Source organism: Lycium barbarum, chromosome 8 (genome assembly GCF_019175385.1).
Source record: "Lycium barbarum isolate Lr01 chromosome 8, ASM1917538v2, whole genome shotgun sequence".
NCBI lineage: Eukaryota > Viridiplantae > Streptophyta > Magnoliopsida > Solanales > Solanaceae > Lycium > Lycium barbarum.
The window spans coordinates 121681496-121753584 of record NC_083344.1 but is presented as its reverse complement, the minus strand read 5'-3'; the positions used below and the strand labels follow the sequence as shown (position 1 = coordinate 121753584).

Genomic DNA, 72089 nt, shown 5'->3' with positions numbered 1-72089 from the left:
TACTTTGAAAGGTACTTTTATTGGATTGCCCCGTGCATCGTTCAACACTTCTTTTTTTTTTTTTGGTTTCTTATATGTGTTTTATACTTGCGTTGGAGTCTGAATAATTCAGATGTACATCAGAGAATTTCACTTTAGGATATAAAATACTTCTTGTGGAATGAACTTGTAGCCTTGACATTTAATTATAGTTTAAACTTCAAAATTCAAATCGATATGAGATCTCACATTTGAGTCTTTGGATGAAACTTTTGTTATTTGTATGCAAAATGACAAAGCATGCAAAGTCGATTCCCGAAAAAAGAAGAATATGTTAGTGTGCATTTACGAAAAAAATTATCCATTAATTAGTAGCAACTCTCCGTTCAAATCATATAACTTCGGTTTCAGATAAGAAAGAGTGATAGTTAAAGGTTCACCGATGAGAAAATATGATTTATTGCCGTCAAATCGGATAAATTATTTATGGTTTAATTTCAAGTCAAGAATGAAAAAAACTCTGATACAGAGTAGTTTTCCGTAATAGATTTTACGCAATATGAATCCGAATTAATCGGATAAATGAGTTTCAGATACCAAATAGTCATAAGAAAGACATATGTCTTTCAAAACACATTAATTACTAGATCATGGTTACATAATAGTCTGTTGTGAATTAAGCACCCAATAAAGATAGGCATTTAATTACCGATTATTCCTTCGGGTACATCTGATTAAAACAACTCAACAACATTCCTAGACTCTTACAATAGAATTGTATGTCAAAAACAATGTTGTACAGATGGATAAGAATCAAGATACCAACCTCCTGCCGAAGGCAATATAATATTCACCTTGAGTCTCAATCCTAAGTTCTAAAAATTTAACTTAAAGAAATAAATTTACAACGATGAGAATGAAGGTACCTGTACATTCAAGGGAAAAACATTAGAGTGAAGACATATAAAAGTAAAATCATAAGACAAAATCTATATATAAATATAAAACTAGGCATAGGCAAGGTGATGTGACACCTCTCTATGGTCACCATTTCTATTTATCTTTTTTCTCCTTTTTATCTTAGTTTTCCTATTTTCTTATTTTTTAAATGCTAAAAATCTCTAAATACATTACCCAATTAATGAGGAAACAAAACTGAAAGTGTCTAAATGCATTGCCCATTTAGTGAGGATGCACGTCCCTTTGAGATATCTGTTAGAATTAAATAACACATTCAAGTAAATGAAGATGAGAAGATCAACCTTTCATGCACGTTCAAATCTTCTTAATCACATAGCATCTTCTCCTCTTCTTCTAACCGTTTGACATATGATGGCTATTTTCAAAATGTTGGGGTCATCTGGAAGATACTCCTTTTGGTAGTATTTCAACTATACTTCACTCACATTATGTTCAGTCACCAAAACTAAAATATGGTTTACTGGAAATTATACATGTAAAGGTATCTCTTTTTTGCTTATAATTTAGGCTTTACATGGCCTAATTCTGTGTCATAATTGCTGCATGCATTTTAGAGAAATTAGTTTCTTTTTCAGATTACCCTTCTTTATACATGGCTGAACTTTTAAAGAGTTTCTCTCTTTACTTTGATATCCTTCTCTTTTTTCTTTTCAGTTGAACTTTTGGAATATGCTGACTATATTTTTTTCCTTTTTTAGATTTTGTATAAAAGAAAGTGATAACATGTTGTAATCGGCAAAGATGAAATTATCTGAGGTTGTGGAGTATTTCCAAAATGTATTTGATTTCAATTTTTGATGAAATGATGGGTGAGGAGGAGAGATAAGAATGGAAATATAATAATCAGGAAAAGAAAAGGAAAGAAAACCAAATAATAGATTTATTTATGCATATATAGTATCATGTTTCATATGTGCGAAACCACCGTTTAAAATAACTATGAATAATATAATTGGCAAAATTTCTTATTTCTTCTTTTATATTTGTGTACATATTTCTCATAAACATCTCATCCACATAGTAAATCTGGCACTTCTATTTTTCTTACTTCGTCTTATCACATTTATATGTTATAAAATTTAAATAGTTTCGTCATTCTATAATATCTATATGTACACTCTTCTATTTAAAAACAAAGTCTTGAGTCCTTTATCCATAAGTAGCTAACGAATGTAAATTCCAACTCTTTTATCTAGAAGCATCTAGAAGTGGGTCTTGGGGAAGAGACCAAAGGAAAAGTAAGATACAACTTGTATGGTGCAATGCTTGTGAACTTGAGCTTAACAGCAAAACTATTCTTGATCCTTAAGCAATTACTTACCAATTGTTTTAGTAAAACTGTTGTCATTTTAATATATTTTTTCTTGTTCAAGTTCAAATATATTTATCAAGTGAGTTATTTTATAGTTTAACTGAAATGTTTGTCACAAACCCGTCAAACAAATTTATATGGGAAATAAAGAATCATAAAGCTACTTTTATTTTTCAACCTAAGGGGTATTAAAATTTGTGCTGCAATCTATGCTGTTAATCTGTGTTGATAGTTGATTATTTTTATAACAACTATTAATTAAATTTATTGAAAACCTATGATATACACTGGTAAAGTGGTAATAGGAACGTTGATTGGCACCTTTTTTGACCAAAGATATAATTTATCTATTTTCTCTTCTTTAAAAAAAAAATCCCTTTTTTTTCCAATTATTTTATTTTAAGAAGTCAACTCCACGACTTCACCTCTTCATCTTCATAAATTCTACTCTTAATTAGTATTAGTAATATCCAAAACTCTCAAACCTTTTCATGTTCATAACCTCCAAATTACAATATTTAATATGGAAGTTTCTGACACCTTAAATTCACACATAAAATAACACAAATTTTGTTGGGCGTGAATTCATAAAAGTTCCAACGGAGTAACTATGTTAACATAGGAAGTTCTACTGATGCTTGCAACTTCATTGATATATTCTTTTCCATTTCCTTTGGTCAAATTTAAAATCTTTAAAGCACCTTTATATTACCCTCCATAACCCGGCTTTGTCCAAGTTTCTCTTAACTGAATTTGTTATTTTTCTAATATCTGTATATATATATATAAGTTGCAGGGGCAGAATTGAAAAGGCCGTATGAAATTATAAGAGCAAGATCAATAATAATGTTCTTATCAAGAATAATTCTCGAGAATAATAGAGTATGTTGATGCATATCCGCATTGTGATTTTCATATGCTAAAAAACACATGGGAGATAGAACAGGAAGATAGCCAATTATAACAAAGATATGTATAAAGTCATCTTTGAATATCTAATACATATATAGCACATGAATCATGAAAGTATAAGTAAAACTTAATCAAGAGGAAATTTTGAATTTTTGACATTTTTCATAAAATTAGAAGAAGGAGAAAGGTTTTAACTTGATTACTTTAAGGATATAGTTATTGATTTTCTAGAGGAATAATTGAATAAGCACTGTAGATAAGGAAAAAAGGAGAATCGGAAAATAATGTTGGGATAAATACAAAGAAGGGTAAAAGAAGATTATTAAGATGGAAAGCAATATGGGAAACACGAACAAAAAGAAGGATAGATAATTAAGAAAAATATCTAAAGGCGAATAGAAGATTTCAAAAATGTCAAAAAATAATAAGAAATTTTATTTTCACGTTAGTGAGAATATGATCAAGCAAAAACTTTTCCTTTTCTTTTCTTATTAATAAATTTGTGAAATTGATTTTAACTTAATAATATTTGCTAGAAATCTTAGAAAAAATAATAAGATGGAAAGGTTAAAATTGTGCGGCTTTGTCACGTCAGTGGCGTATGGTTCTTGTGACATATGAAATGGGAGAGTAAACACTAAGAAGGTCGTCATTTGTTCGATATTGAATTTGTGAAGTTGTGTTTTTTTTTTTTTTATTTGGTCTCAATCTTGAAAATATAAATAGAACAACATCTAGTGCTACAGTTGGGTAATAGAGAAAAGATAAAATTTGCTTGATGAGTAAAGATTGATTTTCTTAATTAGAAAAATTAATAATAATTATTTAGGAATTTTGTATTTTCTTTAATGACTGCGCGAAGTAGGGCTGTGCATATTAACGGTTAAACCAATAACCCGAACCAATTATTGGGTTATTGGGTTAATGGTTCGGGTTAATGGATTACTGGTTCGGGTATCGGGTGGTGCCCTGTGGTTATTGGCTTATTGGGTCGGGTCACGGTTTGGCCATTTTTGTTAACGGGTGAACCGATAACCCGATAACCATTTATTTAATTATATTCTACCGTTCCATATATAAAGTCACTTGACTAGATTTAGGGTTCACTTGATTTCCACTTCATAAACTCAGTCTCTCAAGCGGCGTATCACAACAAAAACCCTTCTCCTCCAACTCGCAAGACGCAAGCCCGACTTGAAAACGTAAACTTACTAAACTATTTTTTACTTCTTCTACATTGCTTTCAATTCTCACTCTTGTTTATGTGTTTTTGTATTTCTCTGTTTTGGGGTGTTTGTTGGGGTTGGGAAATTAGGGAAATCACTTCCTAGCAGAAAAAGTTCTTCGTTCTTGAATTTTTTTGTTCGGCATAGTCTTAGGAGATGAAGCGACTTTCAGTTTTGAAGATGGGTTCCTTGTTCTTGAATTTTTTTTGTGTGAAATCTTAACGGTTAAACCGATAACCGAACCGATAACAAACAACAATCGATTAACCGATAACCCATTAACCGATATCTTAACGGTTCTTTAATGGTTTAACATGTCTACAAACCGATAACCGATAAGTTGAACCGATAACTTTGAAACCCGAACTGAACCGACCGATATGCAGCCCTAGCGCGAAGCGCGGACAAGTTAACTAGTATAAGTATATATAGTAGACCTAAAAGAGAACTATTCAACAAAAATGAATCTCTTCTGTTACCCTCTGTTTGGATGGTTGTTTCCCGTGGTTCATTAATGTACAGTATGGTATGATACAATATGGTGTTTTATTGTATTGTACTGTATTAATAAACACAATGTTTGGATAGACTGTATCGTTTCTTGTGATTTAATAACATTTGTATTGTTTGGTTTGACTGTATGGTACTGTATAATAACTTGTAAGTTTACTAAAATACCCTTAACTCTTAATTAGAAATTAGTTTATATATATTAATAAATTTCAGGTAAAGAATGAAATAAGAACTTTAAAAAATAAATAGGTAGTGAGTGGGGGTGGTGGAGGGGTAGGTGGTGTGAGGTGCGTGGTTATGGGATGAGGGTGGGGGTAGTGGGTGATAGGGTGGGGTGGGTGGTGGTGAGGGGTAGTGGGTGTTTATGGAATGAGGATGGGAGTAGTGGGTGGGGTTGGCTGGTGGTGAGGGGTGGGTGGTTGTGGGATAAGGGTGGAGGTGGGTGGTAGGGTGGGGTGGGGGTGAGTGGCAGGGTGGAGGTGGGGTAGATGGTGGAGGGTGGAGCAGGGGTTGGGTAGGGTAGGGTAGGGTGAGGGGATGGTGGAAGGTGGGGTATAATGGGAAAATGAAATACATAACCACGGAAAACCACCAAATCCGTGGTTACAAAAATTGGGACTTTTGATGATTATATAACCATGAGATGAACCACGGGTTTACAATACCATACCACATAATTTTAAGAATAATGAAAACAAATATAATTTCATACAAAACTATACATTAATGAACCATGGGAAATCACCATCCAAACGGGGGTTAAAAGAAAAAGGTATCTTAATTGCATTCCAATACACACTGACGTTTCGAAACGTAAGTTCTCTTTTTAATTGTTAATAAGAAATGGTAATATCAATTATTGATACACGTAGAGTGTAACATCATTATGTTACGATGCACTGGACCATGTAAAGTTACTTTTGAACAAACTAGATTAGTATTTTTTTAACTAAAGGAGAATTTCACTGATACTGTTGCTATCCTCTAATTTTTTTTTCCGTCCTTCAGTGGGTTGGGTAGAATCCCTCTATTTGGGGTGTACAAAGTAAACCGAAAAATCGCACCAAATTGATAAATCGAGTCAAATCGAGAAAAAAATCCGACTAGTGATTTGGTTTGATTTGATTTGGTGTTGAAAAAAAAAATCTGACCATAATTGGTTTGGTTTGGTTTTAACTAAAAAAAATCAAACCGAACCAAACCAACCCGACATTATATGTATTCAATTTTTAAAATATTTTATACATAAAAATATTTATTTGTAATGTAATTTATAAATATTTCATAAATTTTTTTGTACTTTTTTTTTATTATCATATTATTCAAGCTTGAACTTAGAATTTTGAATGTCAACAAGTTTTATATCCTATGGATGTTAATAACTCAAATAAAGTCCAAATCAAAACCAACTCAACACTAATGCTAACAAAAGAAATTCAATTTATCACTAGGAATGATAATAATGTTGGATATCTATTCTTTAATTTTGCATAACTGGTTTACAGAGTGAAAATACATAACTTAAGTTTTTTTTCTTTGTTATGTAATTTGTACTTATTAGCTGTACTTATTTTAGCATGACTTAATATTTTTAGATTATATTCATTTTCTTTATGGCTTATTAATTAGCAATATTTATGTTAACTCATTTTATTATCTTTTGTTAAATATTTTAATACAATGTCATCACTCTTCTCACATTTTGTGTTATTTTCTTAAGAAATACCTTAATTATAGTTGTATCTTACTAAGACTAAAGAAATATTTGAAGTAAAAGTATATATGTTTTGCATCAAGACTATTCCGGAAAGAAAAAAAAAACCCCCGAAAAACCCGAGAAAACCCAAGGTTGAAAAACCCGAATTTTATTGGTTTGGTTTGGTGTATAAATTTAAAAACCCGACGCAATTGGTTTGATTTGGTGTTTAAAAAATCTGAACCAACCCGATCCATGTACACCCCTACTCTCTATCATTAACAAAAGGTTCATGTTTGAATTTTGGATATGAAAAAATCTTGTCAGGAAGCGCTTTAATCTTAAATGGACCTCACACGACACGAATCCGAATTATAAATTGGAGCTCCAATACGAATATCAAATATCTTGTTGGAAATTAAAAAAAAGTAGTAAAAAGTAACTGGAATAATCGTTGAAAATGTACATTTGGGTAACCATTATCATAACATACAATTATTACTCCAGTGACAACTAGTAATGGATCCCACAAGGGCATTGGCAAAAGACTATTTACGCCTATGTTTGTTGGGGAGATCGGCTTTATCACCTACTATTAGAAATGTTATCTTCGTTACGTGTTCTTTTCACATAAGATAGTTGATATATAAGACACTGGATTAAGAAACAAACTATATTACTCACGTATGCACTTTAACTCAAAGGCTGATTTAAAAGTTTGAACAATGGATTGTGAATTATAGAAAAAGCTATTTACCGGTTTTCAAATAAGTTATTTATGGGTATATTTACTGAACCCCTTTTAGAAAATACAGGGTTTTGACAAAATTATTGGGTTTTGCAACTCTAACTTCGCCTCTATTTTAATTGGACACAAAATTTAAGAAAAAGATATATTCCCTCCTTCTCAGATTAGCTGTTGTGGTCACTAAATGTAATTGTCTTAAATTATTTGTTGTTTTAAAAGTTCAAGACAAACTTAATTATTTTTCCTCATTTTACCCTTAGTAGAATTTTATCATTACGGAGATGACACATAAATAGAGTAACCGGCCATTTAATGGAGAGAGATTATAACTTAGACTTAAATAGGGATAAAGTAGTTACTAAAATTTCCTCATAAATGTTTCTTAGAGGCGTGTAAAACAAAACTACGATAAAGGAGCTTGAGAAAGGTTAGAAAGCTTGTAGAGGAAGGAAACAGATGGAGATTGGAAATGAGAAGAGGAAAGAATTTAGTTATAGAGAGAGAAATTTTATATATTGTATTGAAGTGTAGAATGAATTCACTTATATATATATAAAATTTCTTACACCGAGTTGCACTCCTAGAGTTAACTAAACTCTAACTACCTAACCAACTAGGGTAGTTACACTATTCAACCTAACCCTGGTAGCTTGTATATCATTTCTTCTTGCTAACACTCCTCCTCAAGCTCATGGTTGGAACAAGTTCATTACTCCAAGGTTGCTCAACAAGTACTGATGTTGAGCTCTTCCTAGGCCTTTTCTAAGCAAGACTTCTAATTGCTCTTTAGTGTGAACATACTCATTTTTCAGCAAGCCTTGCCATATCCTTTCTCTAAAAAAAATGGCAGTCAATATCTATGTGCTTAGTTCTCTCATGAAAAATGGAATTGGCTACAATTTGAATTACAGTCTTGTAATCACACACCATCTTTACTGGTACATCAACTTGTACTCCAAGTTCTTTGAATAATCCAATCAGCCAAGTTATTTCAGCTGCACAAGTAGACATGCTTCTAAACTCTGCTTCTGTTGAGTTTCTTGACACTGCTTGTTGTTTCTTTGACTTCCAAGACACCAATGCTCCTCCAAACTTGACTAAATACCTTGTGACTGATCTCCTAGTTTCCAAACAAGAATGCCAGTCTGAATCACAATAAGCTAAAAGCTAAGTAGTGTCTTCTGCAGGTATGAACAACCCTAGTCCTGGTGCTTCCTTGACATATCTAACTCCTCTGAATGCTGCTTCCATATGTGAAACTTTTGGGCAGTATATACTGACTTAAAACTTAAACTGAGAATGTCAAGTCTGGTCTAGTCATAGTGAGGTATAGTAACCTCCTTACCAACCTTTGATACTTACTAGGATCCTGAAGCACTTGATCATCTTTGGTGCTGCTACTTGGAATGTATTGATCATATTGAGCTAAAGTTAGCTTTTGATTCAATTCAAGTGGTGTGCCAGCAATTTTAGCTCCTCCTAAACCAGATGCAGCTATCAACTCCAGAGCTATGAGATAATACAATCCTTTTGCTTGACCTTGCACATTTAATTCCTTGAAAGAACTTGAGTTCACCCAAATATTTCATTTTGAACCTCTTCTGCAAATCCTTTCTAGTGTCACATAGTAGTTGAGGATTTTTACCAGTTATCAGTAAGTCATCAACATAGACTAGTATTATTACAACATTAGTACTGGACCTCTTTGTGAACTGAGAATAGTCATAATGACTTTTGTTGGAACCTCATGTGCACCAATGCAGTTGGAAATTGTTGGTCTAAAGGACAACAACACTTGGAGTCTGGTTGATTTGCCACTAGGAAAGAAACCCATTTAGTGCAGATGTATTATCGGATTAAGTATAAATCCATTGGTGAGGTGGAGAGGTTCAAAGTCAGGCTTGTTGCCAAAGTCGTTAGCCAAAAGGAGGGGCTTGATTTTAGAGAGACATTTAGTCCAGTAGCAAAAATGGTTACTGTCAGATCAGTTTTAGCCTTAGCTGTTGCAAAACAATGGTTCATTTATCAAATGGATGTTCATAATGCATTTTTGAATGGAGATCTACTGGAGAAGAAGTGTACATGCAGGTTCCTGAAAGGTTTGCTAGACAGGGGGAGACTCATAAGGTCTACAAACTTCACAAGTCACTTTATGGTCTCAAGTAGGCCCCTAGACAGTGGAATCTAAAGTTGACTTGTGAAGTTTGCAGACCTTATGAGTCTCCCTGTGTCTAGTAGACCCTTCAGTAACCTGCATGTACACTTATTCCAGTAGATCTCCACCATCACTTAGTCATATCAAAATTTTTGGGTGTTTATGCTATGCTGCTTGTCCGAAAATACTTGATAAGTTCTCCTCTAGAGCTATTCCTGCTGTTCTACTTGGCTATTCTTCTACTCAAAAGTGTTATGTATTGTATGATCTACACTCTAAGAACTTTTTTGTTAACAGAAGTGATGTTTCAAGAAGAATTTTTTCCTTTCAAACATATGCAAACTTTTTCCAACCCAATATTTCCTGTCTTAAGCCGACTCTCCCTTGAACTATCTCATGATTAATCTCAAACTATGCCATCTGTTCCTCCTGCTTCTAATCATGATCATGATCCTGCTTTCGTACATCTCCTACTATGTCTGCCTCACCTAGTCTTGCTATTTCAGTTACAATTGAACCAATGTGTGAACTAGCTCCAACTCAAGAACCTGCTCAACCTCCTGTTGAGTTACCACATGATATTCCTCAGATTCCTACACCTGCATCTAACTCTCTAGCTACTAGAAAATATACCAAACCTGTTAAACCACCCTTATGGATGCAAGACTATATCACTACTTCCACAAGCAACTCTTGTCTATATCCTCAGTCTACTTATTAGTCCTATACTCATCTCTCCCCTACTTACCAACATGTGATGTCTGCTTATTCAGCCTATACTGAGCCTTCAACATTTAGAGAAGCTTCTACAGATTCTCAATGGGCTCAAGCAATGCAGTTGAAAGGAAACAAATCGAAATGAAGAGAGGAGAGAATTTAGTTGTAGAGAGAAATTTTATATACTGTACTGAAGTGTAGAATGAATTCACTTAAACATTTAGTGTTAGCTCATGTATATATACAACTTCTTACACCGACTTGCACTCTCAGAGTTAACTAACTCTAACTACCTAATCAACTAGGGTAGTTACACTATTCAACAGTTACACTATTCAACCTAACTATCGTAGATTGTATATCATTTCTTATTGCTAACAAACTAGAGATAGTTTGAAACTCATGATTTAAGATAACTTATGAGATCTTTTTCTCCATCAAACTAAACAATTTTACTTAAAACTAAAAGTCACAATTTAGGTGAACAGAATTATAGGAGTACTAAATTTTTTATATTTTGGGAAAGGGAGTTGGAAGAGAAATCAAACAGTGTAACCGTGGAGGCACAAAAAAGGAAGTTGAAACGCAGCTAAAGCTGAAAAGTTAGACCAGAAAGAAAAAGAAAAAAAAACAAACACGAAAAGGTCATTCTCTTTGCCAAAAGCACAAACACGTCTTTCTCTGAAAAGCTAAACACATGAAAAATCACCAACTTTTTCATCATTCAACCATATACTCAAATAACCCATTTTCTCTCTTCTTATATACTCATTATATACTACAATAAACACAAATCCTCCTTTCTTGATCACTGTATCCTGTTGGAAAGACCAAACAGAACTTACACAGTCCAAAAAAAAAAAAAAAATCCTTTCTTTGGATACCCACATAGTAATTACTTATCTTTTATATAGTAAAAAGAACAGTTTTTTTTGCTGTTTCCATTTGCCCCCTTTAGTTCTTGTAGATGCTTGTAAAGGGTCTAAATTATTTCTTGGAAATCTCATAAAATTTACTGTCAAAATGGGTGTCCCTTGTTCAAAATTCTCTTTTTGTTGCTTTCATTCCAACTTTAAATCATCCCCTCAAGATTTATCTGATCTAGGTAACTTTTTTTCTTTTTCTTTCATCATATCTGTTTTCTATGTGTTTTTGTCATTCTTGATTGCTTTATCTAAGGTGTTATACTTTGTGCAGAGAATGGAGGTGAAAATGGGAAAAATGCATTGCCAAGTTTTACTGAATTCAGTTTAGATGTGTTGATGATTGCAACTGATGGATTTTCAGCTGATAAAATAGTGTCTGAACATGGAGAAAAAGCCCCAAATGTTGTTTTTAAAGGGTTACTTGAAAATGGTCAATTGGTTGCTGTTAAACGTTTCAATAGGTCTGCTTGGCCTGATTCTCGCCAATTCTTGGTTAGCTTTGATTTAACCCTATTGAATTATGTTTAATCATAGATAAGAGACTCATTTATTTAATTAAAGTTGGTTTAGTTACTTTTCTTGATCAACCACATAAAAAGATTTGTTTTTGATTGGTGGCAGTGAGACTCGAACTTAGACCTTAGCCTACTCTAGTCAGTGTCAGATTCAGGATTTGAAGTTTATTGGTTCCAACAACCAAATCAAGTTAATATACAATTATTATTAGGTTCACAGTCAAATAATATAGATATTAGTAGCATAGGAAAAAAGTACTGGAACCTAAACATTGTACTCTAGATCTGCCACCAGCTCTAATACGATAAATCATGTTGAATTGTGTGAGACCACCTTATCTAAAAGCTCTAATACCTATTTAGTGGTTCTTTTTAGTTGATTCTTGCCGTGTTTTGTGGTAGTCATGGTTAGTTTTTAAGTCCATTCTGTTATTTAGACCAAAGTTGCTACACTTTAGCGAGGTTAAGGGACTAAGGATGCTCAACATTATATTTGAAGGACCAAAATAGACCTAGTCCCATAGATTTTGGCTAAAAACTCATACATTTGTTGATTCATTTATATTATGCATATGACAGCTTCATCACCACAAAGTTTCTTTTTTTAAACTATCCAATTTATTTTACCAATTTGTATGTTGAGCTTTGTTTTTGACACTGTTTATGTAATGCATAGGATGAGGCTAAGGCAGTGGGGAATCTGAGGAGCGAGAGACTGGCAAATCTACTTGGATGTTGCTGTGAAGGTGAACAAAGGTTGCTCGTAGCAGAGTTCATGCCAAACGAGACCCTGGCGAAACATTTATTTCACTGTGAGTTTTCCCCGAAGTCTTGATTAACAATACTTGAATCTTTATCTTGTAACTCCAATGCTGATATTTTATTTACTGTAAATGAAATAGGGGACAGCCAACCTATGAAGTGGGCAATGAGGTTGAGGGTGGCTTTTTACTTAGCTCAAGCTATAGAATACTGCAGCAGTAAGGGTCGAGCAATATATCATGATCTTAATGCTTACAGAATCTTATTTGATAAGGTAAAAATAAGTTTATTCTTATGTTTGTTAATCCTAATAAGTTGCTGTTTGTGTGGCATTTTAATTTTGTTTTGAATTCTACAGGATGGTGATCCTAGGCTCTCTTGCTTTGGCCTCATGAAGAACAGTAGAGATGGAAAAAGTTACAGTACAAACTTAGCTTTCACTCCTCCAGAGTACATGCGAACAGGTAAAATATCTGTTTCTCTAAAGCTATTATTTACTCAGTTTAGTGTTCTATACAGTGCGCTGCCGGTGACTTTTATCTACCTTTTAGAAGCAGCTGCCGAATTAATTTATAAGTTTATTGGGTAGTTCCTTTGGTACCATATTATGATCTCCTACCTTTTCAACTAAAGCCAAAGCTGAGACAAGAGTATTCATGATTGACAGGAAGAGTGACCTCTGAAAGTGTAGTCTACAGCTTTGGAACAATGTTGCTAGATCTTTTGAGTGGAAAGCATATACCTCCAAGCCATGTAAGTTTCTAATATCATATCAACTCTTATGTGAAATCCATGTATTAGTGGGCGTTATTGACTCTATTATCTGAGTGTACCTAAATATAAGATTTTATTTTACCTTCCTGTAGGCACTTGATCTAATTCGGGTGAAGAATTTGACGATGTTGATGGATTCTTGTTTGGAGGGTGATTTTTCTAATGATGACGGAACCGAGCTAGTGCGGCTAGCCACCCGTTGTTTACAGTATGAAGCACGTGAGAGGCCAAATGCAAAATCTCTTGTTAATTCTCTTGTTACCATTCAGAAGGAAACTGAGGTATGACCAAATAATAGTAACTGTATTCCCCTGACTTTCTTTGAGATCATTTCCAACATTTGAAGATTTGCAACCTCTTTTCATGTATGAGATTGAAGTGAGCGTATATTGTACATTCTCCTTTAACTGTGGCACTTGAAATTTGGTCGTCTGAGTATAGAAGTGTGTTCTTTGACCTTAGTTTATGTCGTTAATTATTCATGGAACTTGAAAGAGCATCCATGTTTACCATATCAGACGAAATAATAATTATTGTAATAATAATGCTTGAGGCTCATACTTCCTGATGATGTAACACCAGGTGCCATCACATGTTCTGCTGGGCATTAGACATGGAACTGCAACCCCACCCCAACCATTGGTATTGACAACAACTGGTGAAGCATGTTTGAGAAGAGATCTTACTGCCCTTCATGAGATATTGCAAAAGACTGGGTACAAGGACGATGAAGGAATTGCCAATGAGGTTTGTTCCTTTACTATTTATTGATGATGAAAAAATTAGTGATTCAAGTTTGTTATCATATGTATACTCCAATAATTCCTGTGGAAGAGCCCGCTGTGTTTTCCCTTTTGGAGAGTTTTATGCACTATCTCCATCAAATATCATTACCAGTAGGACCTTCTAGGCTATCATTGTCAAGCCCTTGTATTATTCTTGTCGATATCTAAGCATTCTAAGATCTTTTGTGTTATGACTGTAACTACTGGAATAATTAGAAGTAAGATTTACAGATGTTATATAGTGACTTTTTTATACTACTGTACTACATTGGTTAAAAACAAAAAACATGATAATATATCTAATTTTAATAATTCAGTAGTATATTCTCTCTCCCCCCCCCCCCCCCCCCCCCCCACCCATAAGGTGTAAAATAGATTCTCGATTTCTCCCCGTTTACTATTTTAACTCAAACTTCGCCTTCTGTAGGATAGTTTTTCTCACTGCAATGAATAAATTTCGTCTATAAGATTCATATTCCCCCTCCCCCCTTTTGTATGTAAATTTCTGCTGTCCCAAATGAATAACTCTGCTTTGCTTGAATGTGTAATAGCCGTTGTCTTAATTGCTATCGTAGCGTGCCAGATATCATGACAAATATAATTTGTTTCCATTTACTTGAACCTCGAGTCTTTCCCAATGCAAGATGCTATATGATCATGAACTGTAATTTATTTGATTAGGGAGAACATGAACTTATTGTTGTGCTAGTTTTAGTATTAGAATTTAGTGACCTGTTGCTCTTCGTTCTTACTGTGTAGATTGAGTATTTCTTGTCTATTACTCTTTCAGCTATTTGAGGATTCTACCTAAGTTGAACATTTATACATTTGCAGCTTTCTTTCCAAATGTGGACAAATCAGATGCAGGAAACCTTGAATTCTAAGCAGCAAGGAGATGCTGCTTTCCGAGCCAAGGATTTCATAACTGCCATTGAATGCTATACACAGGTTTAACCATCTAAATTTTTTATTGGTCTTAATGATTCATTGTTACCTTTAATATCATTGCTCAATTTCTACTTCCGATAGGTAAACATTTATCAAAAGACAGGCAATTTCTACAACTGCAATAAGCTAATGTATCTAGCTGTAAATAGAGCAATAACGGAAAACACAATAATTTCTTAATGCCTAAGCTATTAGAGCTACTAGTATTTCATTATTGCTTCAATTATTGTTGTGGTGTTGACCTTAGAATAACATTTTAGTTACAAATACTATTTTTTTGTTGTATTAGTTCAATGATGGAGGGACCATGGTGTCACCAACCATCTATGCCAGGCGCTGCTTGTGTTATCTGATGAGCGACATGGCGCAAGAGGCTTTAGGGGATGCAATGCAAGCTCAGGTTATATCATCCGAGTGGCCTACCGCCTTTTATCTTCAGTCTGTTGCCCTTTTTAACCTTGGGATGGAGAATGATGCCCAAGAAGCACTTAAAGAAGCCACAAAGTTGGAAGCAAAAAGGACCAAAAATTAAAAATAGTGTGTAGATTTGCATTTCATGTTTTTTCAAGTTTCTTGTATTTAAAGGGCATATGATAGAAAGTTGTGGCTATGTCTATAGTTTATTTCCTTTTACATTGTTTTTGATTTTGTGCTCACACCATGTGAAGGCATTGGAGAATTATAGATTGTCCTCTGATGCGCCTTTTGCCTTTTGTTCTTGATTTGTTTAATGGAAATGGAATCTCAACTTGCTTGACTTGCAGTTTAAAACAGTAGGAAGGTACTTTTTTTATATTAATTTGTTCCCGCAAATGCCACTTAATTATGTAACATTATTCTTGTACGTGTAGATTTATTAGTTTATCGAGGTTTCTCAAGTTGCAAAATGTCAGAACTTTCATGAATGAAGAACCAATAATTTTCTGTTTAGAAGACCATGAGATGGTGAATAAGATCTATTATCGAACACATTATCCCACTATTCGCACACCAAGTCCCTTGTCTCTTTTGATAATTCCCAGCATCCCATGTGGGAAGTACTACATGGTTGAGTGAAAACAATAATATAATTCAAATAAAATTGAGGAAAAAATATGATAAAGCGAATCTCTAGCAACTTAAGCAACCTATTGCATGATGCACACGTTCTACTTGCTTGGAGTTACTACTCAATCGAACAATTTAATCGTAACTAGTAAGAGTTAAAAATTAGAGCGACAATATAGATCCCTCAATCATGTAAAATGATTTAAAAAAAAAACAAGTTATATGCAAGACATTATTGTATTTATCGGCTTGGTGCAAACTCGAGTATTGACAAAAAAATTCATTGATACTGACATCACGATCCACGATGGAGTAGCTCCGACATTCTGGCCCAAAGATGTAATGAAAGAAGATTTAATTGCCAACCAAAAGAAGAAAAAAAAAAGATCTCCTAAAGACGTCGATTCTAAACATTAGTTGCAAGAAGCAATGAAGGTTTCTTAGGAAGGTTATCATTTTTCCCTCCTATTCTTTCTCAAGAGATTATTGGAACATCATGAAGTAGGCAAGAAAACATGTCACATTGGGATTAGTTAGTAGAGCATAAAAATATGAATATAGTGATTTGAATCACAACTTACAGAATCTTGAGAGTGAAAATGACATGAAACACTTGAAATAGCATATAGCGTAGATTAAGGCAGGCCAGGCCAAGACCAAAGATTATACATAGAGTATAGACCATGAAGTGCTTTAGACTAGCCTTAATACATTTTAGGCCATGGGCTAAGTGCGACCAGTAAATTGGATCACTATCAAGGTGGACTGCAATGAATCTGATTGACCCAAATTAACCCGGCCCGTGTGAGAAAATCTCTACCACCACCATGTCATCTTCTAACTTGAAGCTTCAAGCTTCATTAATGACTTCGATGGAGTTTTCTACTTCTTTCTTCATGTTCTAAGCCCTAATTCAATGGTTATTCATGCTACCAACTTTAAAAATAGTATCACCCAATTGATTTAAACACCCAAATTTACACATCTACGTTCAACTGAAGAGAATTTCCTTCTTTGGAAAATTGTACCATGTATGATGTATATATAAGTGAAATTTATTTATAGAGATAGCATAGTTTAATTAATTTATATCATGTTTCAATAACATAGGTTCCAATCCCACCAATTCACTTTACTAGTTTCATTTTAATTTGCCTTCATTGGCTTATTCATAGGCAAACCAACATAAAGAAACAAAAAGAAAGTCGAGAGATGTATTGGTATTACTTTCTTGACATTTCCTCCATATAAATAAAGCTGAAGTAAATGAGTGAAAGTGTAGGAAACAAACAAGAGAGACATGTAAATTAAAGAAAGAAAGTTTTTATTGAAGTATCAGCCGAAGAAAAACTGGTTAACAGATTCTCACAACGAATTCCTATAAATCCTATGAAAAATAAACAATGAGATCAAAATCTCATCTCTCCCTCCCTCACTATATAACAATAACAGTACAATAACAGTAATATTGTACTAACAAATACTAGTAATATAAAATAATTGTTCCACATTTCCTTTGCATGAAGGAAAATGACTTAGACTATCGTATAAATTATATATATACGTGTTATTTTAGAAGGTGTTTGTATTGGCTATGTAAATTAGAAAGGAGCAGGGGAAATATCAGGAGCACCAACAACAACATCTTCAGAGGCAATAGGGGCAGAAGCATCCATAGCAGCTCCACTGCTCAATAGTTCAATCATGGCACGGTGTGGCCTGCTTCTTTGCTTGTTGCACAAATCTGGGAAATATACTCCTGCAAAATTTCATAAGAAAAAAAAACATTAGTGAAAAAGAAAAGTTACATAATGAGGGCAATTTATAGAACTTTTCTAAGAATATTCTTTGATTCAACTTTAAGATTTTGATTGGCAAGAAAAGCATCAACTTTTTTGGCCTTCTTCGCAAACATTCCATAGAGGAAAGAACCAAGAAAAGTATAATTAGCCAAAAAGGATCAATTTTTGTTGAGCATTGACGCCTCAATACAAGAATTTATCATTTTAGGTTGAAATAAGGGCTTTAAACACATTTGATCACTCGTCCAGAACTAATTACACCCGCTCACCAAATATGTATAAAAATATACTAATCATGCATAAAATATGGAGTATATTATATGTAATACATTAATATACAAAAAATATGTATATATATTTGCCGGCTATTTAATTTGGTTACAGTATAAAATTCCCTAGAAAAGTAATTGTGTGATTGATGTTTTTGTTTGAAGACGATACAACGAGAGGATTAAGAGATTTCAAAAAAATGCAAACAGCTACTCCTCAATTGCAGACATTTATTCAAGATACTTTCATTCTTTTAGTCTCGTATAAATATAACGTTATTGGCCCATGAAAAAGAATCACTACCCATACGGGGGCGTGTTAAACATAATCAATTATATAAATGTAATCACACAATTCAACAGAAACACGAACAAAAAATTGGATTTGTTTTTTTTCCTGTGAAATTAATCTAAAGGGTAAAAGAAGAACACTGAATAATGTTATAATTTACCTTCACCAGCAGCCAAGTTGAAGTAAAGATCAACAACATTGAGACAATTCTGATAACAAGCAGGGGAACAAAGTTTTGCAGTAAATTGAGGTTCAAGTAAAGCATCCGAAGATATGCCCACAGAGTTTCTATCAACACCACATGCATTAACACATTCATCTGTCTCAATATACTCTGCTATGTTTCCAACAATAACCTCTGATGTCTTGCATTGGTACTCCATCTTTCCATCCTCTTTCTCCGAGTTCTCCAATAAACACCTCTTCCCGGATGATGCGATTGAAAACGAACATACATTTGTTGGCAAGTTTTCACATATGATTTCCCCTAAAAAAACAGAAAAAAAGAGAGAGTATATTATGAATATTGACTAGTATACATGTTATATATGAGAATGGAGGGGAATTTTGGTGCAAGGGTAAGGAGTTGTTGATTAGTAACTTGGTCATGAGTTTAAACCATGGAAATAGTCTCTTACAAAAATGTAAGATAGCATGACTACGTACAATATATAGACTTAATATGATTTTACCAATCTCAATATTTTGCTCATAAAGGGAGGTTTGTGCACCAAAATACCCCTTTGTGTATACTTGTTAATTCATATGGAATTCGTATGTGATATGATCAAAATTAGGAAAACAAATCATTATAAGAACATCAAGTGCATGAAAGGAATAAAACTGAATATAAACATACCTAATGCTCCTTGGAGAAAAAGGGTGGAAGCAAAGAAAAGAATCAGAGATGATTTCATGTAGGAGGCCATTTTTCTTCTTTCTTGTTGTTTCGCTCCTTTTATGGTTTGTAATGAAATTGTTCTGTGTGGGTGATTTTTGTAAGGCTTTGTGTAGTTGAGAAATGTTGGAAGAATGATGTGTATTGTGTTTGTAATATGAGAGGGGTTTCTTGAATATATATAGGGAGGATATGACAATGAGAAACCAAAGATGACATGCGGTCATGACAAATATTCAATGTCTGGTCACAAGTTTACTTTTATTTGTTTGGTCGTTCCTTTTCTTCTTTTTGGTGGTTGCGTATTATTATTTGTTTTTGTTCCTTAATTTTGAATATGGAAAAATTGAATTCAGGGACGGAGTGAAGAGACGGGGGTTCAATTTATCCTCTTTTCGGAAATTAAATTGCACAAAAACAAAAATATAATCTTTTTATATATATGAGCTATTGAATTCTCTTGATACGATACAGGAATGTTGTAGCGTAGCGGTAAAGAGTACTCGACAAATATTTTTAGGTCACTAATTGAATTTCAACTTTAATATTTTAGTATTTTTTTTAATTCTCTTGTATAAAATTCCTAGTTTCACTATTGATTACATTGTAATGCATGTATCTTCACAAATATGAATGGATGGTTCATGGCTGGTAGCTCAAAGGGTCAAGGTCCTTGGGAAAACTTAGTGGAGCCCACGCGTTTGCTTAACTAATTTATTTGTGTTTATTCTTCACCAGTTTAAAATTAATTATTTCTTTGATTTTCTTGTGGTTTGTAGTACGTTTACTCGTTCCTTGTAAAACGAACGCGTCCTTTTGATGTCTGCTTGTTGAAGGTTTCAAACTTTTTGGAAGTTTCTACAAAAATCATTAAGGCTGAATTCTCATCGGTCTTTCAACCAAAAAAGAAAAAAAAAAGTTACTTAATCATTCAGCTTGTTATTTGCCCGTTACTCTACGATTTCAGCTTTTAATCGGCTTTGGCTAAATGCTTGAGCTTGTAGTAAAACAAAAATTCTCGTCAATCAAGTTCTCTATTAAGCCTCATTACTATAAATAAAGATTTTTCCCACCGACGTTCAATGAAAAATTTGTTTTATGATTTTTTACCTCATTCCCACCAACCAACTCACTGGGAAAACAGGTGGTGGGAAACTGATTTCCATTAAAACGATGGAAAACTTCATATTTTTGCTTTGTGAAAACACTACTATATAAGTTTTCCCACCGACATTCAGTGACAAATAATCACTAAACATCTATCCGTGGAAAATTCAGCGAGAAAATAAAGATTTATTAGTAGTGCCTTCAACAGAGTTCTATCATCCCCAGTCTATGTTTTAATTAAGTGACATCTTTTGGGTGTGCTTGGTCCGATTTGAACTTAGGTGCTAAGTTAAGAGATTTACTAGAGGCTGAATCTCAACGTCTAGTTTTATCTATACTTATTTTTTGTTCAGATTGTTTGACTTCAGAATAGTAAATTCTGGCCAACATCAACATGCCTAGACAAATCTAGATTTACACATAGCCGAAAAGACATTTACGTTAAAGAAAAGAAAGGTGAATGGTGGACGCGCATTGCATTTGGCAGACGAATAAAAGTCTTTACTTGCAAGTAACGTTCCTTCGGTCATTCACAATAGGCAGCTTAATATACTGACCAAGGGTGTGTGTGGTAGGGAGGAAAATTATTTTTGGAATTTTTTTTCTAAAATATTATGAAAAATATTTTTCTACAAAAATAAGTTCCATAAATGGAATTTTAAACCTCATTGTCCCCTCCCCAACCCCACTCTTGACCAATCTACCCCCGCCTGGGTCGAATTTACCCTTGAAATAATGGTGCACGTGCATTCATGGTCTCTCTATCAAATATATTTTATATACATATTTTTTTGAATTGATCTAATACTAGTGAAAATGTTCGCGCTTCGCGCGATGTGAATGCCCATTTTATAAAATTTATTTATTATTTTAAAAGTCAAAAATAATTTTACTATCATAGTTCTTTAAAGCATTCTTCATATCTAAGAAAATATAATGTATATCGCTAATTATTTTAGTTTTCGCACATCTCCTGAATGTACATAAATATATTTCTCAGGAGAAAGAGATCAATAATCAAATCTGTGTTCAACGAAATTTGAATATATTAGCTTTATAAAGTGTGGCTTGCAATGATATTAAAATTTGATCAGGTATGAGAAGGTGAAAAGGTCGTAAGTATTCGAGCTCTCTTTTCACCCATATATTGAGCGTTTTCAAATGCTAGATGATGCGCTCTTCAAGTTCAATATCATCCTTCCTTTTAGGTACTGTAACAGTATAATACAAGAAAAATAAATAAATAAATAAATAAATAAAGTAATAACATGCGTTATTTTTTTGTTAACCATCCGGTAATCAGTAAAAAACAAAAACAAAATAAAAAATACAAAACAAATAAATCTGCACCTTTTGGCCGTTCCTCTTCTTCACATATATTTTAATTTTTCCTTTGTATTTTCATAGTTTACAAATTAATTGTTAATATCAATTCTTATTGACATCACTGTAACTTAAATGAGTTATTACATCACAAAACTCTCTTTTTTCCTTTTTACTTTGGTTTTCTTTAATTCCTCGAAAAGGCTAAAGTTGCATCACGTTTTTATTTTAGGAATCAAATGACCATGTCTATATAATATTTGTATGAGCAAGATATGTACAAATTTAAAACCATCTTAATCTGCATGAGGTTTCATGCACTTACAAGTTTCGAAATTATTCATTATGGAACTGAAGTATAAAAAGTAAACTATTTTAGCGAAGAAGCAAACTTTGATGAGGAAGGAAGGATTTTTTTGCCTGGGCCTGAATGTGTTATTGCCTCGTCTTTTTTGGTATCCAACAACCTACAAAGTATTAGCTAAAGTATAAATATGGAATTGTGATGCAACAAAAAAATGGCTAAATAATATGTCCAAAATATAATATAATATGAATCTCCAATAACAAATAAAAATAAAACTTTCCCAAAAAATTAAAACGAACCTAGAGATAATTAACTATTAGCTTGAGCTTCTTCAGTGAAATGAACTCATCCCAATCCTGCAATTTCTTATGCAAGTTAAGCAATATCCCACAAGAAAATGATATAAAAAGACAATAAAAACGAAAAAGAGCAATAAAAGAAGAAAGAGCTTTACTATGACATATATAGGCACGAAACCTAAAACTCAAAGCTTGTTTTGAAGTGAAAATTGGGTGTGTGAGTGATGCCAATATTTAAAGGCCGCTGAATATGTGACTGTCAAGCTGCTGCTAACCAATGTACGCAAGTTAGAGTTCTAGGCATAATTGGGATTAAATAAAAAAGAATGTGATACATAAAAATTGGAAAAATAAATGAGTAATTACTCACAAGTCACAAGGAAGATAACGGTAAAATTACATTTATTGGATTGATATGATGTATTAAGTGCTTTTTAATTTGAAATGGGATTAATGATCAGATTTAAATGAAAATCAGTTATGGCCTAAGCAGACTAAATGAAAATATATCATCAAATGCTAGATATGATTATATGGTAAGCATGTGTATATATACTGGGGCTCAAGATTTGGTAAAGAACCCTTCAAGTTCTTCGATTAGGTTATGGCCATTTATTTTAAGTTTTACATGCATAATTTAATACATTATTTAATTTAATATTGTAACTGTAGACTGTATTCAGCGTAGTTTGAGTTTTCAAATAGGAAAGGCAGATGGGCAAGGTATATAGGCTGCATTAGTATTTCGTTAGGTGGATAGACTTTATTGCAAATTATATTAAAATTGAGGAAATGGCCCCTTGCAAATATAACAGAGCCATGTATATAGAGGATTATATGAGGGTCATGTACCTCTATTCATTTTGTAATGACCCTTTTTAACTAATTTTCTCTAAAAAAAATTGAGGTGTAATTAATAAAATTAAAGAGTGATTTTTAGCTTTTGAATATATAGCACATTAATTTTGAAATGAGGAAAAATTTCAAAAAAAAAAGGAGAAAAAAATAAATGGTTATATGGCATAGAAAGTTGCCACATCACCTTGTTTATGCCTAGTTTATGTATATATATATATATATATATATATATATATATATATATATATTAGTATTTTGTAAGAACATATATTTTGCTACCAAAATTATTTTTAAATTAAATGTTATAACCTATAAACAATATTGCTAATTAGTTTAATAATCACGCATCTCATAAATATAGGTAAATATATTTCAAAAGAAAAAAAGAAGAGATTAATAACCAAATCTATGCCCAGTGGAATTTTAACACGTTAGCTCTCATATTCTGAATTCCCAACACAATGGACAGTAGTACACAAATTTATTTGAATAACCAGTCCTCAGAAAAAAAGAAAAAAAAAAGGAGAAGAAGAAAATGACGGAGTCCCAAAAACTGTAATGAAAATGAATACCTCAAATACTTGTATTTAGACTGTAATGAAATGAATACCTCAAATAGTTACTTGTACCACCAAATGATGTGGTGGGATGGGGCTGATCCTCAGCAATAATCCTTGGTAGGAAGTGCCTTCCCCGAATGGGTCCTACGTTGTGCGAATTCATATTATCGAACTCCAATGCGGATATTGGACAGCGGATGGAAAACCCAAAAAATAAAATAATACTTGTATGTAGAGGTAGGTTCAATCTGACTGTGAATAAAAGTAAATTGAACCGAAATGTTTACATAAATAAAAAGGAGCAAATACAATAATACCAAAATCCTGAATTTTCATCCGCAGCAGAACCAATTTAAGGATCATCAAATTCAATAAAATATTAAAAACCCCATGCAAAAATCACAAAAACAAAAAAGAACTTCACTTGAATCTTGATGACCCAAAAGATGAACTTTTTAGGATAATGAGAATCCGATTTATGTTTATTTACATAGTAAAGTGTTTACCTTGCATATTGGAGATTGAAGGGGACCGAGCCATCTGATCAAAGCTTTGGTCTCAGAGTTCCCTTGCAAGAAAGAGACTGTTACATATAGCATATTTTTGTTTTTACGTTCAAGCTTGTAACGCTTGTAATCTTTCATAGTGACTTTTGGACTCTCAATAACCGATTGTTTGTCATTTAATAATGAATTTGGATGTTTTTTAAAAATGATTGAATGAGTGAAAAATGCCACAAAAAAATGAGAAAAAAGATAAATAGAAATGGAGGCCATAGAGAGGTGCCACATCACCTTGTATATGCCTAGCTTTATATTATATATAGATTATATGCTGACACCTATGCTCTAAAAGAACTAAATGGTGACTTAATTGAATGTTAGGTTTTTCTCCTTTCTTTAATGGTGCACCTATTTTCTAGGATTCCTAGACCCGCCTCTGATCCCGCCACTCTCAGCCCATAATATTTTTCTATATTACACCGGTGGGAAAACGTTTTTACTTGTTTACCAAATACAAAATAATAAATTAAATATATATTTATTTTTCAATAACACATTTTCCGAGAAATATGAAGCCACAAAAGCTGGACTTATGTGGAAAAATATGGCATACCGTTTATCGTGTAGTTGACGATGCACGGTAAACGGTAGGGCAGCTCCAATTAATTATATTAGTGCGTGCTCCATTAATTCCACACCTTCTCTAGCGTTCAGAAGGTTCTATTTTGGTTTCTGGTTGACCCTCAAAGAGGTGAAGAAGACTTGAGAGTCTTGGCAGATTTCTTATTTCTTACCATGTTAGGCCACTTCCTAATTACCAATGACTTTTTTTCCAGAAAAATTCAGCTGATTTGTTCGTTATATTTGGCCCCCTAACACTAATTCACTGTTTAGACACATTTTCCCAATTATTTTATAATGTATTATTTTGTACAACGGAGTATATTTGATTGAATTGTTTTATTATTTTTTACGTACAATATTTTGTGGTAGACCTTGTGCCTTTGTCAACACTCAAGCTCGCCAATCCACCTTCCCTTCTTTGAATTTGTGTAGCGTTAAGTGGGCATAAATAGTGAAAATCGAAAAACCGGACTTCGGTTTTTCGGTTTCGGTTCTATTTCGGTTCTATTTTTTCTAAAATTGTTCGATTCGGTTCTCGGGTTAACCATTTCACTTTCGCAGTGGTTACTTTCTTTATACTTCTTTTCATTTTCTTTTTCGTTTGTTTACCTCTCTTATGTAAGATCTTCTCTTTCACTTTTTCGTTAAACTTAGAGTTATATTTAAATGGAATTCTCCACTAACTTTATTTCTCCCATCTTTTTTTGGAATTCTACACTAGCTCTACTGATGGAAAGATCACAGTATCAAAAAACATGAAATCATGTTCATTCATTTTTTTGCGCGGATTCCCTTCTTCTGGGGTGGTCTTTAATTTTTGGGCCTCAAATTGGTAGTCTTTATTTTTTGTCCTTCGCCTAATACTCTAAGGTTCTGGGTTCGAACCTCAAATCAGTAAATAAAAAAAAATTAAAAAAAAATAAAAAAAGAATAAGAAGAAGTAGGAATTTCACAAGGTAGAGGTTTGGATTCGCAAGACAGAATTTTGAATTATGCCTTAACGCATAACTTTCAAGTCGCTTTTGCTGCATTTTGAATTTCTGTTTTCTAAATGCTTGATGTTTGTGAAATTGCAAGCAGTGATGGCTATGCATGTTGACATAAATGGGTCAATTGAAAAATCAAGCAGTGGCATGGATGAGTTGCCAACTTTCCATGCTGAGAATATACAAAACAACATAAAAGTCATTTAGGCTTATTTACCTTCACACAAAATTCTGCCCGAATCATGCAAAACTCTGCCTTGAGGTTCCAAACTTGGCTTTTTAAATTTTTGACTGAGCGGGGGTTCAAATCCGAAACCAAAAAATTCTAACGAAGGCCAAAAATTAAAGACCACACCAAAATAGGAGCATTCCTCCAAATTGCCCATGTTCATTTGAATCAAAATTTTGGAACACAAAACTTAAAATAGCGCATTTTGAATTAAATAACAAGAAAGACCCAGCTCTAATTAAAAAAGAAGGCCCTTTTATAATAAAAAAATTAGCCCATTAATCAGGCCCATACGGAAAAAACTGAGTCATTTGCACGATTATCCTTCAAAGGACTGGTCCTTAATTTTTGCCCTTCGCCTAATACCATAAAGTTTTGGGTTCGAACATCGGCTCAGTAAAAAAAAAAAAACGCAAGACAAAGTTTCGTAGCAAAGTTAGGTCTCAGGCAGAGTTTTGAATGCAAAACTCTACCGCATTCAAAACTCTACCTTGCGAATCTAAACCTCTGTCTTGCGAAATTCTTTTTTATTATTATTATTATTTTTTAACTGAGCAAGGTTTCGAATCCAGAACCTCCCGGTACTAGGCGAAGGCCAAAAATTAAAGATAACCAATTTGAGGGGAAAACATTAAAGACCAGAGCCTTGAAGGGCAATACGCACAAAAAAAATGATTAGAAAAACCGAACCAAAATAGTGCACACATTCGAATAACCGAAAACCGGAGTTTGAGAAAACCGAACAAAAGAACCGAACGCCCACCCCTAGCGTTAACCGACCTCAATGCCATATGCTTTAGCAGAGGTCTCGTATTCAATTTTGATATTTTTATCATGGTGTATTTGATCAACTAAAGTATTAATCAAATCAAGAAAATGCATATCATGTGATCAATACTATTCTAAAATTCCCAAAATCCTCTTTTATATTTTGTGGCAAGCGACAAAAAAGGTTGATTCTGCGATTCAAGAAAGCGGTCCACTATCAAAAATAGCCTGAAGTTGGTACTTAGCCCAACTCATTTCTCTAAGCCTGTAAGTGAAAAGTAATTGCACGGTTTGACGTCCAAATGAACTGGTCTTTAATTTTTGCCATTCAAATCGAACTTATATCTATAGGAGGTGGGGGAGGGGGAAGTTCCTTAAGGGCGCTGGCATAATTTAGAAATATTATGATGTGGAACTTATGTCACCTATTGACATAAGTTCCATTTTTAACGGCAACCATGTAAAGATCAGCCCATTTGAAGCGCAAAAATTAAAGACCAACACAAAATAGGGATTATAGGGACTAAAGTACAAATGACCTACTTTCCAGTCAATTACGGGATGAATTATTTTAAGAGTTTCTACGCATTAGAAACATTTTTTTGAAGGGATTTCCTTCAAAGGCACTGGGTCTTTAATTTTTTCCCTTCGCCTAACATCTCGAGGTTTGGGGTTCGAATCCCGGCTCAGTAAATAAAAAATACAATGCAGAGTTTCGTAGCAAAATTAGGTCTATTTGGGTAAAAGTTAGGCCTAAGGCTGAGCTTTGCAAAACTCTAACAGAATTAAAAAAAAAAAATTGCCTTAATGTTAAGGTAGAAGTTTGCCTTATGCCTGAAGGCAAAACTCTGTCTTGTGAATTTTTATTTTATTTTTGACCGAGCGGGAGTTCGAACTCTGAACCTAGGAGTTTTATGCGAAAGACAAAAATTAAAGACCAGCAATTTGAGAGACAAAAATTAAATACCACCTCCGAATAAGGACAATCGTGCAAATTGTCCCATTGAAACAGTTTATATTACTTGGACACCTTCTAAGGCTGAACCACGGGACCTTGCACATGGGCTCAGTGATTTCATGGTATATGGGCTTTGTAATAATACGCAAAATGTAAACTATTAGAACTTTTTCTTTTTGCGTGGATTGCCCTTCATTTGGGGTGGTCTTTAATTTTTATCCTTCAAATTGGTGGTCTTTAAGTTTTGCCCCTCGCCTAAAACCCGAGGTTATGGGTTCGAACCCCAACTCAGTTAAAAAATTCTGCTTATTTGAGTCTTAAAGCAGAATTTGCATGGGCCCAGGCAAAAAATGTGTGATCCTTTTTTGGGCCCGACTAAAAAGTAAAGCCTGTTGCAAGATGGCACCAATTTAATCACCAGGCTTACTATAATCCCTTTCCCTCCTTAAAGAATTGTAAACATAGCTCGTGAGACCAAAGCATGCATGTTTTGACCAGTGGTAGTACGGTATCTCAGGTGAGTTTACTTCAACTTCAAGAATTCATAATGATTACAGAGGAGCTATATGCTTAAACCGGTGATTTTGTGTCCGTTATTAATTGTGGTACGTACACTGGGTGGATTTCTGATACCTTTTTTTCCCATTATGCTTTTGAGGTTTACATAATTAGTACTAAATCATTTTGAATAGAGCTTGAGTTGTGAATGAAGAACCTTCTTGCGGCAAAAGGGTGCGTGTTGAAAGCTTTGAGATCTTCGTTTTTATCTTGTGTAAATGGTGTCTTTACCTTCACCATGGATCAAATTTAATTAGTTGTGACCCAAGAAACTAAGTACCAAGGCTGCAAAAATCCATGTATTCAATGAAGGAAATTATCTATGTATTCAATGAAGGAAATTACAATCTGTCCCCGGTACATTGGAAGTTTTCTCTAAGGGGGAAAACTGTCCACATGGCTATCTTACACTGTCCACCATTTCCCTCTTCAAATATGTTTGAATTTTCAAGTTATCATATTGAAAGCGTTCCTTCGTATAATTAAGAAACTAGTTCTGGACACGTGCGTTGCACGTGTGTCCCATGTTAATTTGTGTAGATTAATTTGAATGATATACATACATCATATGAAGACACTCGTGTTATGAGTAATAAGAGATGTAACTGCGAAAATTACCAGCTCTATTTGCATAATAGTTTATGTGTTTCATGATTTATCATTGGTCAATTAGAACGACAATGGTTATATCTGAACATGCGTGCAATGAGTAATATCTTGACATGTACTCCATATCAATGAATACAAAATTTGTAAAAATTACATAAATATTATTAAACACTATATCGAGTTTTAAGATAATAACCAAAAAGTATAAATTCCTGAAAATAATGAATATTGATCTTATTATAGATGAATTTAGATTGATAGTAAAAAACTTTAAAAAAGTAACCGTATCAAATGAAAAACAAACTAACATTTGCAAATAAAACAATGGGAAGAACCTTACCAAATATATGTACTTATCTACCAACAGGCAATAGGCAAGAGGTACTCCATAGCACAATAAAGCACTTTTTTTTTTGGTTTTGCTGAATAAAGATGGATTGAAATTAAAAAGCCAGAATAAAGTCATTACAAGTAGATGATATATCTATCAAGCATGCAAAGATATATAGAATAATTAAATGTTAATAAAATACATGATATATACTCACTGGTAACATTCACTTTTCGATTATTCGGTCATTGGGAGTAACCCAACTTGTTTTAAAGACTTAAAACTCCAAAAGAATGTTCGTACATCACAACTCGCAAGCATGTGGATGAATCTCAACTTGTACAATGTCCCTTTTGCTTCTTTACTGCCATTATCCAAGATTTTTTTTTAGCAAATCTAGAGTCTTTCAACTGAAAAAAAACAAAAAAAAAAACAAAGAACTAAATAGCATTGAACTGAAAAACAATAGCAGCAAATAGCAAATACATGTCTACTTTGCCTTTTATCTTCTTGGAGAAACCATGGAATACACCAAAATGACGAATGCCTAGGTAACTATCTGCTCCCAAACAGCCTTTAATTTGTTGCAACTCCATCAAACCACCTATGCAAAAATTAAAAGAAAATCAAATTATATAATAGACCGAACAAAATCCATTATACACAAATTCAACATCTCCCATTAGAAAGAGTAATCTAATTAGAATGAATAGATTTAGTGGAAGAATGACCATCTAGAAACCGCTTGTATCTTTGTAAATAAAGGTGGTATGGCAACTTTTCATATTCTTTAATTTAAAATTAAAACAAGAGAAGCTTGGTTAATGCACCCATTTAAGAGGGAATCATTTCCTTGTTTCATTGTTTCATCAGTTTCAACATTTTAAAATTCTTCAGTTTTGAGATTCATGATTAGAAGCAGTTAATGTATTCATGTATCAAGGAAAATTAATTTAATTTTCTAAATGACGTTAAATATTTCAAGACTAACTTTGTCAATTATAATGTTGAGATTGAGGGGTAAAAAAGTCCTCGTAATCCAACTTTAACTTTAGATGCTTCTCGCTTTTAGTATATAATATACACAGTTGGAGCAACACGACTTTTTACTAAGAACTCTGGGCAATGCTCACGAGTGGAATATCCTCATCCGCCATTAGAGTAATCTAAATAATTAACACTGACAAATCTTAACGAGTTGCTGCAATATATGGACAAGAAAATAAACACCAAAACCAAAGCAGCAGGTATTACTGCAAGTAGAGCATAATAGCAACACTGAATTACCAGCAATTTAGACAAGCAATATAACACTCGTATCAGAATTGCGCAAATTGAAATAGTACAAGATATTAAAAGCTTGCAGTAGTTTTAAGAGCACTATTACATCTCAAAGCCAAAAAAACATCAACTAGAAGTTGTGGTTTGGCTTCATCCATATTTCGAAGTCCCAATAACATTTCAAATTAATCCTCTTGAGCTTCCTCTTCATCCTCATAATAGTCTCCCTCCTCATCAGCAGTGGCATCTTGGTACTGCTGATACTCCGAAACAAGATCATTCATGTTACTTTCAGCCTCGGTAAACTCCATCTCGTCCATTCCCTCACCAGTGTACCAATGCAAGAAAGCCTTTCTCCTAAACATAGCAGTGAACTGTTCACTAACACGCCTAAACATCTCCTGAATTGACGTCGAGTTACCAATGAAAGTCGATGCCATCTTAAGTCCGGTAGGTGGGATATCACAAACAGTTGATTTCACATTGTTAGGAATCCACTCAACAAAGTAGGAAGAGTTCTTGTTCTGCACATTGAGCATTTGCTCGTCAACCTCTTTCGTGCTCATTTTACCCCTAAACATAGCAGAGGCAGTTAAGTATCTTCCATGGCGAGGGTCAGCTGCGCACATCATGTTCTTGGCATCCCACATTTGCTGTGTAAGCTCCGGAACTGTCAATGCTCGGTATTGCTGTGAACCACGGGAAGTCAAAGGCGCAAATCCAACCATAAAGAAGTGGAGCCTTGGGAATGGTATCAAATTCACGGCCAGCTTACGGAGATCAGAGTTCAACTGCCCAGGGAAACGCAAACAACAGGTAACACCAGACATTGTTGCTGATATCAAATGATTCAAATCTCCAACTGTTCCATCAAACAATTATAAATCAGTGAATGTCATCAAGTGTAACAGACAACAACAATGTAAATACGAGCAAACGCTTCAGATAAAGAAATAGGAAATAGATATGGAAAATTTCAAAAATATACTGCCCAGCATAAAATATTACGTCGTGTAGCCCAATATACAATATTATACTACAACATTATACCAGCGAGAAAGCATTATACATAATGTATCAACCTTGTATAGAAGTGTATAATAGTGTATAAAAGGTGTTTATATACAAATATGGACTAAACCAGGTAACAAACTCAAAATACGGGCTACGTGGCCTAATTATTTTCTCCCAAAAGACATAGTGCATAATTTATTAGATATATATTGCTTTAAGGGTCTTACAGCTTGGGGTGGTAAGCTTCAAGGTTCTGAAGCAAATGTCATATAAAGCCTCATTATCAAGGACCATGCATTCATCTGCATTTTCAACCAATTGATGAACGGATAGGGTTGCATTGTAAGGCTCAACTACGGTATCAGAGACCTTAGGAGAAGGGAAAACTGAAAATGTAAGCATCATTCGGTCCGGATATTCCTCTCTGATTTTGGAAATCAAAAGAGTACCCATACCAGACCCTGTTCCTCCACCTAATGAATGGCACACTTGAAATCCTGAAAACAAAAATAAAAACCACAATTAAAGCACATTCTACAAAACCCAAAAAACATGTACATCTCTGAAAACAACCATATCCATAAAAACAAAGCCAAATAGAAAGGGATAATTACATATTTGGATCTCCCAAATATATAATAGGCAAAAAAAATGTATAGGTTCAGTATATTAAGTATAAATATACATATAATAAACATATTGCAGACATAACATATACACAATATACATAACATATACGTATAATATACATGACATATGTTAATTTTGGCTCCATAACAAGTGTATATGTTATATATAAATTTTGGCTTCCACACCTTCAATGAATTTGGAAACTTTATTTCAAAAATCTGTATGTTTATACAATTTATCTATGTTTTGAGAGATTTTAGAAACCAAATCTTAAATTATGACCGATTTTTGGCCCAAATTATGACCGTTGGAACTAAATTAAAATTTCGAAAATAGCTTGACGCCTCTCTTTGGCCCAAATATATGTTCTGAAAAATTGTCCAAACACATTTTCAAATTCAAATCAAACTTCACCCAAATCAGTTTATTTCATAAAACAATTCGGAATCTATGTACAAAGGCTAGCTAAATCTAGGGAAACGGACAGATATATATCAACAAACTAAATAGAAACGGAAAACATTCTGGAATCAGATATATAAACATGATTCCGAAAAGAAAGAAAGAAAAAGTGAATTTTCAGCTTGAAGGACAGGTTGAGAAACAAACCTTGTAGGCAATCACAATTTTCAGCTTCCTTCCTCACAACATCAAGAACAGCATCAATTAATTCCGCTCCTTCAGTATAATGACCTTTAGCCCAATTATTCCCCGCACCAGATTGTCCAAAAACAAAATTATCAGGTCTAAAAATCTGTCCATAAGGACCAGACCTAATACTATCCATAGTACCAGGTTCCAAATCCATCAGAACAGCTCTAGGAACAAATCTTCCACATGTCGCTTCATTATAATAGACATTGATTCTCTCGAGCTGGAGATCGGAATCTCCATCGTATCGCCCGGTGGAATCAATGCCGTGTTCAGCACACACAACTTCCCAGAACTTCGCACCTATTTGGTTGCCACATTGTCCACCTTGAATGTGAAGGATTTCACGCATTTTTTGAAAAGAAGCGTATGTTGGAGGAACAGAAACAAGAATTATTTTTTGTGTGTAGGGACGGGTAAAAGGGGGGGAATATTTATAGTGAAATTTGAATTATTTTAGGGTTTAGAGAGATATATGGGTAACGGTTACTAAATTAACGGTTAGATTTAATTTGACTTCTTGGACTATGTAGAAATGAGTTTGAAATTTGAATATTTGTGTGGGACACAGCTGGACAATACAAGGTCTTTTAGTAAAGGTCCTTTTAGTTTAATAAAAGTACGATTTAACCCTTTAATTGCGAAATTTTATTGTAAAGACTTTAAAGTTTTGCTCCTGGCTATGCTCCCTTCTCAAATTATTTGTTGTATTTCAATTGTACAGGCCTTTAATAAAATATAAATTTAGAAGGGTTTTTGATTAGTTTTATTCTTATTTATGTCTTAAGATATAATCTCTCTTAATTGAATATCTACTCTATTTATGAGTCATCTCTCCATAATTAAGGTGTTTGTAGTCTTCAAGAACAATTACTACTAAGAATAAAATGAGAAAAAATTAATAATTTCGTCTTGAGCTTCTAAAATGACAAATAATTTAAAACAACTATTTAAAAAAAATCATGATAGAGTCATCTCTCCATAATTTGAGGCGGAGTGAGTATTAATGTTTGCATCACGCAAGTAAATGCAATATATGTTACTTTTATCATTAAGTTATTTAATTTAATATAAATATTACGTGTGAGTAAACATAATAATTTTCTATTTTGTGTTTTATTATACCTCAAATCATCACAATAAGTGGTGACAAATTGAAACTAAATTTGTATAACCTAGCTGATGCGCTCGTGTTCAACTCGTATTTAACCTGGCTATATAGAATACAACAACAATAACAACATATTCAGTGTAATCCCACAAGTAGGGTCTCGAGAGGTTAGAGTGTATACAGACCTTACTCCTATCATAGGCAGAGAGGTTGTTTCCCATAGATCCTCAGCTCAGAAAAAAGCAAATAAAAGCAGAACGGAAAAGGAAATAGCAAAAGTAAAGAAGCAATGACAAAATACTAACTAAAGCATGACAAAGCAGTCTGGAAAGAAGCAACAATAATGTAACTACCACAAAATCATACGACAGTCGAAGTACAAGACATACCAGATAATAACATAAATCAAAGGACAAGAAACTAATAGAAAGATAAGAAGCGTGACAATGCTCAACTACCTACTATCCTTCTACACTGACCCATGTCCTCCACAACCTCTTATCTACGGTTATGTCCTCTGTGAGCTGAAACTGCATCATTTCCTGTCTAATCACCTCTCCCTAATATTTCTTCGACCAATATCTACCTCTCTTGAAACATCCATAGCCAACCTCTCACACCTACGCACAAGGGCATCCGAACATCTCCTGTTCACATTTCCAAACCATCTCAGCCTCGTTTTCCGCATCTTGTCCTCCACCGAGGCCACCCCCATCTTGTTCATTATAATTATATCTCTTCTCGTATGCCCACGCATCTACCACAACATCCTCATTTCCGCCACCTTCAAAACGTGAGAGTTCTTAACTCGCCAACACTTTTCCCCATACAACATAGTCATTCTAACCACCACTCTGTAGAACTTACCTTTAAGTTTTGTGGCACCTTCTTATCACACAAGACTTCTAATGAAAGTCTCTAATTCATCAACTCTGCACCAATACGATGTGTGACATCTTCACTCCCCATTTCCTTGGATAATAGACCCAAGATAATTGAAACTTCCTCTCTTTTGAATAACCTGGATATCAAGCCTCACTGCCATGTCTTGCTCATGCTCTACTTCACGGAACTTGCACTCCAAGTATTCTGTCTTGGTCCTGCTCAATCTGAACCCTTTAGATTCCAGGGTATGTCTCCAAACCTCCAGCTTAGCATAAACTCCACCGTGAGTCTCCTCAATCAAAACTATGTCATCTGCAAATAACATACACCATGACACCTCACCTTGAACTTGCCAAGTCAAAACATCCATCACAAGGGCAAATAAAAAAGGGCAAAGAGCTGACCCTGATGCAACCTCATCTCAACCAGGAAGTGCTCTGAGTCTCCTCTCACTATCCTTAACCTAGTCTTGACTCCCTCATAAATGTCCTTGATCGCCCTAGTGTAGGCTATAGTTACACCACTTGCCTCCAAGCATTTCCATAGAATCTCCTATGGGACTTTGTCATAAGCCTATCTATATAGAAAACGTACGAACTAATATATCTATCAACCTGTTTCTTACTAGTGGTACACAATCTTTGCAATTGAATACTCCTTCTTCTGTTGAGCTGTTATGCTTTTTTTCTTCTTGATATACCACCAACTCAATTTTATAGTGAAAAGAATTAGAAGAAATAAAACAAGTTGTTCACTCCCAAAGTGGACTAGTATAAACTATGAAGAGCTCATAAGTGAAATTTCAAACTCAGAGTCTACTCCAACCCCCACTTTTTAACCAACCCATCCCACGCCACCCACCTCACTTTCACCCCCATAGTGTTTCCTAGATTACAATTTTAGGACACTTTTTCTTGCTTATTTACCAACAACCACAACAACATACCCAGTATAGTCCCACCAGGTAGGGTTTTGGGAGGGTAGAGTGTACGCAGACTTTACCCTTACCTTGTGACGGATAGACAGGTTGTTTCCGATAGATCTTCAGCTCAAGGAGAGATGAAAAAACATCAGTAACAATAATCAGAACGAAAATGAAATAGAGGGAGCTTTTTCTTTATGTAATGTAATTTTATATATAAATCAAGAACTTGGAAAAATTTAAAGTAAAATTAAACCAAGGGAGAGTACAATTTTTCTTTGGAAAAATTAAAGCCCATTTCCATTCGGCCATCAACTAACCATTTTTAACCCAATTATCATTTTCTTACTGGATAAAATCATTCGGTCATTTAGTTTTCGGTCTCCACTTCTCTCGAACGTGGTTTTGTCTCCAATTAATCAATTCTTTCTTTTTAAGCCAACCCTCTATGTTTCTCTTTGTTCTCCTTTGCAAATGTATCTATCTCCCCGTTTCTCTATATTTTCATTTTTTTTTTGTTCGTTCTTTCATTTTTCTCCACCTGGATATGCTTACAAATCCAAATTCAAGGTCTTTCTAATTCAAATAAAATAAGATTGGCTGGATGGATAATTTCCATCTCAGAGAGAAGGAACCTTAAATCTAAAATCGAGAAGGTTAAATAGCAAATCATTGGACTTCTTGTATCTTTTTTTTTTTTTTTTTTTGTTTGTTTGTTTGTTTGTTTGTTTGCGTGTGTGTGGTGATTATGGTGTTAAGGTGGAGGTGTACTGGTGGCTGGATGGTGTTTTATAATATAAATGTGTATAATAGGCGTATTCACACATTATACATAATTATACAACATATATACATCATTATACTCTATTTATACAATATAGATACATTAATAGCAATGTATGAGTATTATGTAATAGTGTGTATGAGTGTATATACATGTCTTATACATTGTTGAATAATGTTTATACATTGTAGGGCAAAGGTGCAAATATACCCCTCAACTTTGCGATTTAGAGCAGATATACCCCTCGTTACAAAAGTGGTGTATATATACACCTGTTGTTACAAAATGGTGCAAATATACCCAACCGTTACAAAATGGTGCAAATATACCCTTTTCGCTGACTGGGTTTTTTTTTTTTAAAAAAACATTTAGGTTATTTTTTAATTAAAAAAATGTCACGTGACTTTAAAAAAAAGTCTACCCATTTTTTTTTAGCAGACATACTTTTCTAAAGTCCCATAGTAATTTTTCTTTTCTGATGGGTTGGGTCTGGTTCGTTTAAAAAAATGGATAGACTTATTTTTTTAAAGACACAGAGATATTTTTTTTAAACGAATTATACCTGACACTCCAGAAAAAAAAAATTACCGTGGGTTTAGAAATATATGTCTACTCAAAAAACAAAAAATAGGTAGACTTTTTTTAAAGTCACGTGACATTTTTTAAATTAAAAAATAACCTAAATGATTTTTCTAAAAAAACTCCCGTTAGCAAAAAGGGTATATTGCATTATTTTGTAACGACAGGGGTATATATATACCATTTTTGTAACGAGGGATATATCTGCTCTAAATCGCAAAGTTAAGGGGTATATTTGCACTTGTATCCTACATTGTATAATGAGGTTGGTGTATCTACACTGTTTTATATAATTGTACATAGTTATACAATATAGATACATTAACTGTATATTACTGGGCTACAGTGAATGAAATTCTTTTTTGGGCCAGGTATGGTGAAAACTGTTATGTTGGGCTTGTGGAAAAAGCCCTTTTTCTTTTTCTTTGGGTCCAAGCAAACGAGTAACAGATTATACATTAACGTCTAGCCACTTATGGTGCAATCGTGGCATAACATACTCCGCAACATATTTGCCTCATCAACCGCCATTCATTTTGTAGCAATCATAACCCCTTTCCCAAGTCCCATAATTCCCTTTATATAAGTAACAAAAATTCATGGCCAATATTTACTCTCAAAATTCTATTTTCAAGAACTAATTACCCATTTCATCCACTAAATTCTCTGCAAAATGGGCATGATATTGGGAAAGATCACTGTAGAAACACCCAAATACGAAATAATTCAATCTACACCTGATTACGAAATCCGTAAATACCCATCAGCTGTTATAGCACAAGTCACATATGATCCAACCGAGTTTAAAAACAACAAAGATGGTGGATTCATGGTACTAGCAAATTACATAGGAGCATTGGGTAATCCCCAAAACTCCAAGCCTGAGAAAATCGACATGACTGCTCCCGTAATCACTAAATCACCCCAAGAAAAAATCGCGATGACTGCACCAGTCGTGACTAAGAGTAGTGGTGATGATGAGAAGAGTGTTGTGACTATGCAGTTTATTTTGCCAGCCAAGTATAACAAAGCTGAAGAGGCGCCGAAGCCATTGGATGACAGAGTGGTGATTGTTGAAGAAGGGGAGAGGAAGTATGGGGTGGTGAAGTTTAGTGGGAATGCAAGTGATGGAGTTGTGAAAGAGAAAGTGGAGAATTTGAAGGGATGTTTGGAGAGAGATGGGTATAAGATTGTTGGGGAGTTTGAATTGGCTAGGTATAATCCTCCATGGACTTTGCCTCCATTTAAGACTAATGAAGTTATGATTCCAGTTGAGTGAAGCTTAAATGTTGTGTAGTGTAGTGTAGTTGGCTCGTGAAATTTTAAATACTATTTCGTGGCTTTTGTAAGAGTTTTAGTTTTTCATTAAGATGTGGGGACTTGCCTGCTTTATTTGTTGTTTTATTAAGGAATTATGTATTTCTTATGTTTATATGTTGTTGATAATACTGTAATTTGTTTGATGAATGGGTTTGGCTCATGAGGAACTATTGGTAGGCAATTGGCGATAATAGGCAACGGTTTTTGGCGTAGGAGTTCCGGAAGTCACAAGCTAATAAGCTAATTCAATAAATACATGACATATGTCTTTCATATGGACTAGTATTAGTTATTACTACTCACACTGGTTAGTTATTGCTAATTATTTACTAGTAGCCAATTTGTTATTAATTAATTTTCTACTTTACTTTTATCACTAGTCATGATAATATAGGTAAGATTTTTTTCTTTCTGAAAAAGAAGGGATGAGGAGGCACAAAACGGCACGTTGAGTCTAATGTGGAAAGGCAAAAAAGAAGTCTTAATGTTGTGTGATAGTGGGATGGTCGAGATGTTTTAATTCAAAATCGTCATGTCACAAATTGGAATTCAGTGTAGTCCAATTGAACGTCAATTATTCCATTGCTAACTATGCCAAAGACAAATATATCCAATATGGAAAGCCTGTGTAGCATATGAGTTTCTTTCCCAGAACTTGCACCGTACACTCAATTCATTGCCCCAACTCAACATCTCAGCCATTTGACTCACTCATCCAAGCTAAATTTCTCATACAAACTTAACCACCCAACAGGGGACAAAGCTACAGTTTTACTTATAGGTTCAGCGGAATTCAGTAGTTTTAGCCCATACTTTGTGTTTGTGTTCAAAAATCTAACTTAAAATGTATAAATTTATCCAAACCAGTATGCCGTCTTTTCTAGAATCCAGAATCTATAAGCTCAAAATCCTAGCTCCGCCTCTGCCACCTAATTCCTCAAGCATATAATCACTCCACCACCGCATCAGCCAGGAATCTTTTCCATTTTTTTCTTCTTTGTTAAATCTGTGTATCCAAATAGTTTACAAAATTAAATTTTTTGTTTTAAGTTAAGTTGGTACGATGAGTACTTGGTCCAATTTTATTGCCACCATTTTGGACATAATTCTTAACAAAAAAAATCTTATTAATCTGTCAGTTTTTATTGCCAGAAGACTAGATAGAGAAGATGCGTTTACTTCCAAAAATTGCTTCTCAAATTCTGGATTTTGGCAAAAGAAGTTTGGGTGACAATACAGCAGGAAGTTTTTGTTTGTGGACCAAGTTTGGGATTACTATGGACCGGTAATGGGTTAATTTAGGCAGTTATTCATTTTTAGGCTCTCATTTAGATTTTTGTCTCTTCTTTTAAAAGTTGTATAAATATAGCGTTTAGGACATTACTCTTCCAGATAATGTTAGTTTCAGTTTTGATGATTGCTCATATGTTTTTCAACACTACAAAAAAATTAGATTATCGCCTAGTTAACGTTGGCAAAAGCTTACAAAATTTTAGATCGTAATCATGCGTTTCTCATAAGATTTTTTCAATTTGTTCAAAAAAAATCTTCAAATTGTGGTCTAAAAGGTTCATGAGTTGCAATACCCAGTGTGCATGTATCAATAAGACTTAGTATGTATGTGTAAAATGTCATGGTTTGGGTACATATTTTTACTTATAATTACATCCAAAGTTATTCAATATCTTATATCTGTACGAAACTTGTTATAAATTCCCACATCAACTACGATGAGTTCCTTGAGTTTAAGGCACGATGGATTTATTCCTCTCCTGTCTTGAGAGGTTTCGATTTCAACAGGGATCTTGGGTTGTTGGGCATAGCAATAGGGATCAATCCCGAGAACTCTTTTGTGAGTTCGGTACGGAGTAATAGTGCGTACAGGTAAGGCACAATGAGGAACAAAAATGCTAGAAAGTGATTCAAGAAGCTAAATGAGTAATGAACGAACTTTTATATATTGCCTTTTTGGAGAGAAAAGAGGGATAGGGTTACAAAAGCATGAACAAGATTATCCCCTTCCTTCTATCCTAAGATATCTTTATACAAGTCAAAGTTGGACTTTATCAAACCCTAAAGTACAGGTGATGTGACCTCTCTGTAGCCCCAACGTGCATACATACTGCGGCACTATGATCGATGTCTGCAGACGTAACCCAAGTTGATAAGAGTGGATGCCAGCTGGATGGATCCTCTGGACCTATCGAGTATCCGGTCATGTAAACTAACCCTGGGTGCATTTTTCAACCAGTACATTTATACATTAATTATTCATGGTTAAGTGATAGTTGTATGTATTTAGCACTCGTTATTTGTCGCTGAAACAAATTTATTAAAGAATTAACTTGTCTGGAGTTGTAGCATTATTTTGACTCCTTTAGCTCCAGGAATCCTTTTTTGTTATTCGTCCCTTGTAGTATTTGAATTCTTGGGCCCTTCTAGCATCACCTTATAATCTTAGCTCTTCGTCAGGATGTCTTCGATTGCTTTTCTTTGGATTGGTCAAGATAAACTTGGTTAAACTTGGATTTAGCATAAAAGTTAAACAACAGCTAATAAGAATTTAGAAAAGAAAAATGTTTCTTCATGGTATGCTATGTGCAATTTACGAAATTCCACACGATCTATTACTCTGTCGTCTTTGAAGAGCATCTGCTCATCCGCTTTAATTTCCTTCTTGGAAGTAATTTTGCACATCGTCCATTTTATTAAGCAAATTTATTAATTTGGCAATGACGACTTTGTGCGTGTCCCTTGAAGTATACCTTGTACTCGTACCTGACCTCACTTTGTTAGTGGTCATCTAAGCAAATAATTATATTTGCTAATTGCTTTTTTAAAATCTAATTGCTTTTTTAAATAACTATTTCCATAAGTTAGGAGTATCTATTAAATGAACATCAATTGCTTTGGATACTAAATTCCTAACTTTGGAAAACATATAGTTGATCAAATTCAATAAATATTTTTGAGGAATTTGATTTGATCTTTAGTAGTTGTCTATAAAAGTCGATCTTGGTTATCACGGGCACTAGTCGCGAGTTAATGTTATAATTATTGTTAATATATGTGCAATTCATAAGGATGTGATAGTCTATCTTTGCATATGATTTATGTAAGAGAATTTGAGAATGTCCCAAGCTAGAGGAACCTGACCCTCAAAATCTACGTGGGAATTGAACAATTGCCAATTTCTATAAAAGTTGAGTGCAAGTGCTTGGTGACGTGGCCTGGTGTGTGATATACAGTGGTAATTCCACCTGCCTGTAGGGAAGACTTCTCCCTATAACAATTGAATTAACTACACAAATTACAAAAAGAACATCAACAATGTTGAGTTAATGATTGTCTCAACACTATATTTTACAGACACAGAAAAGAAAGAAGGTAGATAGTAGCAGAAATAGAGCCAAGATTTGAACTACATATTCTAGATCCTAGACACGATTTCAAATGCTAGTAACTGAGTTACGTTCTGAATTATATATATATATATATATATATATTAGATTAAAATTATTGGGTTCTGCTAAACCTACATATTATATACTACTTCGTCCTGGATAGTAGTCATAAATGAAGAAATATACTTTAGTCAAAAATAGAGGTGAATTCATAATTATAAGTCAGCAGATGTTGAATATCATTATCTTTTGAGACAATGAGTACAGCTGCAAAAATATACATATATTTAATTTTTTTTAATCACATTTACATTAAGTTTGATCAGAATATTAATAGGTACGTTTGTGGATGACGACGGTAATACTTGACAACAAGATTTAATAATTTTAAGAACTTGTAGCGTACTTGATTGGCAAAAGGACACTCTGTGTCCAATGGCCCAAAGTATTGTCACATTTGGCCAATATTTGGGCCTAATACCCCCAGGAGTCCTTTCGGCCCAAAATAATCCCAAAAAATGGCCGGTCAGCCCAAAATAATGCCAAAGCTGGCCGGCCCAACAGCCCAGACTGCTACAACATATATACATATGTTTGATTATATATACACTTTATATACAAGAATTATATATTTTATATCCATATGCTGGAATTAATCATACATTTATTATACATGAATTATACGTTAATCATACATTTATTATACACATATTATGCAATAATGATATGATATATTTTTTTTTACATATACATGCATATTATATACCACAATGATACGGTTTCTACTATACATGTTTTATACGTATGGTACACTTTCTATACAAGACTGATACAGTTTATATACACATGCTGAAATTATATATACACTTTCTATACAAAAAATGATACATATTATATACAAAACTGATACAATTTTCTATTCTATACAGGGCAGTTGCACTGTGCTGATACACATTATATACACAAATGATACATATTATATACAAAAATGATACATACCTTAGTGATTCATATTTTATACAGTTTTTATACATTACAGATAGGTACTAATACATATTTTATACATAAATGACAGATATTATATATAAAAATCGCCTCAAACATTTTTGTGTTTGGGTTTTTATTTGAAAATTGTCTTATTTAAGTTTTGGTTAATGGATGAGATTAATTTAGTGGGTATAATTTGGGTTTGGAAAAAATTGGATTAGAGGGTGGGATTATTTATGGCCGACCGGACATATATGTCCTTTTCCCTACTTGATTTCTATAGGTTCTTCAATATTTTGCTTAGAGAACCTTGCATAATCAAGTAATCCTTAAAATTGATGGCACATCTCGAGCTTATGAGTGAAATCTTACTCAAGGCTCGTGATCCCACACGCAACAAGCCTTAAAAGCGTATACATTTTTTATGTAAATAAACATTGTCCCTGGAATTACACAATACTCTATTGCTTGTTATTATTGTTAGAAAGAAAATGAAACCAAACAGAAATTAAAATAACTAAGCATTAATTTATTACACTAGTATGCTGAGGTATGTCCTGATCAAAGCTATTGGTATAGATTCTCATTATAAATGTGATGTCAATATTAATTGTCTTCAGAGTATTAATTAGAAGAAAATTAGTCCTCAGAGTATTATTAGCAAAATGCTAGCCATTTCTCCTCCATCTCCTTTTGTTTTCTAATTATAACTTTGGCTCATGGATTTTGGAGGAACTATACACTCCTGCTCATGTAGAAACATCAAATTCAGCTGTTGCCCTTCATTCATCATCATCATCTCAAAAAATACTTCAACGCTGTGATTCAAGTGATTCAAATAAATTTGATCATCAGATTATTAAGGGTGGTGATAATTATTATCAACCTGATCAGACGGTGAAGAAGCTTAATCATAATGCAAGTGAGCGTGATCGAAGAAGAAAAATCAATACCTTATATTCTTGTCTTCATTCTTTGCTTCCTGCTTCTGATTTGGATAATTCTAATTCAAATTATTAAATTAATTTTACATTTTTAAAACGAAACAGAGTAGAAATTGATTTTCTATTTAAACGAAGAAATACTATTTTTTAATTTTTGGTAAATATTCTCGGTTTAGCTCATTTTACTTGTCATGTTGTCTTTTGCATGGTTTTTTAATGAAACGTCAATTAGAATTATAATTTGATTAATTTACCTTATTCACTATTTGATCTCCATTTGATTTTTTTTACGACATTAATCTCTTTTCACATTTATTAGAGTAAGAATAAAATGAAAAAGTAATTAAATTTTATCTTATTTTAAAATATAAATATTTTAAGTATATTTATTTTAGTAAACATAACAAATAAATGACATGACGGAATAGCAAATACAACAGTTCAATATCTAGATTAGATCTTAGGCTAATATAAAAAGAGAAAAAAAATTGTATGGTTTGACTACTTAACCTTTTGAGGAAAAGCAATAATTTGGGGTTCATGTTTTTTTGTTGTACAATAATTTCATTTGCTTCCACTAATGGGTTGATACACATGTGGCAATGAATCCGTCATTATTGACTTAATGGGATACTTTGGAAATTACATGAATATTGTTTGATTTTTTAATATGGGGTGCCCTTTTTTTTTGACATTATTAGTTTGCACTGTTTTTATGCATATATATATATATACTATGTTCAAAACATGATTAATATAACATTGTAGTTTGTGCTCCGTATCCAAAACTTTATTATATTAGTGTTTGCTACGAATACAAAGTCTACAAAAATTTATTAATACTTTTTAAAAGAGAAGACTTGTTTAACAGGAAACTATTTTCTTCTCTTTGAGATAAAACAATAGCAATATTTAAGCATCAGTTAATACTTTCAATTTTAATTCAATTAATTTAAAGGTGTAAAACACTTATTATTTTTTATCAAATTTTGATTTGGATAATTATAATTCAAATTATTAAATTAATTTTACATGTTTACAACAAAACAAAGTAAAAATTTTGATTTTCTATTTAAACGAAGAACTACTATTTTTTTTTTAGTAAATATTCTTGGTTTAGCTCATTTTACTTGTCATGTTGTCTTTTGCATGATTTTTTAAGGAAATGTCAATTAAAATTATAATTTGACTAATTTACCTTATTCATTATTTAATCTCCATTTGATATCATTTTTTCTTTTACGACATTAATCTCTTTTCACATTTATTAGAGTAAGAATAAAAATAAAAAAGTAATTAAATTCTATCTTATTTTAAATATAAGTATTTTAAGTATATTTATTTTATTAAACATAACAAATAAATGACATGGTGGAACAGTAAATACAACAGTTTAATATCTAGATTAGATCTCAGGCTAATATAAAAAAAGAAAGAAAATTGTATGGTTTGACTACTTAACCTTTTGAAGAAAAGCAATAATATGAGGTCCATGTTTTTTGCTGTACAATAATTTCATTTGCTCCCACTAATGGGTTGATACACATGTGGCAATGAATTCATCATTATTGACTTAATGGGATACTTTAAAAATTACATGAATATTGTTTGATTTTTTAATATGGGATGCATTGTTTTTTTACATTGTTTGTTTTTTTAATATGGGGTTCACTTTGCTGAGATGGATGTGCGGGCATAACAGGAGAGATAGGATTCAGAATGAAGTGATTCGGGTTAAGGTGGGTGTGGCCCCTATGGTGGATAAGATGCGGGAAGGGAGGTTAGGTGGTTCGGCCACGTGCAGCGGAGATGCGCTGATGCGCCAGTGAGGAGATGTGAGAGGATGGCAGTGGTGGGCCTGAAGAGAGGGAGGGGTAGGCCAAAGAAGGCCTGGGGAGAGGTGATTCGGCAGGACATGGCATTACTCCAGCTTACCGAGGACATGACCGGTGATAGGAAGGGGTGGAGGTCGAGTATCAGGGTAGAGGGCTAGCGAGGGGCCGCGAGATTTCCTTTCTCGTATTAGGAGTACTTTTATCCTGCTTTTATGTGTTGGTCTTGTCTATCTTTGCTATTTTATCATGACTTCCTTGCTCTTGCTATTTCTCATTTTCACATGGTTTTGATTTGCTTGTCCGTATCTGACTCTTTTCCCTTGTTTCCCTTATTTTCCCTGTTTTCTTTTGAGCCGAGGGCCTTTCGGAAACAACCTCCCTACCTTCCAAGGTGGGGGTAAGGTCTGCGTACGCTTGAACCTCTCCAGACCTCACGTTATGGGATCCAATTGGGTATGTTGTTGTTGTTGTTGTTGTTATTGATTGATTTTGTTAATATGGAGTCCACTTTTTTTTTCATGAGTTCGGAGATGGTGGGTTCCACTTTTATATATATATATATATATATATATATTGCTTGGTGTTTAGTATGGGGCCCATCCTTTTTTTATTTTTAATACTTTATACAAGAGAGACGGATGACGAAACAGGCTCTTCTATAAAGTAAAAAATAAAGAGGAATTGTGATATTTTATGATCGTACGGTTCTAACTAATCCCAAGAAAAGACACTCTATATACATAAGTGGACGGATATTCTAAATGGTGTGATGGATTTAAGGGAAAACTGTATATTTTTATCCAGAACGAATAATATTATATCGTATTAAAAGTGTCTTTGGGTGGTGACGTGAGACTCGACTTACTATCGTTACCTGTCTACATACCGGTTTACTACCTTTATCCGTAGCTTGAAAACGCATCACAAAAAAAGGCCATGGGCATGGGTGGTCATAAATACGAAGATGATATGGGTGGCACACAGTGAATTCTAAATTAGCCCATGCAATGAATTTTAGTGATGGGCAAGCGGAGAGTCTACGAACAAAATCTCACGTTGATAGCTAAACACGAAATTAATCTATATATAAGATATATGATACTCTTAATGATGTGATTAATACTTTTTGGAAAAAATAGCGTGGATTCGGCCTAAAGCCAAGAATATCATTACATGATTAAACCTATGTACACCAATAACTATCGTTTAATCTCTAAAGTAGAACTAAGACTTAATTTTAAAGTAGATTTTTTCATCATAGGCTGACACTTCATTATTCTTCATGTTCACAGAAAAGACTAAGCATTCTATCAATAGTATCAAGAATTCTAACGTACATACCAGAGTTATGAAATGAAGTGGAAATACTGATTCAGAAGAAAGAAGAACTTACATCAACAACTATTTCCAATATTGAAAATTCAGCTAATTTTACTAAGAAATAAAGAAGAGGTGGAATTGAGAGATCTTCCTTGATTATTTCAGCAAGTGAAATAGGTGATAAAGAAGTGGTGGTTCAAGTATCTACTTTGAAGATCAATAAAGGTTCAATTGCTGAGGCTATATCAAAATTAGAGGATGAAGGACTTGTTCTACTAAATACATCTTCTTTTGAAACTTTTGAGGATAGGGTATTTTATACCTCGCATTTTCAGGTATTATTAAATAATTCTTCCCCTTCTTCCTATTAGACAAAGTTTAACGCATCAGAATGAAAAATTACTCGCCCTTTATTCTTTTACTCCCCCCCAATATAGATTGTTCTTCGTTATACTTTTTAGGTCCGACATGGGCAAATATACCCCACAACTTTGTCATTTATATTTGATATTCCTCTTGTTAAAAAAAAAAAGTGGCTCATATATATCTTCAACGTTTAACACACAGAGTAGATTTGCCCTTTTCGTTAAAAGACTCCCATTTACTAAATTAAAAAAAATCGTTTACCTTATTTTTATTGACCCAGATCCCACCCAAGGTTTCCGGGTATATTTTGCCTCGAATCCCGTCCAACATTTATACTTTCAACGTCTCATTTTATGTGATACAATGTTGAGTACGAGAATCAAATTATTTTTTGAGTGTGAATCGGACATAAAATTTTCATTTTTTAATAATAAGATTTACAATATATTTAGAAATTACATAAAATATAATATAAATCACAACAGTTAGCGATTTAGAATATTTAAGACGAATTAGAGTCTAATGTATATTTTTGTGATGGGTAAGGTCTAACGGAAAAAGGTAACTTTAATTAACAAAATACCTTGAGTATAGTTCAAAGAGGTCATAACTTTTATTAACTCTTAAATTAAAAAGAAAACGAGACATACTCCATGTCCTTTAAGTTTCAAAGAAGCTATATATATGCCACTTAACAATTTAATTTCTTGAGTTAACAGTAGACTTATCAAATTGTACCCGCTAAAATCTCCACCTCTATTAGTCTTTGTTCATATATCCTGTTTGTTCTGTTTTTCTTATGGGTATATTTTTTTTCTTTTGGTCAACAGGTTGAAGGAGCTATGGTTGTTGAGGTTGACACCCTAAGAGAGAAGCTCGCATCATATTTTGACAATGAAGACAAGTTATTACCATAACGAATTTCTAGCTTTATTTTTACTAAAATTATAATGTATTCATACTTATCTTCTTTTTTTCATATTTTTTTGTAGGATAGTATCAGCAACAAATGTAAATGCATTTTAGGAATTCGAGAGAGGTATTTTCCTTATAAAAAAATAAAAATTGTCCATAACTCAAGAAGTTGTGTCTACAATATGTTACTTTCAAATTTAAATTAACCAACGTTTCTGAAAAGCAATTTGAGGTACGGAAGAATCTTAGGGAGCACTGGCAAATCTGCTAGGTTTACACTCATTAGGTCAAATGCAATACAAGTTCTTTGCATGCTCACTTCATCAAGTGCAGGTCCTTTTGGGTATCTCTGGCTGAAGTGAGTCAATATTACCCGGTATGCATCAGCAGAATGTCCGACTTCTGTAGCTTCCTTAATTGTGTTGTGGTTTCTTGCTATAGCCTCCTCCACCAGGCCATCCTCGAAGGTCGCCTGCAGATAATGTACTAGCATGTCAATCATTAAAAAAAAATTCCTTGCTACAATTTGTGCACTTTGCATAACCAATGATAAGTTTACTGTACCAAAATGTTACTAAAATAAATAAAAAACCAAGCCATGAACTACTACCTGCATAGCCAGCTACATTTTTGACACAAGGGAAAGTTGGAACATAACTGATTATCTTTAGAGCGACCAAACTACCTGATGAATGGAGACATATTGCACTAACCTCATGTATAAGAATTGTTGCTCCAAGAGATGCTTCTATAACTTGTGAGCATGGCCTCGTGTCACCAGAGTACGCAACCTTCCAACCTGGTATTACTTTCCCGCAATTCACTATTTCTGCTGATTCCAAGATGACACCAAACGCCTCAGGACAGTGTACAACAGGGAAGCTGATGAGTCTCACTAGCCCTGCTTCACTCAAAACTTTATTGAAACACTTTAGCAATGTTATGTCATCAACTGGAGTGCTTGGCTTCATTCTTTTCGAACAGCGCAACAGAGAACTGTCTTCAGAAAGAGAAGTCAACAGAGTATGATCTCTATATTCTCTACTTTCATCATGCACAGAGTCATCCTCCATGTTATCCCACTTAGACCCAGTAGTGCTCCTACAGTCGCGGAACAACATGTCTAGATCTTCTAACTTTACATATACCTTGAGAAATTCCCGAACCTGCTCTTGCCCAATAACCAGCATGGGTTCATGGGTTACTCCCTTCAACAAATCACGTCTTAAAGCAAGTATCCGTGCCAAACCTGCATGGTGATCAACATGGATATGATAAATCCAAATGCATTTAAGATTTCCAACTTCAATGTCTGCACCATTAATCCCATATCTGTTCCAAAATTATTAAAATATATTAATTCACAGATTAAAAATGACAAAAGAGGTTCTGAACAACATAGCAAAAATCCTAAGAGTCCAATGCTATTACCTCCTCTTGAGTTGTGCCAGGGTTCCTTCACCACAATCAAGGAGCAAAACCCCTTTAGAGAAAAGATTAACATAGATGGAACTGACATTTCAGTATTTTGAAGGTATAGATGAACTGGTGCCAAGAAAAACAATCTCCAGATCATCTCTTTGTACATTCTCCAGACACCTTGGTACTTCACCACTGTCCTGAATGTTGGATAATTCCACCTCATCTTCTTTAGGTTTGTGCCAACATTGGCTTATGTTCTTTGCTGCATCAGCAATCTCAGGAATCTCTGAAAGTAACTCTTCAATGAACACTGAAGAGGTCATCAGATTTTGAACACTTGATCTGTCCAATCCCAGTCGTCTAGGAGGACGTAAGGTGAACTGTTCAAAAGGTTAGACAAGAAAAGTTCATTCAATCGAAGGCCATGCAAATGAATTTTTTTATAATACCATAGGTAAGAACAATGTATTAAGCCTAGAAGAAGAGGAAAAATGTTAAATGTAGCTTCGAGAGGAGGGAGAATGGTTTCCATCACTTTTATAAAAGGATGAGTTTTCCTGCTCAGGAGTGAAATTATTGAATTGCTATTGAAATAATTCATAATCACAGGTACTAATCCGAAAAAAGTCTTAGATAGGTTCGTTAAGGAACAGTTTAACATGACATGATTCCAAAAAAAAAACTCATAAAGGCAGGTAATTCATTTCCAGAGTCAGAGAACATTTGAACAAACTCCTTTCTCACTTATATTCTAGCTGGCAGGTGAACTGGATTTACTATATCATAAATTGGAGTGCTTTCACTGTCAGAAAAGAACAGAAGGGGTTTAGGCATAAGGAAGAACCCACAAGCTTATGAAATGACTATGGAGACTTAGTTTGGAAGATCAAGCTTTATGGAGAAGAATTATTAGTGAAAAGTATAGTTAAGAGGGACAATGGTGTTCAAGGATTGTAAGCACCCCATATACACCAACTGTCACCAAGTGTCTGGAGAACTATAAAAAACTATGGACTTTGTTTTTCAATGATATCAGAAAACGAAGTTGGCAATGGGATGAAAACTTTTTAGATAGCAATTGGACTGGGCATGGACCTTTAAAAGACCTTTTTCCTGAATTGTTTTGTTTGAACCAACAACTGATGCTACAGCGGGGTTGGAATTTAAACTTTAGAAGACTTTTCAATGACTGAGAAGTCACTCAAATTGCTGAATCTTTGAGAAGTTTAGAACATGTACAAGCCATTACCACAACTGAAGATAGATTGTTATGCAGAGAACATTTACAAGGAAACATGTCTGACTCGAGAAAACTTAAGAGAGAGAAAATACAGCTGTGCTCAAGATGCTACTTGTGCGAAATGAAATCAGATCGTATAAACCATCTGTTTCTACAGTGAAACCGCTTACCAGATCTGGCAAATCCCTTTAAACATGAAAGGTATTTAGTGGACTATGCCAAAGTCCACAAGAGATCTGTTACCATGCTGGATACTGGGGGATCTTTTAGGCAGAAGAAATGGTGGAAAACAGTTCCTGCTTGTATATGGTGGATCGTATGGAAGAAAAGAAATGCAGGATGTTTTGGAAGAAAGACCCAGGCCTGTGCAGGAAATCAAAATGAACTACTTGCTTTTGATTCATTTTTGGTGTAAAGAAGAATAGTTGGAAGATGCTGATTCACTCTTAGGTATCATATAGTTGTTGTAGGAAGCACAAGGATATACTCTTGCTCCTTTTGAACTGTAAATATAGTTTGTAGCACATCCATTATGCTGAAGATTTATAATACAGTTAACCTCTCTAAACAAAATAATCAAAATTGGAGTCAACAATACCTTTAAGAGATTTTCAGTAGATATGCCACAAACCGAACCCTACAAAGACAAGTATCATATATCACAAGCTTTCCTCGACTTTTAAAGATGTCTCACAAGTGACTATCAACTTTTAGAGCTCAAAACAAAGCTCCACTGGTACCTTGAAATTTGGTGCTGCAACATCGGCATTCTGAACAGAAGGAAGACTAGGAGCTGGAAAAAGCTGAGGACACAAATAATACAGTCTTGTAGCGATTCTAGCACTAGATACTAGAATTGGAGTTGTTTCATGCTTCCTGTGAGAGAATGACTATGAACCAGTGTTGATATGGAAAAAATTAAAATAAGCATTAGAGGGGTTACAAACCTTGTAGTTCTTGCCATAATATGTTGGGCGAAACCAAATTTGCTCATCCATTTCTCATAGACTGGAGTGCTGACGACTGTAGCAGGGCTCAAATGAATGATGCAGTTCACAACCTTGGTAGCCTCTGGGGAGTTGCTTTGGGGATCTGTATAATAGGCATCAAGGGCTTGTGCAGAGAGTAACTCTTGTGCATGAGGTTCTGTTGGACAGTCAACAATCAGTACAATGGGACCAGGAATCGGTGTTATACCCCATTTTAACCGGGTTGAAATTAGAGTACAACATATTGGAGATTCCCAAATCGCTTATTTCATGGAGTCGCCACCTAATTGATTTTAATGTGAATTAGGGCACCTAATTATTAACTAAGGTAAAGCTACCTAAACCTCCGTTAACAGTCTACTTAATTAGTGTGATTCTAGGTAAGGGTTCTATATTATCCTAAAGGGAAGGAGTTAGGCATCCTTTAGAATCCGTTAACTACGATTATCCAGCCAAACTTAGGTTAATTAATTAGGGCTAAAGATGCAAATATAATATTTAAAATTCAAGAAAATAGCTTGTAGGAAAGTATAATGATTTGCATAAAAAATAAGACTTCAAATGCCATTTAAAATGAAAACTTATAGATATTGCTAAAGCTTTAAATAAAACGTTATTTGTAGAAAATGCGATAATTTGCATAAAAGGGAAATTTCAAATGCCATTTAAAAATAAAACTTACAAATGCTGCTAAGGTTTTACATAATAATGCTATTTAAATAAAAAACTTGCAAAAGATGATTTGCATATGAGTAGCCAAAAATGCGGATTTGTGCAGCGTTTTAATAAATATTTGAAACAAACAATCATCAACTATACTTAAAAATATGCGTAATTGACTCAAAAACTTGAAGAGTCATTTACAAAATATACTTGAGTTTGTATTTGCATATTAATGCCATTTTTTTTTTATTTTTTTTTATTTTTTTAAGAGAGTAAGGATAAGTTTCGATTCCTTTAACTTAAAATATGTATTCACGCCATTTTGCAAATCAATTATTCTAAATAAAATAAATATTAGACATTATAAATAGTTGTAACATGAAAAGCAGATAATGAACTTATGGAATCAATTGTTAGTCTTTCTTAAACTAGCTACCCATTTCTAAACTAAACCTACTAATTTATCAGGATTTATCTAAACTAAAAAAAAAACAAACAAAAAGTTAGTTGCATAATACAAATTAATATGCACAAAAAAAATAAAATGAAAGGGCAAATAATATCAAATGGGCCAGCCCACTTTGGGACTGCTGATCTGCTGCTGGTGGGAGTGGGCTCAGCCCACGTTTTTCTTTTAAAAATGCTGCGTTCAAGGGCTGCTTTTGGGCTTTGGCCCAACAACAATTTTTATACATGGATTGCTACGGACTGGGCTGGACAGAGATGACTCAAGCGAGATTACGTTGGGCTTTCAGCCCAACTCCGAATGCGGGAGATAGACGAGTCCCTTGGACTCGTATGCGAGGTTCATGCAAAAAAATGAAAGAGAAAGATTAGTATGCGGTTAATGAATTATATTAAACATATGAAATGTAAACTCAAACAAGCCAGCAGATATATTTTAAGTATACCTAGTATATACACACTCATAAAGATGTATAGGAGGTCAATATCAGAAAGCTTTTGCCCCCGTTTTCCCGAGGTTGCACAAGTTTCAAAGGATTTCATGAATCCCATGCATGGCTAACACTGGGGAGGGTTCGAGCTTAATCCATAATGGCCCATCTAACCTCCTTATTAACGTGTTTTCATGAGTATACTTAGAGCATACATAGGTATACAATTCTACTGTTTCAACAATATTGAAGTGTTTATAACATACTAAGGCATGCAATTTGCACAGTAATGGCAGTGGACATCGCAAGAGAAATCACATAACATCATAAAGCGCACAGATCTACATAGCAATGGCAATGTATTCTACAAAACTAACTAACTCACTCATATACTAAGGCATAGAAATAGACATAGAAAGGCAGTGAACAACGCGAGAAAGACTACACAATATACCACGGTAAAACAGCATCTGCCCAGCAAGGGCAGTGCATAACATTACCCACAAACATGCTTAGGCGACAACAGCTGTTAGCGGCGACACCGAACTTCACAAAATTGACCACGAAATGCGTTCAAAACACAAAATTTGGACAGCAATGGCAGTAACAAAGGTCCGCAGATTACGAAAGGCTCATGAACCATATATAACGCACAGAAGCATGCAACAGCAGACAAGCAAGGCAGGATTCTTAATCTTTTTGACAGCCAATCGCACAAAATTAAGCAAAGATGAATACATTAAGCCCATATGTGATAGAACCAGCAAGTTGACGTTTCGAGCAGCCTTAATCAATACAAACAGCTTCAATATATCTAAATAACTGCTAGTCTTATAGCCTATGATAACACCTAAATCAGTATTTCAGTTCATTGCTTACAGAGGCAAACAAACAGACCACAAAGCATTTTATGCCATAAACATGGAGACAGCAGTTACGGACAGACTAGTTCCCTAATTCAAATCAGATTTAGTTAATCTGTACCCGGTAAAAGAAAATACACAGAACTGAGAAATTGTCGTGTTTCACCCGATAGATATAATTTAAGGCAAGGGGCAGAAGTGATCCACACATTATCATGCAAAATGAAATCTGATGAAATCAGAGAAGAAGAGCAAAATCCAAAGAGCATGAGGATTATCTAGCCTATATCTAACAGCCACGAAACTAGCAATTAAACAAACTACATCGAAATGACAGTGAGTAAAAAGAAGAAAATCCCTGGGACTTTTGAAGATGTTTCCATGAAAACAACAATGAATCTTTAAGGCTCATGCTCATGATCACAATATCTATTTCAAGAGGTTAAACAAACCAGGCCAGATTTAACCTTCTTCAAGGTAACAACAAACCAGATTCAGTCATATTTTAAACAAATTAATGACCAGCTTATCCCTTTTGAACTCAACAGATTTCATATAAAGTAATGCCAAAATGAGAAATTTTCACATTATCAAAGGACTTGCATTCAACACAAAGCCAAATGACATTTGTTTCGACCATAGGGGGACTGATTCATCATACCTTATGATACAATTCACATATACACACCCTATTTTTTTAAAGTTAACAGTTTCCATTTTTTGAACTTAAAACAGGCTTTTGATTCTGAATATAGACTTCAACTTAAGCTAACAATCAAAGAGTCTTGAAGGAAACTGATGCCTCAAACAAAGGTGACCTTGAAAATCACGCTGAACCATAATTCTTTGCCCAAACAGAACAGTAGGCAAAATTGCAGATTCATATTCTATTTTATTCAAACCAACGTGTAAATTCCCCATCTCCTTTCAACAAACTCATAGACACTTAAGCAGAGAGAAAAAAATGAATGACTCTTACTACAGGTTGTTTGGCCAACACAAACATTTCAAATACATGACAGAGTCAACATAATACAATATCAAATCAACATATATCCCAATCCATGAAGCAGGGACTAATAAGAGAAATTTTCTGGTCAAATTGGGTTCAATGTCTATGTATCAAGGCTGCCAGGTGCACAAGTATGTTTCAAAAGACATCTTTAGATTGTTTAAATCTAAAACAACATATGATCTCCTTAAGATAATATAAACCAGCCCAAGAACTGAAACTGATGTATGTTAATAGCTCCAAACAGCACATCCATTTTATCTTATGCTAATTTTGAACCAGATTTATTTATCTTATCCACAAGCCATCATTCTTATCATTGTACAAAATGGATATGTTTTCTCTATGTGACAAGTCCAGCCCTCCATATTACTATGTCATTACTAAATTGCATTAAACAATCTTGTGTTATAATCAGGAGCAAACAGAAATCAATGACAGACTTAACTACTAGTCATGCCTGACCTAACAATAAACACTTAAACAAGCTCAAACGTCCTACTAACTAATTGTTTAGATTTGTACGACGATGTGCAACTTAAACCAACTAGCATGATTAACTCATACATCTGAATCGACTGAAGCCAATCTATCACACATAATATATGTAATTACGTAAGCAGAGCCCAACTCGATACTTAAATCACCACACAAGACTGATTAGGTCCGAATTAACATCAACACACAAACAGGCTTACCAATCTAATCTAACTAATCAGCATATTTTAAAACCTAACAACGATTAAGAAAGCATAGATTAAGCAGAAAGTAAAAGGGAAAGGGGAAACTACCTTCTTCGGGTGCAGCGAAATGGGTGCGGGGTCTTCGATCTGCACTCGAACTTATTCGAATCTGAGCTTGTGTTCCTCAGATTCAATGCAATACCAAGGGGGCGAAATAAAACAAAATATCGATTTAGTATGTTAAATCAATATCAAGAATGTTGCGACTGCTAACTTAATGTTTTCTAGGGGTTTTTTTTGGGTTCTCGATCTCTCTAAAATGATTCAACTCGCCACTATTTATAGGGTTTTGTTCTTTTGTGTTGAAGAAGAGAGAGAGAGAGAGAGAGGAGCAGGAAAGGGAAGTGCGGTTGGTGAAAAGAGAGAGGAGCGGAGGGAAGTGCGGTGGTGGGGCTGAGAAATAATGAAGGGGAGCGGAGGGAGCGGCGTGGTGGGGATGAGAAAGGAAAGAAAGAGAGAGAGATTAGGTGCGTGGGGTGTGCGGCTGAAGAAGAGGGAGTATAACCCTACCCCTTTCAAGAAAAGAAACGGGCCGGGTTGTTGCCTTAATGGACTGAAAATAATTTAATTTTTTTTTTTTTTATATATGAAGTCGCCAAAAATACTAGAGGCGTAAATAGATATTTTGGAGAAAAGTGGGACAAAATTGGGTGTCAACAATAGGTGGACCTATAACATCATCTGGATGGACCTGAACGAGGCAAAATGAAAGTCATCTGCAATTTAGTAGCTTCAAAGGCACAAGTACGGCAGATTCAAAGTCTATATATTAGATCTAATGAGAGTAGAACTGACCTTGATATCCAGAAGATCTGACTTCACACTGAACCCCTTCTCCAATTCTGCAAGTTTTGTCCCCTGTTTAAATCCGCAAGCTTTAACCTTTTCGGGATCAAAATTCCCCCTGATGTCATGTAGTTTACAAATATATACAATGGAGGCATCATTTGGCCTAAACTGAGATCCAGCCAACTGAGTCGGTGATAGGAGAATAGCTGATATACTAACTGCCTTGAACTTGTGTTTATCTTTCAGCTCCAGCATTTGTAAAGAGGGAGCTAATGCAGATCCATTTTCATGAACCTTAATGCCGTCTGGGATGATATGTTTGTTGGCCATAGTAGCATGAGGGACAAAATTCTTTATTGCATTAACCAATAAATCTAGATTTGGAGGACCCCATATGTCGACCTTAAAGGATTAGTAGAGATGTTTTTTCAGTAAGTAATAGCACCACTGTCCAGTAAGCACTGGACTGGTACTCACATGCCCAGTACTCTCAGGACTACCATTGTTCGTGCCAGCCAAAGTTAATAGCAAGCCCGAGAAATGGTGAAATAGGGATCATGAGGAAAGGATTTCATGAGAGATTTGACTCATGGAAATTGTCATAAATTGTACCACATAGATAATCAATTGTAATTTCCTAAGAAAATAAAGGGACAAAACAATTTATGGCTTTAAAAATTAGTTCATTCCCCGAAGGTCGAGATGCAAACCTGGAAGTCCACCTGCTGTCTCTGAGCAGCACGAGTCAGACATATGTGGTCTACCTGTATATCGATTGTTTATGTCCGTCCACAAAAGCAGTGACCAATTGCTTCTCTACTTTGAAACTGAAATCGTGCATGTGAGACATACCTGAGATAATTTTATCTTATGCTCTGTACAAAAGCGTTGTAATCCCTGCAACATAAGTAATGCTTTGAGGAATAACGCCTTACAAGTGTTCTTAGAACTAACTAGACAACTCCCACAAGCGGGTAACAACTTTTTATTTTTTTTATTTTAAACAAGTGGATAATATTTGCTCTGCAGAACAAGTTTTTTTTTTTTAGAATACATAATGCAGAGCTTTAATTCTTATTACAGAAAACTATTTCAACTAAAAACCACAAGGAAAAGTTGTCACTATTCTACTGAATGTGGCAAGTGTCACATGCCCTCTTCCAAGCTCCCCAATAAGCAAAAAACTTGGAATGTTCACCTGTTGACAGTGAACTAGCAGATACCCCACCAACAATCCAGATTAGATTTTCACATAAAGCAATCAATTCAGTTCAACCAAGAGTTGAATCGGGATCTTTACTTCAGCAAACTAACTTGAGGTTAACAGGGAATCTCGGGTTTAAGCATTCTATCAGTTTACTAAAAGAATGAATTTGAACAGAATACTTCTACTCATTATACTTTGCCAACAAACGCCCATAATTCGAAAATAGCATTGTGTTGGCATCTCCAAGCTGCTTGTTCCTAGAGCTTTCGAATTAAATTGTATTGCAATATCAAGAAGCGAAAATTACTAGGAATTAGAATATTTCGGGAAGCCAGAATTCTTAAGATAAGCATATGAAATGGCTCACAAGGGTGAAGCATAAACAGAGTTAAGACATATTTTCAACTCAGCATGTCATTGTTAATACTTAATACTATAACATTCTGAAGTATCATCTAATGAATATCCTCAACTTCAATAACCATACTTTTAGAAACATAACGAAATAGCAGGCAAGTTGAAGCCAGCCCTAATCTACCTCCGACAAAAAGATGTAGTGGCTAATAGATATTACTATCACTCAAGAGTTACCTCTCCGGCATTAAATATGAATCTTTCCTTGTTAAAGAAGAGCAGAACAGACGGGGATGTTTCGTGTTTATCCATTCCTGTCCCTAAAATCTGTAATAAACAGGAAAGTAGCAGTTACTACTACAAAATGAAAGAGAATAGATATAAAGGCAAAAAAAACAAAGAAATATGAGGGCATCCCCTTTTCAGCTAAGACTTAAAGGTAATTAATAATTCATGAGACAAATATATTTTTTTTGTAAGGAAAAGTTATTCATCAGAGATAGTTATGTTTTTGTATACTTTATAGATGATAAGGATATGTAGGTATGCAAACCGCTTATAAGGGTCTGGGGGTATTCATGTATTGCTTTAAGGTTTTGAGATGAAGGCACAAACTCTTCCCTTGTCAATTTTGTGTGGACTGTCAGACTCGATTGTTCAATACTCAGTTCACATGCAAATTCAAGAATCCGGTTAGACATGTCAAAGGGTGTTAGAGGGGACCTAAAATGCTTTATAGATGTCTTCACGTACTTCCTCCAATTGTCTGAAGATTTGAAATTAATGCTCACGTATTTTCAGAATTAAAAATGGACAGTTTTTGTAGTGCACATGGGTTGCACACCATCACTTCACGAGTTAGTAAAATTGTGTCCACACCTCGTAAAGAAGCAAAGAAATTAAAAGGACATGCCACTAACATACAATAGAAAATAAAATTACATGGAAGTTCAGGTAAGGATCAGAGTTACCAAATTAAACATCCAACGGTCTAGACACATCAAATCAAATACTCTAGAAAAGCATTTAAGGAGAATACTATGGTCGATATTATGATCTCTAAAGAGGGTATTTCTCTTATTTGCATAATGGGGCACAATTTTTTTTTCAGAAGAGCCACGCTTCAGTGCATTTTGTGTGACATTAAAAAAAAATCTTGATGATGAAGCAATTTCCCGAAGATTGGTTGCCTAAATAGGGACGGAAGGAGCAGTTATTTTTTAGTGTTGTCCTCTTCAAGAATGGGCCAATGGGTGATGAGACACACCTTTTTCGCCTTGGTGCCTAGATTGGAACTATGCCTAACCAATGCGAAGTGATCTGCCAGTTTTTGTACTTAGCTTCAAGGCTTAAGTGAAGTGAACCTTTGATAATACTGCATTATTCATACAAAGTTAGAAATAGCAGATTTCTCAGTTATTAAAAGATTTATTTTTTTGAAAAAGCTTTTGATCAATTAAATTAGTCTTACTTAGTCAACATCCTAAAGAAGACGGGCTTTGGAGATAGGTGGATTTACATCTCCATATCAACAGTGAAATACTCTGTCTTGATAAACAGAAGCGGGTTTCTTCTCTCCACACAAGGATCTTAGACAAGGAGATCCCCTCTCCACTTTTCTTTTTATACTTGTCATGGAGGGTCTCACTCAGTTGTTAGATAAAGCAAACGAACTACAATGGATTCATGGTTTCCAGATAGGCAGGAATCCAGCCACCGCAGTTACTATTTCTCATCTAGTGTATGCAGATGAAACTTTGATCTTTTGTGGATCAGACAGACATCAGGTGTCCAATCTCAACTTGCTCTTCTGGTCTTTGAAACCATTTCTGGATTACACATCAACATGAACAAAAGTATCATATACCCTGTTAATGATGTTTCCAATTTAGAAGAACTGGCAAAAATCCTAAGTTGCAAAACTGGTTTCTTTCCAACCACCTACCTGGGATTGCCCCTAGGTGCCAAATTCAAATCTGTTGAAATTTGGAACAGAGTCATTGGAAAAATGGAAAGGAGACTAGCAACATGGCAGATGTAATATCTCTCTATGGGTTGCATTTAACACCACAAGTTCAAAAAGTCCCCTCTTTTTTCTTAAACTCCATGTCCAGTCAAATAAGTGAGTATATATTTTCTATTTCTTCTTCATTAGCGCCTCTTCCACTAAAACTCATACTTAATTTTCTTTTTTGTACTTAAATCCCCAACTGACCTTGGTGTTCTTTTACATTTTTCTAAGAGCGACCTTAACCATTTCTTTGTCCCAGGGTTCGGGATGGATTTCTGTATTTTATTTGCTCAGTTCCCTGTAACTATAAATAGCTCACTGATCTGCACAGAAGATTCATTTTTCATTTTCAATACAAACTTTCAGGTTTCTCTCACACACCTTATCCACCCCCCCCCCCAAATCTCTCCCTCTCCCCCTCTATCTCTCTATCTTTTTGACTTCTCATTTAGGGTTCCAATTGATTCTTTCTTGCAATTTTCCTTCAACTAGGATCTAACGGAAGGACAACGAAGAAGAAGAGGAGAAAGCGAGGGAGGAAATAGAATTGAAAGGGGGTGTAACAGACATGTTGTTTAGGACTTTTGCTGCATGCTTTTTGTTTTTCGGGAACTTCACGTGAAATGATTATCGGTTGCATCCCATGGATGCTTAAGAAATAAATTAGAAGGTAATACACATGATGTAAAGGGGCATACTAGGAAACAAACAAAACATGTCAGAACCACCAACAACAGCTTCGTTTTGAGTACTTCAGTTTAACTAGTTCTCTTTAGGTAAGGAGAGTTTACCAATAGATTAAAAGAGAGGACAAGTGAACTCTAGGTTCCAACCCCTCAACTAAACAAGTGAAGTTATACACGAATCAGGTGCAATCTCCAATTCTCCATAAACAAATAACGGTCGCAGTTTGAATATAATCGGACAAGAGACTAAGTGATGCAGAAAGAGTCAGAAATTCCATGAGAAGCACGACAATTAATGACCCAAGAGAAACTCTAAGAAATCATTTTTTATAACCGCGGTGTCCCAGTACAGCTTGCGCACACCTCGACTAATTCTAGGGATACCTACCACCTCCTACCAGCAACAGGTACCAAATAACTCTGCCCACCAACGCTAGGACACATGGGAAGAAACTCTAAGAAATCTATTCAAGGGCATTTAGCTCCAGGCTACAAGATTTAAATTACTGTAAACACTGCTACATAAAAAAAGTCCTCATACCTATTAGACCACATGTTACAATATTCAGGTCGGTAGAAATTTGGTCTTTTACTCATTCAGATTTCTTCCAAAGAAAACTTCCTGATGTGTAACGGTTCAGCAAGGCAAAAGCATTTGTATCCTGACTAGTATATAAGATTTTAGCGACTAGAGCGGTTAACCAACACAGCTTGTACAACAACAAATATGAGAATAATATCGATGTCTCACCAAGATTAATTTATTCATCTACAACCATTCTAATGATTGTTTCTTCCTCTTTTACCAACATACTTCTGTTCTGGTTCATCCGTTTGACTATAGTATACTCTATGTTTTCTTTCTTTTGTAATCTATGCATCTTCATGATGCTTTTGTTAATAATATCCCACTTACTTCATCAAAAAAAAAAAACAAAGTATTCTTTATGTTTGTAATCTATGCATCTTCGTGATGCTTTTGTGAATAATATTCCAGTTACTTCATAAAAAAAAAAGTAATCTTTATGTTTCTTTTTTTCTTTTGTAATCTATGCATCTTCGTGATGTTTTTGTTAATAATATTCCACTTCATCAAAAAAAAAAAGTCTCATGATGTTTTTTTTTAATCAAAGAAATTCCTCGAGATCAGTGTCAATTGAACCCTAGGGTAATTTTTTTTTTATGACATGGAACCCGCAGCCGCTACGAAGGTGCGCACAGGTAAATCCAACTCCTGCGCAATAGCTCGCAAACCACACAAGAGAGATAACCCGCACTAGTCAAGCCCCGTGCGGTTTTTTTTTCCTCATATATATAAGTTGTCAAATCCCTTTAGACATAAAAAAAACTCTTTTTTTAGTTCCTAGAGATTATGACTAACTCATTTTACTGTAAAAAGTGAAACTTTTAGTTACTATTCCATTGTTTTTTTCCCCCTTTTGGCACCTTCAAATCCGAGCAAACAAGTTTAAGCTAGTAAGTATGCTGAAGAGATAAATAAAATTAACAAAAGCACTGCACAAATATAGAAAAAACAATTAAAAAAAAACTGGACATAGGCTTCTGTATTTTCGCGGGGAACATTATTTTTGGGCTTAGACATTGGCGAAACCTGGACTTGTGTAGAACAACAAGTGCATTATGTTATGAATCTTCATACTAAAACACAAGGTAGAAAACAACACTAAGTATAATTTAATTTAATTAACTAAGTCTTTGTTTATATTTAGAGAAGGGGGGAAGGAGAAACATACAATTTAGTGGAGAAATTGATGGAGAGGACCAAGCTGGCGGCAATAGTTTATTTGTTCTAAGCTCTTCCGACTCGGTGAAGACCGGACTCCCGGTCCAATTATTTAGTGGGAAAAACCACACAAAATATTCCTTTATACTAGTGTGCTGTTGCCCGTGCTGTGCACGGGCCCAATAAACTTGTTAATCATTAATGCAAAGTTTCCAAAATTTACAACATAATTTAAGCTGCGTATTTATCAGAAATATGCGACCATTCGGGGTTATTTTTAGTCCAACTCAGCGTAAAAAAATATTCTATGGCTAGCACATCAAACACATTTATGGACAAGAAGAGAAACCAATGCAAATTGTTCAAATTCACAAGGCAAAACAATTTTACACAGAAAAAGAAAAATTACTCGCCCTTTATTCTTTTACTTCCCCCAATATACATTGTTCTTCGTTATACTTTTTAGGTCCGACATGGGCAAATATACCCCACAACTTTGTCATTTATATTTGATACTCCTCTTGTTAAAAAAAAATGGCTCATATATATCTTCAACGTCTAACACATAAAGCAGATTTTCCCTTTTCGTTAACAGACTCCCATTTACTGAATTAAAAAATCGTTTACCTTATTTTTATTGACCCAGATCCCACCCAAGGTTGCGGGGTATATTTTGCCCCGAATCCCGTCCAACATTTATACTTTCAACGTCTCATTTTATGTGATACAATGTTGAGTACGAGAATCAAATTATTTTTTGAGTGTGAATCGGACATAAAATTTTCATTTTTTAATAATAAGATTTACAATATGTTTAGAAATTAATAAAATATACTATAAATCACAACAATTAGCGATTTAGAATATTTAAGACGAATTAGAGCTTAATGTATATTTTTGTGGTGGGGAAGGTCTAACGGGAAAAGGTAACTTTAATTAACAAAATACCTTGAGTATAGTTCAAAGAGGTCACAACTTTTATTAACTCTTAAATTAAAAGAAAACGAGGCATACTCCATGTCCTTTAAGTTTCAGAGAAGCTATATATATGCCACTTAACAATTTAATTTCTTGAGTTAACAGTAGACTTATCAAATTGTACCAGCTAAAATCTCCACCTCTATTAGTCTTTGTTAATATATCTTCGAAATTGTGTTTGTTCTGTTTTTCTTATGGGTATATTTTTTTTCTTTTGGTCAACAGGTTGAAGGAGCTATGGTTGTTGAGGTTGATACCCTAAGAGAGAAGCTCTCATCATATTTTGAGAATGAAGACAAGTTATTACCAGAACGAATTTCTAGCTTTATTTTTACTAAAATTATAATGTATTGATACTTATCTTCTTTTTTTCATCTTTTTTCGTAGGATAGTATCAACAACAAATGTAAATGCATTTTAGGAATTCAAGAGAGGTATTTTCCTTATAAAAAAATAAAAATTGTTGTTTCAAAAAATAAAAATTGTCCATAACAAAAGAAGTCGTGTCAACAATATGTTACTTTCAAATTTAAATTAACCAACATTTCTGAAAAGCAATTTGAGGTACGGAAGAACCTTAGGGAGCACTGGCAAATCTGCTAGGTTTACACTCATTAGGTCAAACTCAATACAAGTTCTTTGCATGCTCACTTCATCAAGTGCAGGTACGTTTGGGTATCTCTGGCTGAAGTGAGTCAATATTACCCGGTATGCATCAGCAGAATGTCCGACTTTTGTAGCTTCCTTAATTGTGCTGTGGTTTCTTGCTATAGCCTCCTCCACCAGGCCATCCTCGAAGGTCGCCTGCAGATAATGTACTAGCATGTCAATCGTTAAAAAATAAATTCCTTGCTACAATTTGTGCACTTTGCATAACCAATGATAAGTTTATTGTACCAAAAGGTTACTAAAATAAATTAAAAACCAAGCCATGAACTACTAACTGATTATCTTTAAAGCGACCAAACTACCTGATGAATGGAGAAATATTGCACTAACCTCATGTATAAGAATTGTTGCTCCAAGAGATGCTTCTATAACTTGTGAGCATGGCCTCGTGTCACCAGAGTACACAACTGTCACGCCCCGAAACATGGCCTGGACGTAACACGGCACTCGGTGCCTGACTGCATGTGACCGAGCGAACCACATGGCTTGCTGAACTGTCATGAGGCATACATGAGCGGAAATATAATGTGAATGCATGATGAGCCTTTATAAAACGTAATAAGTCATAATACTTAATAAAAATACTTGTTTAAACATGAGTGCTGAAATAACATGAATGAGCCAAAAATGGCTTTACGACTCTGAATGTCTGACATGACATAACTGACTTGTCTAGTCTATGAAACCTCTATCATGAGTCTGACTGGAAAACATACTTACTGGGACAAGGCCCCCAACATACCTTTAGATGCATAATTAATCATAAAACAAAAGTTGACTAAACCCCGAATGAAATGGGGCTCACCAATAAGCTGATGTGAATGCTGTTCTACTGAGCAGACGTGTCGTCCTGTATATCAGTACCTGCATCGTGAAATGCAGGCCCCCGGGCAACAAAAGGGGACGTCAGCACATTGAATGTACTGGTATGTAAAGAAACCGAAAGAAACAACATGGGACATGGAATAACATGATAAGAACTGAAACTGAAAACCTGGACATGAACATGAGCATGAGTACATATGTATATATATAACATAAGTAAAACATGATAAGTAGGGAGAGCATTTCATAAACCGACATGTGATATCACCACGTGGGTACGTGGAGTCTGGTACCTCGTCGGACCAGCAGAGCCCCTATACCTTGCCAGGGTATAAGGTGGTAAATCACCACGTGGGTACGTAGAGTCTGGTACGTCGCCGGACCAGCAGAGCCCTCATACCTTGCCAGAGTATAAGGTGGTAACGTGCCTGATGGATCCATTCAGTGTAAAATTAGGGTATCGTCATATCTGGGCGGAGCGATCCTTGTCCTACGGTGGCTACGTAGTTTCAGGCTATCTGAGCCTTCTCGGTAATTTGTGCAGCTCCCAAAAACATTAACATAATATAGTTGGCTAAGAAGCCCATGATTTTCGTGAATTAACTTGTACTTGTCTTGTAATAATGATTTCACGAAATAACTTGTAAACATGGTTTCATGAAATAACGTGTAAGCATGGTTTCATGAAATAACTTGTAAATATGGTTTCATGAAATAACTTGTATTTAGTATGTATGTATCTTGTATCATAGCATGAAAGTAATTATATAATACAGTTGCATGAAAACTTGTAGACATGTAGGATATTCATGAAACAATCATCCTTAGTCAAAAACATGCATGCAAGAACCCATGGAATACAAGATATGGGTTTTCATAGATTACGGAGGGATTCTCAATAATCACGAAGAAATATTAAGAACTCAATGATGGAATTATAACAATTCATACATAATATAATCATGGACATGAACCTCGGGTTATCATGAGCATGGTATTGAAACCCTAGTTTTAGTAGAGAAATCATAATTTTATGGATTATGAGGCGTGGGGAAGAACAATGATGTTCGCACACGTAGATAGTAACTCTACATACCTTAACTTCCTGCTTTTGAGCGTATCACAATGTCCTTCAATCCCTTCAACTTTGATCTATAGCAATACAGGTCATAGGAACTCTATATTAGCAACAATATCCATGCTTTGTTCATCTAAGCATTTTATCAAACACTTGGTGGGCATGAAGCTCCACAACCCTCATTAATAGTGTTTTCTTCACCAAATCCTCATTCTATTACTTCTAGCTAATTCTACAATCTCAATTAGATGTAATTAACATCATTCTTCATCAACCATATGAATACAACCATCCCAAGTCAACAATCCAACAACTCTAGCATAATTCATATAATTCTCTTCATCAAACCCAATTATTATTCTCCCAAGAATTCATTAATTCAAAACTATAAATGATTAGGGAGTAAAAACATTACCTTTTATGAGTAGTCACCACGAAATCAACATCCCCAAGTTCGATTTTTAGCTTAGAATGACTGCAACAACTTGTACTATACTTTATCCTTCACGAGCCTCGGGATTCGGCGCCCTCAACATGGTTGATTCTCTACTTTCTCTCTCTAACCCTCCCCTCTCTCCCTCTTTCTCTCTAAAATCTGAAAATATGAGGGAATAGGGCTGCTAGGGTTGAGCATTTTCCTTAAATACTAAGGGGAAATGGGTTTGACCCGACTTGAAAGCAGGTTGGGACCTTTCTGTCTTAAAACGTCCATATATCCCTATACTGATGTCACCTGTGGGTCCACGAGCTATGGTTGGAAAGGTATTTCAATTATCTACAACTTTCATTCTTTGAGTTTCCCGAATTCCCAGTTTATGATAGGGTTATGGCCTCTCGAAGTCAGGTGAACCGAAACGTACTTACGGACCAAAATACGCCCCATGTTACGGTCCCGTAACACGAAGTACGGACCGTAACTTGGTACCGTACCTTGGTGAAAATTTCCAGTGAGGTTCTGGAAATTTTCGGTGTGTTACGGCTCACTGTTACGGCCCGTAACACGAGTTACGGCCCATAACGTCACCGTAACGCAGACGAAATTTCTAGCGAACAGGCTTCCGTACAATGGGCATAACTCTTTGCACAGATGTCCGTTTGACACCCATAAGATACCATTGGAAAGATATTTCAAAGAGTTACAACTTTAATCAAGTAAGTTTTCCCAATTTCCCAACGGATTTTCACGAAAATTGACTGGAAGGAAGACGTATCGAAAACTTAGCCGATTCTATAGGATTTCAAGTGCCTTACTATTAGCCATATTGAGACGATCATATCTCCTTGCTCCGATCTCTGATTGGCTTGGTCCTTATATCGTTAGAAAGGTATTTCTATATACTACAACCTCATTAAGGGTACTTTCCCAAATTCCAAACCGATCAAGGAGTTATCACTGCCCGAAATAGGCCTATCAATCATTTTCGCAAAACGTTCAAACCTTCGGTGTTTCCACTAGAACTCTAATGATATGAGCTTAAACTCAGTTCCAAGATGCGGGGTGTTACAATATCTCCCCCTTGGGATCATTCGTCCTTGAATGAAGGGTTATGGTTAAGAATATGGCTAGACATGGCTTGACTACATGAACGTGAAGGAAACATGACATGAAACATGGAGACTGAACTAACATGACATGGTTACATGGAAACGTGAATACTGAGACATGAACCTGGGCACTGGATAGCTGACATGAGCATGGAACATGAGACATAACATGACATGGGGCATGGAAACTGACATGACATAGTTTCATGAAAACATCAGTGCCCAAACATGAGACATGAATAGCGAATACATGAACTTGAATGTGAATCGTGAGGCATGAATACATAAGGGACATTATAACTCTTCTCCAAATTGTCATTAAGCCATCATTGATTCGATACTCGTAATTCTTGCCCGACACACAACATATACCTTGCTTTCCTTAAGAACTTTCATCTCCTACCTCAAATGTCTTTGAAATCTCATTTAGAATAATTAAATATTACTTCTTACTCGTCAACATGTCGTATACGTCATACCCTTCGTGGGTCTATTCGCGGTACTCTAACGGGTAAATTTCCAAGGTGTAACATTCTCCCCCTCTGTTGGAACATTCGTCCTCAAATGTTAACATTCGGGATTCTACAAAAATTTTGCCAGAGTTTCCCCTGTAATATGGCACTACCAACCTGTCACAACAGCCCATAATATCATTTCCTTACAGGGCTACATCACAATAGCACTATAAATTGGCCACACACGACCAAAAGCATGAAAAGAAAGCTTACATACCTCAAAATCTTGGTGTTTCATCATAAATCTCTTCTGCGGGCTGAAACAAGTGCGGGTACATGGATTTCATATCCTTCTTGGCTTCCCAGGTAGCTTCCTCAATGTTCTGACTCCTCCACAGGACTTTCGCTGAGGCTGCTTCCTTAGTCCTCAACTTGCGAATCTGACGGTCAAGAATAGCTACGGGGATCTCCTCATAAGTCAACCCATCCGTAACTGTTATAGTATCAGCAGGAACAACCAACGATGGGTCCCCTACACACTTTCTCAACATGGATACATGAAACACTGGGTGTACAGCAGCCAAATCTTGTGGCAACTCAAGTTCACAAGCTACTAGAACGATCCTTCGCAGAATTCTATAAGGTCCAATATATCTGGGGCTGAGTTTACCTTTCTTGCCAAATCTCATGACACCCTTCATGGGTGAGAGTTTAAGGAACACCCAATCATCTACTGAAAATTTTAAGTCCCTTCGCCTCACATTTGTGTAAGACTTCTGGTGACTCTGAGCCGTTTTCAAACGCTCCTGTATTAACTTAACTTTCTCCATAGCTTGGTAAACCAAATTTGATCTTAACAATTCTGCTTCACCAACTTCGAACCAACCAATTGGTGATCTACACCTTTGCTCAAAAGTGTTTCAAACAGTGTCTTCCCAATACTAGCATGGTAATTTTTTTTTTTAGTAAGTAAACTCAATAAGATGTAGGTGGTCATCCCAATTACCATTGAAATCAAGGACACATGGTTACTGAACTGAATAAATACATGACTACTAAATTGCTGAGATACTAAACTGAATGTCTATTGAACTGACTGAAGACTGGGCTGACTGAATACTGAGCGAACTGAATACTGGATTAGCTGAATACTGAACTGGCATGAATACGTGAGTACTAGACTGATATCTGAGTACTAAGCTGACATAAATATCTGGGTATTGAACTAACATGAATATTATAACATGAGATCTGAATAGCGTATCTATCTGACCATTTGTCCGAGGATGAAAAGTTGTGCTAAGGTTCACCTTGGTACCCAATCCTTTCTGAAAGGATTTTTTTTTTTTTTTAGAAATTCGCTGTGAACTGAGCACCATAATCTGAAATAATGGACACTAGGGTCCTATACAATCCGGCAATTTCATTAACATATGACTTGGCATAATCTTCTGTTCAATCTGTGGTCTTAACTGGCAAGAAGTGCGTTGACTTCGTAAGTCTGCCCACAATCACTCGAATTAAATCATGCCTCCTAGCTGAATGAGGTAGGCCTAGAATGGTGAGCTTCTGACATAATTAGCCTTCTGAGCCATCTACATCCGGAACGCAAAATCTGTCTCGGTATCTCAAGGTACCATTATCTCCCCCTTGTTCAAAAGCTAAGGCTTTCTGTTCGTGAATCCCCTCTTTCATCTGCAGCAATTAGGAATCACCAAACTGCTTCTCTCTAACTTCGATGACTAAGGAGGAATAAGCCATATTCTGGGCAACAACTCCACCCACTTCGGAGCCTGAAAGTCGAATTCCTAGCTTGGATAAGCAGTGAACTTCTTTCACCATAGTTCTCTTGTCTGCCTAAATCATGAGTTGTACTTCCCATACTTGATTTTTTTCTGTGATACTTCCTAAAATACTCATAGTACGGTTGTGCGCTAAGTATTTCACGAGAACCTTAAAGATTAGAGTCTTGTGCAATGGCACTACCCTTATGACACATAACTGGGCATGATCTTATAGCTTTTCTGTGATCGCCTAATCGATAGTAATTGAACTTGACACGATTCGTTCGACGATCATTCTACTCACTTTGGGTTTCCTCTAAGATGAGGCATATTCCTTATGGAGACTATCTCATTATGCCAACTTAACTGAACTGAGGTTCTTCATATCTCATACTAACCATTCGGGTCTTCAATTATCTCGCTGGACTTACTGGCGATTTATACATCTCCCCCTTAGACCAAGGCTAACATCTTATACTTATAAGTTATTCTCTTTTGATGGGATTGCAATTAACATTCCTTGTCTTCTGTAATTCCTTTGTACTCTACAACATTGATGAATCTTTCGACTCCCATCTGAGCAATTTCTCATGGGGAAAAACTAAATTTACTTACATGAACGGTTGCTACTGTATTCATAACTGGCATACCCCATCTTAATGACTTTACTCTGCTCACATTGTAAATCTTAGGTCAACCCCTTTTGACAACTCTTAAAGGTTATTCTTCAGTAGTTTGCTCTCTTACGGCTTAGCTGATTTCTTCTTTCACTAATCACTCTACTCTGAACTTAACTTAAGCCCTTGGTTTCTAACACACATTCGGATGTATCCGAACTGTCACCCACTTAAGGTGTTCATCTGAATGAGAAATCAAATCATATTTCTCAAAGTCAGCCAGTGGGCTAGGCCCAACTCGGGGCCAACCGAGTTAGGCCCATGACAAAAAAAAAAAGAAGAAATTGAGGCCCAAATAAAGGGGGTGTCCGGCCATGGCTTGGCAAGCCCATGAGATTTAATTAATTTTTCCATGTGCTAATTAGATAAAAGGGGATCATTATCATGGAACTTTCAAGAAAAATTTAGAAGGTGAAAAACAAAACAAAGAAGAGCAAAACAAAAGGGCCATACGGCCAAGCTCTTGAATTTTGCCCCTTTGAAATCTTTCTCCAAAAATTATTTTCTTGTGGTATTTCCACTAATTCAAGGGTCCTTTACAACTTGGTGTAATTATTTTGGAAGAAAGAGCACTTGTTTCTTCAAGTTGACAACTTGGTCAAGTGAAGAAGATTGTAGAAAAAGGTAAGAATTAATCCCTTTTTATTATGTTATGAAGATTGGTTTATGTTTTAGTATGTAGAAATGAGTAGAATTTATGGAAATATGGAAGTTTACAAAGTGGGTTTGCATGTGTGCATGTGTATGTAATGTTGTATAAATAAGATGAGTTTGAATTTTATGTTGCATTCTAGTTGTAGTTGTGGTGGACCTTATATTGGAAATGAAAGTTGAATGAATTTGGTTGAAGTTGGAAGTGGGAATTATGGCCATGTGGTGTGGAGATAGAAATGGAAATGAATTAATTTTGTTTAATATGTTAGTTGTGTTGTTGTCATTCTTATGATGTAAATGAAGGTTAAATGGTTTAAGTTGGTATTGAATTGGAATGTAGAAGATTATGTCACTTTAGAATGATTTTGTGATATTATGAAAATGAAGTTGTTAAGATGTGAATTATGATTATGGTTGATGAGATTGGAAGGTGGAAATATGTTATGAATATGTATGTTGAAGATTAGAAGTTTTGGATGGATTATGGTTTTGGTGGAAAAAATTTGTATACTTTGTATATTTTGTGAATATTTCGTAGAAATGATATGAAATATTTCCAAATTGCATTGTAATGATCTTG

General features: G+C 34.7%; 5 protein-coding genes and 2 pseudogenes across 5 annotated transcripts; 3 read left to right on the top strand and 4 right to left on the bottom strand.

Moving 5' to 3' along the window:
* Nucleotides 1-10862: 10862 nt before the first annotated feature.
* Nucleotides 10863-15706, top strand: LOC132607024 (serine/threonine-protein kinase BSK5-like). Its single transcript, XM_060320808.1, has 10 exons — nucleotides 10863-11344; nucleotides 11437-11657; nucleotides 12357-12492; nucleotides 12583-12716; nucleotides 12801-12906; nucleotides 13110-13195; nucleotides 13309-13497; nucleotides 13799-13963; nucleotides 14836-14949; nucleotides 15239-15706. Exons 1-10 carry the CDS (start codon nucleotides 11263-11265, stop codon nucleotides 15479-15481), a joined length of 1476 nt encoding a protein of 491 aa, XP_060176791.1. The 5' UTR covers nucleotides 10863-11262; the 3' UTR covers nucleotides 15482-15706.
* A 1597-nt stretch (nucleotides 15707-17303) lies between these two features.
* On the bottom strand, nucleotides 17304-19423 carry LOC132607023 (uncharacterized). The gene is made up of 3 exons (XM_060320806.1): nucleotides 19219-19423; nucleotides 18520-18846; nucleotides 17304-17755 (listed from the first exon to the last, which is right to left on the bottom strand). Exons 1-3 carry the CDS (start codon nucleotides 19286-19288, stop codon nucleotides 17598-17600), a joined length of 555 nt encoding a protein of 184 aa, XP_060176789.1. The 5' UTR covers nucleotides 19289-19423; the 3' UTR covers nucleotides 17304-17597.
* An 11114-nt stretch (nucleotides 19424-30537) lies between these two features.
* Nucleotides 30538-33268, bottom strand: LOC132607022 (tubulin beta-2 chain). The gene is made up of 3 exons (XM_060320805.1): nucleotides 32812-33268; nucleotides 31800-32069; nucleotides 30538-31420 (listed from the first exon to the last, which is right to left on the bottom strand). Exons 1-3 carry the CDS (start codon nucleotides 33203-33205, stop codon nucleotides 30744-30746), a joined length of 1341 nt encoding a protein of 446 aa, XP_060176788.1. The 5' UTR covers nucleotides 33206-33268; the 3' UTR covers nucleotides 30538-30743.
* Nucleotides 33269-37689: 4421 nt separating this feature from the next.
* Nucleotides 37690-38601, top strand: LOC132607021 (heme-binding-like protein At3g10130, chloroplastic). Its single transcript, XM_060320804.1, has one exon. The coding sequence runs from the start codon at nucleotides 37808-37810 to the stop codon at nucleotides 38411-38413; it is 606 nt and encodes a 201-aa protein (XP_060176787.1). The 5' UTR covers nucleotides 37690-37807; the 3' UTR covers nucleotides 38414-38601.
* A 4909-nt stretch (nucleotides 38602-43510) lies between these two features.
* Nucleotides 43511-48227, top strand: LOC132607018 (transcription factor ORG3-like; annotated as a pseudogene).
* Nucleotides 48228-48322: 95 nt separating this feature from the next.
* Nucleotides 48323-60039, bottom strand: LOC132608260 (tRNAse Z TRZ4, mitochondrial-like; annotated as a pseudogene).
* A 4207-nt stretch (nucleotides 60040-64246) lies between these two features.
* Nucleotides 64247-64917, bottom strand: LOC132608259 (tRNAse Z TRZ4, mitochondrial-like). The gene is made up of 2 exons (XM_060322311.1): nucleotides 64822-64917; nucleotides 64247-64626 (listed from the first exon to the last, which is right to left on the bottom strand). The coding sequence occupies exons 1-2, from the start codon at nucleotides 64915-64917 to the stop codon at nucleotides 64357-64359; spliced, it is 366 nt and encodes a 121-aa protein (XP_060178294.1). The 3' UTR covers nucleotides 64247-64356.
* Nucleotides 64918-72089: the final 7172 nt, after the last annotated feature.

Coding starts and splice junctions, on each gene's coding strand:
- LOC132607024 (XM_060320808.1), top strand. CDS start 11,263: ATGGGTGTCCCTTGTTCAAAATTCTCTTTTTGTTGCTTTCATTCCAAC. Junction 12,493..12,582: donor GGCGAAACATTTATTTCACT/GTGAGTTTTCCC, acceptor TAAATGAAATAG/GGGACAGCCAACCTATGAAG. Junction 14,950..15,238: donor CCATTGAATGCTATACACAG/GTTTAACCATCT, acceptor TTGTTGTATTAG/TTCAATGATGGAGGGACCAT.
- LOC132607023 (XM_060320806.1), bottom strand. CDS start 19,288: ATGGCCTCCTACATGAAATCATCTCTGATTCTTTTCTTTGCTTCCACC. Junction 18,847..19,218: donor TTTTCTCCAAGGAGCATTAG/GTATGTTTATAT, acceptor CTGTTTTTTTAG/GGGAAATCATATGTGAAAAC. Junction 17,756..18,519: donor CAACTTGGCTGCTGGTGAAG/GTAAATTATAAC, acceptor GAAATTTTGCAG/GAGTATATTTCCCAGATTTG.
- LOC132607022 (XM_060320805.1), bottom strand. CDS start 33,205: ATGCGTGAAATCCTTCACATTCAAGGTGGACAATGTGGCAACCAAATA. Junction 32,070..32,811: donor AAATTGTGATTGCCTACAAG/GTTTGTTTCTCA, acceptor TTTTGTTTTCAG/GATTTCAAGTGTGCCATTCA. Junction 31,421..31,799: donor GAAGCTTACCACCCCAAGCT/GTAAGACCCTTA, acceptor TTGATGGAACAG/TTGGAGATTTGAATCATTTG.
- LOC132607021 (XM_060320804.1), top strand. CDS start 37,808: ATGGGCATGATATTGGGAAAGATCACTGTAGAAACACCCAAATACGAA.
- LOC132608259 (XM_060322311.1), bottom strand. CDS start 64,917: ATGTTTCGGGGCGTGACAGTTGTGTACTCTGGTGACACGAGGCCATGC. Junction 64,627..64,821: donor CAACAATTCTTATACATGAG/GTTAGTGCAATA, acceptor CATTATCTGCAG/GCGACCTTCGAGGATGGCCT.